Source organism: Chiloscyllium plagiosum, unplaced genomic scaffold, assembly GCF_037043375.1.
Source record: "Chiloscyllium plagiosum isolate Xiang-an unplaced genomic scaffold, Cpla_swu_hap1 HiC_scaffold_14, whole genome shotgun sequence".
Lineage (NCBI taxonomy): Eukaryota > Metazoa > Chordata > Chondrichthyes > Orectolobiformes > Hemiscylliidae > Chiloscyllium > Chiloscyllium plagiosum.
In genome coordinates, this window is record NW_028270152.1 from 105150996 (window position 1) to 105223084 (window position 72089).

At 44.6% G+C, this 72089-nt stretch overlaps 1 protein-coding gene across 1 annotated transcript; it reads left to right on the top strand.

Moving 5' to 3' along the window:
* The first annotated feature begins 6028 nt into the window (after positions 1–6028).
* Positions 6029–45090, top strand: LOC148148113 (uncharacterized). The gene is made up of 5 exons (XM_087993989.1): positions 6029–6088; positions 16642–16724; positions 30773–30910; positions 44003–44132; positions 44668–45090. The coding sequence occupies exons 1-5, from the start codon at positions 6059–6061 to the stop codon at positions 44677–44679; spliced, it is 393 nt and encodes a 130-aa protein (XP_087850115.1). The 5' UTR covers positions 6029–6058; the 3' UTR covers positions 44680–45090.
* The last annotated feature ends 26999 nt before the right edge of the window (positions 45091–72089 follow it).

Consider the following 72089-nt stretch of genomic DNA (forward strand, 5'->3'; position numbering starts at 1 on the left):
CCTTATTCTTGCCAATGAGAAGAGTTTCAAGTCTCTCAGCCTTTCCTCACAAGACCTTCTCTCCAGACCAGGCAACGTTCTGGTAAATCTTCTCTGCACCTTTTCCAATGTTTCCAGATCCTTCTGAAAATATGGGCACCAGAACTGAACACAATATTCCAAGTGTGGCTGCACCAGCGTTTTGTATAGTTGCAGTATGGTATTTCAACTTCAGAACTCAATCCCTCCACGAATGAAACCTAACACACCGTTTGCCTTCTTAACAGCGCTATCAACCTGGGTGGCAACTTTCAGGGATCTATGTCCATAGACTCAAAGATCCCTCTGCACACCACACTACCAAGAATTTTTCCATTGACCCAGTATTCAGCCTTGCTGTTATTCTTCTCAAAGTGCATCACCTCACATTTAGTTGCATTGAACTCTATTTGCCACATCTCAGCCCAATTCTGCAGTTTATCCAAGTCCCCTTGCAACCTGTAACATTCTTCTACACTGTCCACTACTACACTGACTTTAATGTCGTCTGCAAATTTCCTAATCCATTCACCATTTCCTGCAGTGGTCCCAAAACAGATCCTGGTGGCACGTGTCTCGTAACTGGACTCCAGGCTGAATATTTTCCATCAACCACCACTCGCTGCCTTCTTTCAGAAAGCAAGTTTCTAATCCAAATTGCTAAATCACCCTCAATTCTATGCCTCTGCATTTTCTCCAACAGCCTACCATGTGGAACCTTGTCAAAGGCTTTACTTTTGTCCATGTATACCACGTCAAATGCCCTACCCTCATTTACAAGCTTGGTGACCTTCTCAAAAACCTCAATGAGGTTTGTGAGACATGACCTGCCCTTGACAAAACCAAGTTGACTATCTGAAATCAAATTGATGTTTGCCAGATGATTATAAATCTTATCTCTTATAATCCTTTCCTAAACCATTCCTACAACAGAAGTAAGGCTCACTGGTCTATAATTACCTTGGTCATCTCTACACCCTTCTTGAACAAGGGCACAACATTTGCAATCTTCCAGTGCTCTGGTACCAAATATGCAGACAATGACAACTCAAATATCCAAGCCAAAGGCTATGCTACCTTCTCCCTAGCTTCCCAGAGAATCGTCGGTTAAATCCCATCCAGCCCAGGGCTCTTGTCTATTTTCACTCCTTCCAGCATTGATAACACCTGTTCGTAACTAACCTTGATAATCTCTAGTCTAATATTTCATACCTCATTCTCCTCCTCTACAATATTCTCCTTTTCCTGAGTGAAAACCGATGAGAAATGTTCATTTAGCATCTCTCCGATCTCCACAGGGTCAACACTTATCTTCCCATTCTGTCTGTGATTGGCCCTATTCCTACCCTAATCATCTTTTTTATTCCTCACATTCCTATAGAAAGCTTTCGGGTTCTCCTTTATTCTATTTGTTAAAGACTGCTCGTGTCCTCTCTTTGCTCTTCTTAACTCTCTCTTTAAATCCTTAGCTGATCTGTAATTCTCCATCGCCTCATCTGAACCATCTTACCTCATCAACACCTAAGCCTCCTTCTTCTTGGTAACAAGAGATGCAGTTTACGCAGTAAACCAAGGTTCCCTTACCTTATCACTTCCTCCAGCCTGACAGGGACATACCTATCAAGGACACGCAATATCTGTTCCTTAAACCAGCTCCACATTTCCATTGTCTGCAACCCCTGCATTTTGCTACCCCATTCTGTGCATCTAATTCTTGCCTAATAGCATTATAATTGCCCTTGCACCATCAATAACTCTTGACCTGTGGTATGTACTTATTCCTTTCCATCGCTAAACTAAACTTAACTGAATTATGGTCACTCTCTCCAAAGTGCTCACCTACAACTAAATCAAACACCTAGTCTGGTTCATTGCCAAGGACCAGATCCAATGTGGCCTCCCCTTTGTCTGCCCTTCAACATATTGTGTCAGGAAACCCTCCTGTACACATTGGATAAAAACCGATTCATCCAACGTATTAGAGTTATAGCATTCCAGTCAATTTTGGGGAAGTTAAAGCCCCCCATAATGACCACCCAGTTACTTTCACTCCTGTCCAGAATAATTTTGCTAATCCTCTCTTCCACCTCCCTGGAACTCTGCGGAGGCCGATTTTAAAAAAAACTCCAAGCAGTGTGACCTCTCCTCTTCTGTTTCTAACCTCAGCCCACGCTACCTCAGGAGACCAGTCCTCATCAAAAGTTCTCTCAGCCACCGTTATACTCTCCTCGACTAACATGACATGTGTGGACCCATTGCAGAGCTTCAAACTCCATGAGGCAGCCATACTCTCTGACAGACAGACTCAGTCTGGAACCTCCTCTGTCCTTAAGACCTTATGCTCCTCCATTTCCCCTTTGCACATTCCCTTTCCAACCCACCCCACCTGCATCACTCCATGAATGGTGCTGTCAAGGGCAGAAGTCTGTGGAACAGCCTCCCTAACCTTCTCTATCCTCCTTTAAGATGTATTTTAAAATCATTCTCTTTAATCAACGTTTTGATCATCCACGAAGCACCTTAGGAGATTTGCCATTGTGAAAGATTCCATACAATGCAAGTAGTTGTTGTTATTGCTGTACATTAGGAGAAACGGGAAAGATGCATTCAAAATTCTAACAAGAAAGTCACTGACAGGTGTAGTGTGCAGGCCACCAAATAATAACATCACATTGGGATGGGCAATAAACAAAGAAATAACTATTGCCTGTAAAAATGGTACGGCTATGGGTGATTTTAATCTACATGTAGATTGGTCGAACCAGCTCAGTCAGGGTAGTCTTGAGTTTATTCAGTGTATCCATGATAGTTTTTTTGACCAGGATGAAATGGAACTGACAAGGGAGCAATCGATCCAGCATCTGGCCTTGTGCAATAAGACAGGAATAATTAATGACCTCAGGGTTAGGGATCGTCTTGAAAGAAGTGATCACTGTATGGTTGAATTTAGAATACATATGGAGAGTGTAAAGATAAAATCTACTACCTGGGCCCTGTGCTTCAACACAGGGAACTACAATAGAATGAGGGAGAACCTGGATAAAGTAGACTGGAAACAAAGATTTTATGGTGGGACGGTTTATGAGCAGTGGAAGATTTTCAAAGGCACTTTACAAAGTGCTCAGCAATGATATATTTCAGTGAAAAGGAAGGACTGTAGGAAAAGGCATACTCTGCGATGGGTTTCTAAGGAAAGCGATCAAATTGAAAGAAAAGGCATACAAAGTGGCCAAAAACAGTCTGAAACTAGAACTGGGAAAACTTTAAAGGTCAACAGAAAGCCACAGAAGAGCTATAAAGAAACGTAAGATAGAACATGAGAAAAATAAACTAGCACAGACTATAAAGACAGATAGCAAAATTTTACATTGAATGAGAAAAGAATGGTTAAAGTAAATGTTGGTCCTTTGGAAAATGAGAAGGAGCATTTAATTATTGGATATCACAGTGGAGGACACTAATATCTTGTCAATAATTAGCAAAGAGACAAAGATAGGTGAGGATTTGGAAACTATCATTATTACGGAACAGCTAGTGTTGGACTGTTGGAGTTAATTGAGCTAATGACAGAAAAGTCTTCTGACCCTGATGGAATGCATCCCAGGGTACTAAAGAAGATGCCAGGAGAAATAGCAAATGCACTGGCAGTAATTTTCCAAAATTCACTGGACTCTGTGGCAGTCCCAGCAGATTGGAAAGCAGCAAAAGTGATGCCATGTTTTTAAAAAGGTGGACAAAAGGTGGGGAATTATACACCAGTTAGCGTATTCTCTGTAGTGGGAAAGATGCTTGGGTCTATTATCAAGGAAGAACTAGCAGGGAATCTAAATAGAAATTGTCCCATTGGACAGACAGAGCATGGGTTCATGTCGGGCATGTCATGCTTCACAAATCTTTTGGAATTCTATGAAGACAGTTTGAGCAAGGTGGACAACGGGGACCCAGTGGATGCGGTGTACCCGGATTTCCAAAAGGTCTTCAACAAGGTGCTGTGCAAGAGGCTGTTGCATAGTATAAAGGCACATGGCGTTAGGAGTAGAGTATTAGCATGGATAGAAGATTGGTTGACTAACAGGAGGCAAAGTATGGGGATAAATGAGTACTATTCTGGCTAATCAGTGACTAATAGTGTGCCTCAGGGATCAGTGTTGGGACTGCGATTATTTAGAATTGATACAGATGATTTGGAGTTGGCGACCACATATAGGGTGTCAAAGTTTGCATATGACACTAAGATGAGTAGCAGAACAAAGTGTGCGGAGGACTCTGAAACTTTGCAGAGGAACATAAATACATTGAGTGAGTGGGCAATGGTCTGGCATTTGGAATAGAATGTTCATAAATGTAAAGTCCGACTGTTTGGTTGAAGTAACATTAAAAAAGAGATTATTACTTGAATTTTAAAAAGTTGCATCATTTGCTATGCAGGGGCACCGGAGTAACCTTCTGCATGAAGGTTGGTCACCACGTACAACAATCAATTCAGAAAGCAAATGGAATTTTGGCCTTCATTGCTGAAGGGATTGTATTTAAAACCGGAGGTTATGTTCCAGCTGTATTGGGTGCTGGTGAGGTTACACCTGGAGTACTGCATGCAGTTTCTGTCTCCTTACTTGCTCAAGGATGTATCAGCTCTAGAGGGGGTGCAGAGGAGGTTAACTAGGTTGATTCCGCAGTTGACGGGGTTGGCTTAACAGAGACTGAGTAGATTGGGATTATATTCAGGATTTGTTTCTTCATCCATTTAAATGATTTGGATGTGAATAGAGGCGGTACAGTTAGTAAGTTTGCAGATGACACCAAAATTGTTGGTATTGTGGACAGTGATAAAGGTTGTCTCAGAATACAATGGGATATTGATCGATGGGCCAATGGGCTGCGGAGTGGCAGATAGGGTTTAATTTAGATAAATGTGAGGTGCTGCATTTTAGAAAGAAAAATCAGAGCAGCACTCACACTGAATTGTAAGGTCTTGGAGAGTCTTGCTGAACAAAGAGAGCTTGGAGTGCATGTTCATGGTTCCTTGAAAGGAGAGTCACAGGTAGATAGGATAGTGAAGAAATTGTTTGGGATTCTTACCTTCGTTGGTCAGAGCATTGAGTAAAGGAGCTGTACAGGACATTGGTTAGGCCACTTTTGGAGTATGGTGTGCAATTCTGGTCTCCCTCTTATCAGAAAGAGGCACTGAAACATGGAAGGTTTGAGAATTGGTTTTTTAAGGATGTTGCCAGGGTTGGAGGATTTGAGTTGCAGGGAGAGGCATAATAGGCTGGGGCCATTTTCCCTGGAGTGTCATAGGCTGATGTGTGATGTTGAAGAGGTTTATAAAATCGTGAGGGGCATGGATAGCGTAAATAGACAAGGTGTTTACCCTGGGGTGGTGGAGCCCAGAACTAGAGGATATAGGTTTAGGGTGAGAGGGGAAAATTCAAAAGGAGCCTAAAGGGCAACCAAAATTGTAACATTTAAAAGGCATTTCAATAGGAAGGGTTCAGAGGGATGTCAGTCAAGTGCTGGCAAATGGGAATAGTTTAGGTTAGAATATCTGGTTTGCATGGATGGGCTGGACTGAAGGTTGGACTGATTTTGTGATAGACATCTCTGACTGTGGGATCATAAAAGTGAACACGGCTCTGATTCACCTCTGGGCTCCTTGATGTCCACTTGTTCGTTATCGAGCTTCCTCAGTCTCACATGAGTGTATTTTTGCCATGTTTAGTATTTTACTACTACGTTCACAGAGCTTTTTGTAAATGGATTGTCCACTGCTGCCTGACTCCTGACCGTATGCTGCTCCATTATCAGGTTATTTTTTCCACAATATCTTTGACAGTCAAGAATTCTTTTTTCCAATAGTGAGTGGATTTTTCTTCCATTTCTGACAGTCAAATTCTGCACCATTTTCATTCCCTATAATTCATATTGCATTCCCTGAAACATCATGTGTATTTCTCCTTCCACAGATACCAGTGATCATTGCCAAAGCCCTGTTGCCTGTGGAGAGGGTGATGTTTGACTTCCTTGTACAGCTGCAGTTTGAATGGTGAAGGCGCTCCCACAACGTGGTTGGGTAAGAGACATTACAGATTATTCACTCAGCGATAGTGAAAAGTAGAAGATATCTGTACAAATCAACAAGGTTTTAATTTCACAAAAATATTGAGAACTTTTGACATAAGGCCACAGCTGGAGAATATTATGTCCAGTGACCAAAACCATTGCCAAATTAGCAATTTTTCAGGAATGCCTTAAAGGAAGAAAGCAGATCTTAGAGGGTGGGAATTCCAGACCATGTTGCCTTGGAATCTATAGACACAGTCACACAGCTGAACTCAAAAATAAACACATCATTGGGAATCTAAACTAAAATGAGTTATTGAGATATGAAAGGGTGTGTGGTGCAGGAAGATAGGAATGATTACAGCCAGGAATTAAGTCAAGGGTGTGAAAGTAAATTATTGTTGCTTATAAATGGGAGCCTTTTGATGGATCAGCAAGTTCTGGTACACGTGAGCACTTGGGTGGTAGAGTTTTCAATATTCTGGAGATTATAGGGAGGGTGATTGTGGGATGCCGGCCAGGAGTGGGTTTGGATAATGAAATCTAGAGTTAACAAAATGAATGAGAGTTTCAGTAAAAAAGCTGAGACTGTGGTGAGGTCAGGTGAGATCACTGAAGTCGAAATAATGGTCTTGGAGTGGGACTGGGTTATCACTCTCACCTCACCTCTGGAATTCAGCTGTTTGTCAGTTTGTGAATCAAGTCTGCAACAAGATCAGGAACTGAGTGGCCCTGGCAGAACCCAAACTGGGTGTCACAGAAGGTTATTGCTGAGCAGCTGCGTGACAGCACTGTTGATGACACCTTCCATCACTTCACTGCTGAGCGAGTGTCGATTGATGGAGGGAAATTGGCTGGGTTGGCTCTGTCCTGCGTTTTTGTGCTGGAACATCCCTGAGAAATGTTCCACAATGTCAGTAGGTGTAGGTGCTGGACTTGTCTTGGGCAGTAAGTTCTGGAGCACAGCCATCAGTATTATTGCCACAATGTTGGTAGGGCCGACAGCCTTTACACTACTTCTCCGTTTCTTGATCTGATTTGAAATAAGTTTTCAACCAAGTTGATTCACGTCTGTGATGTCAGGGACCAATGTAGAAGGCTCATCCACTTGGTACTGCTGGCTGAAGATTGCTGCAAATGCTGTTGTCTTGTCTGTTGCATGGATGTGTGAGACCCCTCCATCAGTAAGGGTGGGGATATCTGTGATGCTTCCTGCAGTGAGTGTTTAATTGTCCATCACCATTCCTGACTAGGTGTGGCAGAACTGCAGAGCTCAGATCTGATCCATTGGTTGTTGAATCATATAGTTCTATTTGGTGTTGCTTGCACTGTAGCTTCACCAGTTTGGCACCACATTTTTAGGTATGCCTGGTATTGCTCCTGACATGCCCAGCAGAACTCTCCATTGAACTAGGGTTTATCCCCAGGCTTGATGTTAATGGTTGAATGGGGGATATACCAGGCCATGAGATTTCAGATTGGGCTGGAGTACAGTTCTGCTACTGCTGTTGGCCCACAGTGAGACAGACGTTGCAGGGTCAAGAGGGCTGATTGTGTTGTTGTATTTTCCAGTGCATTGGTAGATGTAATGTGGTTCATCCAGTTTCATTCCTTTGTTGAGACTGTGCAGTGACTAATACAATGAGTGATTTGGTGGGCCACTGTCAGGAATGCAACTTTTAAAATAAGGCTTTGTGATTTACACATGAAAGAAGTGAAACTATAATGGTATTCGAGCAGATGAAAGACTCAACAGACAATCAAGGTATTTTTCAATGGATAATTTCAGTTACATCACACTATAAATATTTGCTATAAATTCTGTGCCTTAGAATTTTGCCCTCCACAAACACCTGATGAAGCAGCGTCGCTCCGATAGCTAGTGTGCTTCCAGTTAAACCTGATGGATTGTAACCTGGTGGTGTGTGATTCTTAACATAGAATATTACAGCACTATTAACAGGGCTGCAGGTAAACAGACTCAGTCCAGTTAATCAATAAATTCGGAAGGATTTCCTCCAGTTTGATGATGCAATATTCGTCAAAACCGTCAACTTCAACCTGCAATGTTGTTATTGACAAAACCTTCAGGCTGACACAAAGCTCCCCACCCCATTGCAATGTGGTCACCAGGCCCGGCCCAGGAACTGGAACTGAGACATTTGTGGACTGTGATCTCAAAGGAAGTGAGCAAACAGAATTCTGACAGATTAGTCCTCAAAGACGAGTAGCAAGTTTGAGACAAGGCAGGTGATATGCCTTCTTGCACTTCGCTTAATTTCATTTCTTATTTACAGTCGTGTTTTGCAAAGTATAAAGAACTGCGTGTTTTTTTTCCATGGTTGGGGAGTTTTATCCCAGTTGATCACAGTTGCTGCCTCTCGCTCCCCAAATCAAATCATAGGATCGATAACAAAACAATAAACTGCAGGTGCTGGAGATCTGAACCCCAGAAACAAAGTGCTGGAGAAACTCAGCAGTTCTGAGGGCATCGGTGAAGAGAAAAACATGTTACATTTCAAGTTTACTGACTCTTCGTCCGAACAGACAAAAGGTCATGAGACTTTGAACTTACAATGTTTTATTCCCCTCAGAGATGCTGCTGGACCTGCGGTTCTCCAGCACTGTGCTTTCTATAGTGAACTTTATTCACAAAACACATCGGAAAAATACTGATCTCCAAAAGTGAAAGGTTCAATGCAAACACGAGCATAGTTTCCACACTTGAGTTACACAAGCACGCCTCCGTTTAAAAACAAGATTTAACTCAAAGTAACATTCCATCTCAAAGTTAGCCAAGTTTCACCAGTAATAAAGCTCATCCACCCAATGAGGCACTTCAGCACAACATCCTGCAGTGTTGCACACAGCCACCATTACCAAAGAATGATCACATGTCACAAAATTGAAGGCCAAGAGCATGTCTCTTTAAAGGAGCTGAAGTCAAACTCTCAATTTTTGGAAGGATTTTTATTAAACCTGATTGAACTTTTAAACCTCAGAGCATAATCTTTGCTTTTTTAAACAACGTGTGTGGGAAACATCCCACATCTTGCTGAAGGTTCAATTCGGCCTGATACATAGAGCCAAAGGTCAAGCAAACATCACACTTTCCATTCACTTCTACAAATTGTTTGTAAAATCATGTCATGTTAAAGAACTGGACAATAAATGTCATTGTATGCAATAAGAGTGAAGCCTGTGGCAGCAGATTTAGCTTTGGAGGGCAGTGTACGTGCTTTCTAAATTCTGGGAGCACTTTGGGAGACTGCTCCCAGATGGTGATAGTGAGCATATCTGGAATGCACTGTTCAGATTTGGGAATCCTTGGGAGACAATCTGTGGTTTCAGTCGTACTTGGCTTGTGTTGGTGTACAGTAAGCAATTTAAAAAGTTACTTATGCATTGTTGGTGACTACCCGAATGGTATTTAAATCTGCCAGGTTGCCTTCAATAGTGTGAATGCATCTATTGTAAATATTTGGAATATTCCAGAACTGCCCAGTGCTTGGCAAATTCAGGGGGGACAAAAAAATCACATTTGAGTAATTTGAAATTAAGAATCCAAGAGGACTTAACCACTGAAGTATTCAATTCAAATAGTTAAATGGAGTGCTCACATTTAAAATACCTCTTATCCATAGGAATGGATGGACTGACAGAATTGGGACCAAATTCCTAGCTGGGGCATGTGAAATATGCTTTGATAAAGTCACCTGCATTTACCAACAATAATTTGGCAACCTCGGAAATTAAAAAAAACAATACTAGCTTCATTGCTGCTCCTGTCGGGTCCCAAGCTCTGTGAAAAAAAATAACAATGTTCAGGTTTATTGCATACACTCTGAAACACGTGTTTCTTCAATAGATCTTGCAAGTTTCCCCAATGAGCACAGTCCATCCAAATGATGTTGCTAACTTTGGCCAACTCATTTCTTTCTGAGCCTCTATAGCCTGAAGAGTGACCAGAAGCAATTAGTCCACATATGTGGGAACATGACGACGAGAATGTTTTCCTTCAGAATTGAGTTCCATATATTCAGTGTCCAGAACAGATAAAAAGCTTGTTACCTTTTATAGAGCAATGATTCAGTGGGAGTAAAACGCCAACATTTTCTTGCTTAACAATCAAGCTGCCTAAAGTTTAAACATGAACACTTCTTATATAGTTCACTATATCCTAACGAAATATTTTATGCGAAACAAATCACATGATACATAGTTATTCAGATAATAAAACAAGTTTGTTCATTGAAGAACCCAGAGGAAAAGGTCATGAAACAATGTGAGTTTGATAAACCTCAATCATCATTTCAAGTGCATTCTCTGCATAAATCCTCCTTTTCCTCCTCGAAGTATTCAACTTCTTGAATAATTGAGAGAATAAAATCACAGTTGTACAACACAAAATCAGACCCTTCAGTCCATGCTGACCAGATATCCAAAATCAATCTAGTCCCATTTGCCAGCATTTATTCCATATCCATCTTAAACCCTTTCTACTGATTATCAGTTTATTTTACTTTATCAGCACTTCAAATGCTGACATTTGTTTTCTCCCAACATTGGTTAAAAAAATCATAAGTTCATTCATCCAAGTTAATTTTGTAATCTTTCACAAAGCAACAAGTGAGAACAACATATAGCTGAGTGCAAAACAAAATACTACAGCTGCGCGATATCTGGGAACACTCTAAAGCTGAGGCACTGATACTGAACAAGTTTGTCAGCACGGTTTCAATTACTGACAATAATTTAGTAATGTCTTAGCCTTCACATAGTTAAGGTAAATGTAAGATATCTGAATTTCTTGAATTGGTTCCTATTGCACTTTCATCAACAAAAATTATTCTTGGTTTAATCTACGCAAAGGAGAAAGTGATGACCAAAGAAGCTGGACATCAGATCGAAAAGTGTCATGCTGGAAAAGCACAGCAAGTCAGGCAGCATCCGTGAAGCAGGAGAGTTGATGGTTCGGGCATAAGCCCTTCATCAAGACTCACAGGCTTCAGAAAAATAACTGGCATAGACTTATGCCAATACATATGTAGAAGGGTCAAAGCACGTTACTATCAGATTAGAGACTAATTTCAGATTTGGTACCATTCAATGTAACATTTCAGTATGATATTTACATATGTACCTAAAAGAGAAGTTGTTTATAATTACAAGCTCTAGAATGATTATAGAATTAAACCTGGAAATAAAGCTGGTGAACAAGAATGGCAAAGTGAAGTCCCATCAGTATCACCTTGGGCAGTGTCAAGTAAGAATTTGAGAGCAGAGTTGCCACTTTGGTGTAACCTGCAGTCTGGCCAAATTGCAGCAAACATCTGTTCAATTTTATCTGCAAACTATTGAATGCAAAATCCTCCTTGCACAATAATGAGGCAGCATTTTGGGATGTCATTTTTCAATTATATTATTTTCAAAGTTACTCACAATTAAGACTTGGTGCTGTCTGCATAACACAGTACGAAAAGGAATTAACAGAAAAAACATTATAACCCAAATTCAGAGTCACTAATTTATTGATATTGCATGGGTCCAGCATTGATAAGTAATCGATTTTTAAAAATAAATACAGATACATTTACTAACTACATTGGAGTACAATCAAGTTTCTTACTGAACAGTGACAGGATTGGGAAGAGTCCGCATGGATTTAAGAGACGGGAATCATACTTAGCAAATCTACTGAAAGAATCTACAGAGTCGAATATTAAAGTAAGAAAGTGCAGGACATTTAGAAAAGCTTATCATTAAACATGATAGACTGGGTTTTGTGAAAGAGAAACTATATTTGATAAATTTGCGATAGTCCATTGAGGAGATAACAAGCAGGGCTGATAAAGGGCAATCCAATGATGTTCTGTATTTGGATTTTAAAAATCCAAATGATAAGGTGCTACATAAAAGTTAATTGCACAATTTAGGAGCTCATGGTATCGGCGTGTTGTATTAGCATGGACTGAGGATTGGTTAACCACACTAGCTGTTGCTGAGTTCTCACTTGGAGTACTGTATACAATGTTAGCTCCCATATTTAATAAAGGATAAACCAACATCGGAGACCATTCAAAAAAGATTCACTTAGGTGCTTTGAGGACGAAAGGGTTGACCTATCAAGAATAGATAAGCAGGGGTGATCTTATGGAAACAAGATTCTGAGGAGCTTGATAGAGGAGATGTTGACTAGATCTTCTAGCACCAGAGAAGTCTCAAACCAGGGGACATTACATAAGGGAACATTCATTTTAGAAAAAGTAAAGAATTTTTTCTCTCAGTGAATGGCTCGAATTTTCTCACCCAAACAACTGAGAAAGTTAAATGTGGGAGGGGAATGGTTGGGTTCCTCTTTGGAGGGTTGTTCTGGCTTGTTGGGCTGAAGGGCCTGTTTGTTTCCACACAGTAGGGAATCTGTGATTCTATCTCAAATTATTTTAAAAGAGGGCAGATAGATTTTTGAAATATTGAGCAGTTGAGGGCTATGCAGATCAAGCATAAAAGAGGTGTTGAGGTCTGGGTTGGCCCAGCCATGATCTGATAGAATGGGGGAACAAGCTGAAGGTGATGAATGCCCTACTCCTGCTCCGATTCCTTGAGGCTCCATTTCATGCTTTTTTTGTTTCCAAAGAATACAATGTGCTAAAGATCTCAGATGTTGTGAAAAGGAGTGAAAATGCGGTGTTTATGTCCTGATTCAGGTAGCATTGATTCATCAATCATAGCTATTCAGTCATGACTAGGAAGGCAATTCCCTCCATGAATAAAGGAAATCTACTGCAGAGCTCATACAAAGGGAATTCTTATCCTCAGTAAACTCTCCCATCACATGACCCAACATATCAGCTAAAGCAGGACACACTGCGCATGCTCTAGCCAACGAAGGAACCTTGGGTGATTGATGTCAGCACCGGGCCAATGAAAGGACGGTGGGCGGAGCTGGAGGACCTAGCGGGCGGTTGGTCCTCCAATCAATCAAAGTGAATGTAGGGCGGAGCTAAACCAAACCATGTGATCACCCTCACGCGCGGCGCGGAGTTGCTGTAATGAATGCTCGGGAAGTTATGGAGAGAAAGGATATGGTAAGGAAAGAAATAAACAGGGAAACGGGAGAAAAACTGTGTTGCTATGAGCGGAGAGGTTTTACAAACAAATTGTGCGCGTCGGAAAACACAAATTTGAACGTCCCAGTCCCGTGTTTGCAGTAAATGGGGAATGGCCTCAGCGCGACTGCAGGTCTGAGTGAGCGCCGCCATCTTTATTCGGGACAATGATTCACTGGACACGTGCACCGCCGCCATCTTTGTAGGGGGCAAGGTGCAGCCAGGCGCATGTGCAGACTTTCTCTGGTATCGAGTCATTGGGATCATTGCAGTCAATACTGCTCTGATTCACCTCTGGGCTCCCTCATGGCCACTTTGTCAATATCTAGCTTCCTCAGTCTCGAACCATGGGTGTATTTTTGGTCTGTTTACGACTATTATTACTTTTATAGACCCTTTGTAAATTAGTTTTTCACTGCGGCCCAGCCCCTGACCATGTACTGCTCTGTTATCAGATTATTTTCTAGAATATTTTTGACAGTCAAGAATTCTTTTTTCCAACAAGCAAGTGTACTTTCCTTCCATTTCTGACTATCACATTCTGCCCCATTTTCATTCCCTGTAATGCATTTTGCATTCCCTGAAACATCAACTGTGTTTCTCCTTCCACAGACAGCAGTGATTAATGCCAAAGCCCTGTTGCTTGTGGAGAGGGTGATGTTTGACTTTCTTGTACAGCTGCAGTTTGTGTGGTGAAGGTGCTCTCACAGTGTGGTTGGGTATGTGGCATTATAGGTTATTTTCAGATCATCACTGTTGCTGAATGAATAATGTCCAAATCAACAACAGTTCGTATTTTTATTATCATGCTTATAATTTCACAAAAATACTATTGAGAATTTTAGACATAAGGCCAGAGATGGAGATATTAGGTCAGGTGACCAAAAGCATTGCCAAAAAGCAGGTTTTGAGGGATGTCTTAAAGGTGGAAAACAGACCTGTGAGGTTTTGGCTGCGAATTTCAGATCATGCTGCTTCAGCAACTGTAGAAATAGCCACACAGGTGAAGTAATGAGTTAACGATTGGTTGGGAGTCTCGAAGAAAATGGCTTGTCAAGGTCTCAAAGTGTGTGTGGTTCAGGGAGCTAGGGAATATCACAGCCAGGAATTAAATCAAGTGTGAGAATTTTAAATTGAGGGATATTGGCCAGCTGCTGGCAGGTGAGACTAGATTGGGTTGGGGAATCTGGTCGGCATGGACAGGTTGAACCGAAGGGTCTGTTTCCTTGCTGTACATTTCTATAGCTGCATGCTGTTGATTATAATTAGGAGTCTTTTGATGAATCAACAAGCAGGGATTAAGACTTTCTTGAGATTACAGGGAGGTTGAATGTGGGAAGCTGGCCCTGAGTGTGTTTGGAAAACGAAGTCTGGAGATAACACACGATGGATGAGAGTTTCAGTATATGAGCTGAGAGGAGGGTGGAATCAGCTAGAACTAGTGGTCTTGGAGTGGGACTGAGCTGTCACTCTCACCTCACCTCTGGGATTCAGCTGGTTGCCAGATTCTGAATCAGGGCGGAAACACAATCGGGAGCTGAGTGGCCCTGGTGGAGCCTAAAATGAGTGTCACTCAGCTGGCTGTTGCTGAGCAGCTGCTGCTTGGTAGCCCTGTTGATGACATCTTCCATCACTTTACAGCTGATCGAGTGTGGACTGATAGAGGGAAATTTGCTGGGTTGGATTTCCCAGTGTTTTTGTGTTGAACATCCCTGGGCAATGTTCCACATTGTAGGTAGATGCCAGTGCTGGAGCAGTATGTGGCTTGGTGGGTGGCAAGTCCTGGAGCACAAGCTATCAGTATTATTGCCAGAATGTTGGCAGGGCCCGTAGCCTTTGCACTACTTAACCATTTCTTGATGTTATTCAAACTGAATCGAACTGGCTTAAAACTCACATCTGTGATGTTAGAAACCATTGGAGAAGGCTGAGATGGATCATCCCACTTTTCACTTCTGGCTGAAGATTGCTGCAAATGCTATCTTCTTATCTGATGCATGAGTGTGTGAGACCCCTCCATCAGGAAAGGTGGGGATATCTGTGATGTTTCCTCCAGTGAGTTGTTTAATTGTCCATCACCGTTCACAACTGGGTGTGGCAGAACTGCAGAGTTCCGATCTGATCCATTGGATGTAGGATCACTTAGCTCTGTTGCTTGCTGCTGATGCTGTTTGATATGCAGATGGTCCTGTTTGGTAGCTTCACCAGGTTGGCACTTCATTTTTAAATCTGCCTGATGCTGCTCATGGCATGCCCTCCTTTCCTGTCCATTGTGATGAGTGAGAGCAGGATTTACAAACCCATGAGATTACAGATTGTGTTGGAGTACAGTTCTGCTGCTGTTGATGTCCCACAGTGCCTCAGAGATACCCAGTTTGAGATCCTACATCTCTTCCAAGTCTGTCCCGTTTAGAACGGTGATAGTGCCACTCAACACAATGGAGGTATTTCTCAACTTTAAGGCAAGACTTTGTCTCCAAAAGGAATGTGTGATGGTCACTGTTACCGATACTGTCATGGACAGATGTATCTGCAGCTGGTCAATTCATAACAATGAGATCAAGTATGTTTTACACTTGTTGGTTCCCTCACCACCCGCTGCAGACTCAGGTGAGCAGCTATATCCTTTAGGACCTGGCCAGCTCAGTCAGTAATTCTGTTGCAGAGCTAGTCTCGATTGTGGACATTGAAATCCTGTACCCAGAGTAAGTTTGACACCATTTTACTTCCTCGGTGCTTCCTCCAAATGTTGTTCAACATGAAGGAGAACTGATCCATCAGCTGTGGGAGCTCGGTACGTGGTAATCAGCAGGAGCCATGAGACTTCCTGGTCTCCGGAGCCAATGCTGTGTACTCCCAGGGCAAATCCTCCCTGTGTGTGCCACCACCTCTGCCTGGTCTGTCCTGCCGGTGGGACAGGACATATCCAGAGATTTCAGGAGAAAGTGAAGACTGCAGATGCTGGAGATCAGAGTCAAGAGTCTGGTGCTGGAAAACCACAGCAGGTCAGGCTGATGAAGGGCTTAGTCTCGAAACGTCGATTCTCCTGCTCCTCGGATGCTGCCGGACCTGTTGTGCTTTTCCAGCACCACACTCTCGATATCTCGAGATGGTGATAGTGGTGTCTGGTCATTGTCTGTAAGGGATGATTCCGTGAGTATGAATATGTCAGGTTGTTCCTTGACTAGTCTGTCAGACAGCTCTCCACATTTTGGCACCAAAAAACATATGTTAGTGAGGAGGACGTTGCACCATCTGTGGTTGTAATTTCTGGTGCTTTGTTAGGTGCCAACTGGTCCATCCAGTTTCATTCCTTTATTGAGACTTTGCAGTGATTAGTACACTGAGTTGCTGGCTGGGCCGCTGTCAGGTTGGCAGGAGTTTTTTCGCTACTGACAATGGTTTCATGGAGATCAGGAGATTCCTAATACTTTGTTATTTTTCTTGAATTCAGATTCCACCATCTGCCAAGATGGGATTCGAAACAGGACTTCAGTCGTTTGTTTTAATATTCTGGATAAAAGCTAAATACATCAGGTTTGTTCACTCATTTTAAATATCACTAACCATGGTTTTGTTTCTGTGTAAAACACTGTCCATCATCCTGTCTCCTCCATAGAACATAGAACAATACAGCACAGAACAGGCCCTTCGGCCCACGATGTTGTGCCAAACATTTGTCCCAGCTTAAGCACCCATCCATGTACCTATCCAATTGCCGCTTAAAGGTCACCAATGATTCGGACTCTACCACTCCCACAGGCAGCGCATTCCATGCCCCCACCATCCTCCCTTCCAACAACGAGTGAGGACCGCATGGAGTTTTTCTGTCACTAAGACCGAGATAATCCGATCTGCTGCTTCTCTCCCTTCCGTTAGCCCACTGAGCCAAACTGCCTCACGTGATGTTCCTGGTTTTTGTCCTAAACCTACAAATTTCTCCAATCTCTTGTCAAGCCTTATCAGAGCTCATCTTGATCCTTTACTCTAATCTCACTAAACTCACTTTCCAACTCTCCTCCGCTGCCGCCTCATCACCTCCCTCGCCAATTCATAGATATTGTTCCTTGTTCTGTCTGTTGGTCTTTTTTGGTTATGTCCTTCTCTCCCATTCTGTGAAAAACTAATATTTGACCTCACCGTTGTTGGAAAATCCTGCTCCATCTCCACTCTCCCTTTCCTTTCTGAATTCCTTGCATTTGGTGTCCCTTAACGATCTAGACTTGGTCTCTCCTCTATCTCACATACATAGTGCCAGGAGGTGATATCATCCAAAAACACTGTGTTAGGTTTGACATGTACACTGACGATACCCAGCTCTCCCTCCCCATCATCCCTCTCCATTACTCCACTGTTACTCAGTTATCAAACTGCTTACCACATTCCCACTACTCGATTAGCTGCAGTTTCCTCCAATGAAACATTGTCACGGTTAAACCCATTGACTTACCTTTACCTTTCTGCTGAGCCCCTCCCTCTCACTGGGAACTCTCTGAGACAGAACAACATTCTTCACAATATTGCTGTTATATTTGACCCCAAGGTGACCTTCTGATCAGACATCCACACAATCACAACAACAGGAATTCCAATCTCTTAAATGTTGCTTTTCTCCACCTCACTCCAGCTCCACTGCTACTGAAACCCTTTACCCGTGTCTGTGTCGCCTTAAACTTGAATCCAAAACAGAACCCTTGATTCCGTGACTCAGAATCTGATTTCAGGCTCCCCTCTCAGTAATGACCCTCAGACAAATCCTCTCAGTATTTATCCTGTTAAACCCCTTAAGAATCCCATCTGTCTCAATGAGATCACCTCTCTTTCTCCAAAAACCAGTGAGTGGAATCCCAACCTTTTCAGCCTTTATTTAAAAGATAATCCCTCCAAACCAGGGATCATCTCATTGAATCTTCCCTGAAATGTCTCCAATAAAGTGAAACATTTCCTTATCTAAAGGGACCAAAACTGCTCTCATTACTGCAGATATGGTGGTCTCACCAGCACTTCCACACGTTACTCTCAGGTATATACTCCAAACTCTAATACTAAAAGCCTTTGAAACAAAACATTCGATTCCCCTTCCTGATTCCCTGTTGTAACTGTGTGATAGCTTTCTGTGTTTCCTGAACAATTACCCCTGGTCCCTTTGTTGTGCAGCTTTCTACAGTTTCCACCATTTAAATAGTACTTTGTTCTTTTATTATCTCCTCCAAAATGAGCAACTTCCCATTTTCCCAAGTTACACCCCATCTGGCAACTTGTTGCCCTCTTCTCCTGTGCATCTCTCTCTTTTCATAATCCTCTTAGACCTTTACAGTTATGCCTTTTCTAGGAGATATCCACCCTTCCCATTCTTCCAAACATTTACTGGGAGCACTAAACAGTGGGAAGCAGACAGAGTTGCTATCTTTTTAGGGATACGCTTTGGAGTGATTGACAGGATCTTCCTACCCATTGGTCAGGATGGAGACAACTTGCCCATCGTTAGGCATTAGCCTTTCACACCCATGTCTTATTGATGAGGCAGAGCGGCAGCACGGAATGAAAGAAAAGAAAGTAATTCTTGTTCCCCATATCTCACTGACGCTTGGATTATTTTCTCCAATGTGTCAAAGAACTGCTGTGTTCAGTCACATGAGATCTCAAGGTGGAATCTCCGAGAAACCCACAGCTTTCCCTCTGAGTTGACTGCTGTTGTCCTCAAGGGTAAGATGTACAGTCATCCTGGGCCACGAGGAGGGGATGGTGTGAGTTTCTAACTTGAACTGAGAGTGACAGATTTTATAAACTTGTATTACAGGATATTACAGGTGGTCATTCAGATGGTAATCTCAGTAAATGTTCTGCCAAACTCTGATTGAATTACTCAGTATATATCAGGATCTGGATATTCGCATTGTGTGTGTGAGTATTGTGTTCCAGATCAATCCCATTTGCTGCTTAAAAATTCTCCTTTGAATCATCGCATTCTCTCAAAAGGTCTCCCCAAACCTTCAATGTGTCATGTAATCCTTTTATGATGACCTGATGAGTGTAAGGTTTATTATTCGAATGTGTAATTTTTGTATAAGAATGTCTCAGAGAGGGAGCAGGATATTCTTAAAGGGGAGAATAACCATTTTGAGGGGAGGCTGTTGTTTATTGGTATCAATGACATAGGAATAGAAGAGTTCACATTGTTGGATCATTCGAATCTCTTGTGGGGTAGAATTGACCTCCAACAGAAGGATGGATTGTCCCTGCACGGGAAAGGAAGAGTTGATAGTGCTATTCCGGAGGCATTAAACCAGTGAAGGAATGTGGGTAAACCGAAAGAGAAAGTGAGGAAAGAGCTAAGTCTGAGGCTGGTACAGTTCAGACGTCAAACAGTCAGGGCAGGCAAAGGCATGGCAGAGAATGAGGTAGAACTGAGCAGTTACACTGCATTTATTTCACCTGCCCGAGAGGTCAGGCAGATGAGCTCAGGACATAATTTTGAACATGGCACTGGGATATTATAGCAATTACAGAGGCAGAGACATAGAAAGGGCTGGGGAGGGAAATATATTCCTGGTAGTGAGGTCTGACTGTAGGTAGTGGAAATGGCAGAGGTTAATGCGCTGTATCTGGTGATAAGTGGGGTGGCAAGTGAGGACCGGTGGATTATATTCTTCTTGTGGTGGGAGGGGTGGTGTAAAGGCGAAGGTGCAGGAAGTGGAGGATATGCATTGAAGGGCATTGTTGATCACGTGGAAGGGAGATGTGGTCCTTGAAATAGAAAACCTTTCTGGGATGTCCTGGAATGGAATTGCTTCTCCTAGGAGCAGATATGGCAGAAGCAGAGGAATTGGGAGTACAGGATCATGTTTTTACAGGAATATACTCGAGGGTAATCAGGAGAGCAAAAAGGGGACATGACATATCTCTAGGAAATGTTTTAAGGAGAATCCAAAGAGATTCGACAAATACATCAAGGATAAAAGAATAACCAGGCAGAGAATATGACACCTTAAAGATCAACAAGGCCATCTATGTAACAACAGGAAGTGGGAGAGATACTATGATATTCTGTACTAGAGGGTTTGGAGAAATAATAGTGATAACTTGAAAAGTGTCCATATTACAGAGGAGGTGGTACTGGATGTCTCAAATCGTCGCAAGGTTTATCCGAGAAATTTGTGGAAAGCTAGGAAAGTGATAGCAGTGCCCTCCCACCCCCCCCCCCCCCCCGAGATATTTATATCATCGTTTTTGACAGGTGAGGTGCTGAAAGATGTGTGCCATTATTTTAAAAAGGCCAGGGAGCAAGAGGACAGTCACTCTGACGTCAGTGGCAGGCAAGTTGTTGGAAGGGATTCTGAGGGATAGGATTTACATGTATTTGGAAAGACAAGGAATGATTAGTGATAGTCAACGTGGCTTTGTGTGTGGGAAATTCTCTCTCTCTAACTTGATTAAGTTTTTTTTTAAGGCGGACGTGGACGTTGTCGATATGGACACTGAGCAGACTGGTTAGTAAGGTTAGATAACATTGAATGTTGGGAGAACCAGACATTTGGATACAAAACTGGCTTGAAGGTAGGAGGCAGAGGGTGGTGATGGAGGGTTGCTTTGTGGACTGGAGGCCTGTGAGCAGCAGTGTGCTGCAGGAATGGATATGGGGCCCTTAAATAAATGACTTGGATGTGAATATGAGGTATGGTCAGTAGGTTTACAGAAGACACCAAAATTGGAGGTGTAGTGGACAGTGAAGGTTAGTTCAGAATACAACAGGATCTTGATCGGATGGGCCAATGGAGCAAGGAATGGCAGATGGAGTTCAATTTAGATAAATGTGAGCTGTTGTATTTTGGAAAGGCAAGTCAGGGCAGGACGTATGCATTTAATGGTAAAATCCTGGGGAGTGTTGCTGAACAAAGAAACCATGGTGTGCAGTTTCATTGTTCCTTGAAAGTGGTGTTGCAGGTAGGAAGGCTAGTGAAGGTGGCGTTTGGTACACTTATATTTATTGGTCAATGCATTGAATACAGAAGCTGGGACGTCATATTGTGGCTGGACAGGACATTGATTAAGCCATTCAGGAATTCTGTTTTAAGTTCAAAATTCCCTGTTCTGGGAAGGATGTTGTGAATCTTGAAAGAGTTCAGACAAGATTTACAACGATTTTGCCAGGGTTGGAGGATTTGAGCTAAAGGGAGAGGCTAAATAGGCTGAGGTTAATTTCCCTGGAGAGTCAAAGACTGAGAGGTGATTTTACGGAGATTTATAAAATCACGACGGGCATGGATATGGTGAACAGCCGGAGTCTTTTCCCCCCAGGTTAGATGGGTCCAAAACAAGAGCACATGGGCTTAAGTTGAGAGGGCAAAAATTTAAAAGGGATCTAAGGGGCTACGTGTCAAGCTGAGCTGTGTGGAATGAGCTGCCAGATGAAGTAGTGGTGTCTGATAGAATTACAACATTCAAAAGGCATCTGATAGGGTACATGAATAGGAAGGGTTTCGAATGATATGGACCAACAGCTGGCAAACGGGACTCCATTAGTTTAGGATTCCTAGTTGGTATGGACCAATTGGACCAAAGGTCTGTTTCTGAGCTGTACCTCTCTGAAACTAATAAATGAAAATAACACGTCTTCCTCTTTTGTGGAGAGCTAGCAGAAGCACAGATAATTGTCCTTGGAGCTGAGAAGTTTAAGCAATGATTTCGACCAAGTGCAGATTTGTTTCCAAGGTATTTAATTTGCAGAGAGAGAGGAATTCTTAACAACGTCACAATTTTAGTAACTATTTTCAAGTAATTGGCAACTAATGCAGGGTAAATATGTGAACATTATTTTATTCAGTAAATTCTGAGCATCTGGAACAGTCTGAATGGCAGCTGGACACATATTCAGCGGTTATTCATAAACAGATTTGGAATTTTACTTTTTAAGCAAAGATTTGGGGGGCTATGGGCAAATGGGAGGGGAGTTGGGACAGATTTGCAGCATCTCCAGAGGGAGAGTGTATAGCCCCAATGGGCTGAATAGCCCCCAGCCCCATGCTCTGTGATACTGCCCCATTCACTGTGAATGATGAAGCTCATCCCAGGGCAGAGAGGGAGGATACCACGACTCACCTGGCACGGGATAGAGGGAAATTCGGCCAATTGGATAGAAAACTGGCTAACCGGTCGAAGTCAGAGAGTGGTGGTAGATGGTAAATATTCAGCCTTGAGCCCAGTTAAAAGTGAAGTTCCGCAGGGATCAGTTCTGGGTCCTCTTCTGTTTGTAATTTTTATTAATGACTTGGATGAGGGAGTCAAAGGGTGGGTCAGTAAATTTGCAGATGATACAAAGATTGGTGGAGTTGTGGATAGTGAGGAGGGCTGTTGTCGGCTGCAAAGGGACTTAGATATGATGCAGAGCTGGGCTGAGGAGTGGCAGATGGAGTTCAACCCTGCCAAGTGTGAGGTTGTCCATTTTGGAAAGACAAATAAGAATGCGGAATACAGGGTTAACGGTCGGGTTCTTAATGAGGTGGAGGAACAGAGGGATCTTGGGGTCTATGTTCATAGATCTTTGAAAGTTGCCACTCAGGTGGATAGTGCTTGGAAGAAGGCCTATGGTGTATTAGCGTTCATTAGCAGAGGGATTGAATTCAAGAGTCGTGAAGTGATGTTGCAATTGTACAGGACTTTGGTTAGGCCACATTTGGAGTACTGTGTGCAGTTCTGGTCCCCTCACTTTAGTAAAGATGTGGAATCTTTGGAGAGGGTGCAGAGAAGATTTACCAGGATGTTACCTGGAATGGAGAATAGGTCGTACGAGGATAGGTTGAGAGTGCTAGGCCTTTTCTCGTTGGAACGGCGAAGGATGAGGGGTGACTTGATAGAGGTTTATAAGATGATCAGAGGAATAGATAGAGTTGACAATCAGAAACTTTTCCCCGGGTACAACAGAGTGTTACAAGGAGACATAAATTTAAGGTGAAGGGTGGAAGGTATAGGGGAGATGTCAGTGGTGTGTTCTTTACCCAGAGAGTGGTGGGGGCATGGAATGTGCTGCCTGTGGGAGTGGTAGAGTCAGAATCTTTGGTGACCTTTAAGCGGCAATTGGATAGGTACATGGATGGGTGCTTGAGCTAGGACAAATGTTCGGCACAACATCGTGGGCCGAAGGGCCTGTTCTGTGCTGTAATGTTATATGTTCTATACCTCACAATGGGCCTCAGGTGATTGATGTCAGCGCAGGCCAATAGGAGGCAGAGGGTGGGACTGGAGGACCAGGCATACCAGTTTGTCTTCCAACCAATCGGAGTGAATGAGGGTATCCTTAAGACTGGAATTAAAGAAAGGCACATGTAGCAGAGATATGAGAAACTGGAGGTGGTTAGAGACAGGGAGCGTTCTGTGGCAGGAGAGGAATTGTATAAATAAGGAAGAGTTGTGAGGCTGGATGAGGTGACAGTGATCGGGAGAGTTGTGAGGATGGAGGAATTTGGAGATAGTGAGAATTAGAGTCCTAATGTTATACAGCAAGGAAACAGGCCCTGTGGTCCAACCAGTCCATGCCGACCATAATTCCAAACTGAACTAATTGTACTGCCTCCGCTTGTTCCACATCCATCCAAATGTTTCCTATTTACATAGTTATCTGAATGTATTTTAAATATTGTAATTGTATTCATAACTACCACTTCCTCTGGAAGTTCATCTCACATGTGTATTTTTTTTAAAATCCCCAATGTCTTTTCTCAAATCTTTCTCATCTCTTCTCAAAATGAATGCACCCGAATTTTGAATTCCCCTCTCCCGGCCATTCACCTTTATCTACACTCTTCATGATTTCATAAACCTTTTAATAAGGTCACCCCTCAACCTCTTAAACTCCAGTGAAAAAAGTCCCAGCCTCTCCTGATAACACAATCCCTCCATTCCCATTAACATTCCAGTAAATCTCTTCTGAACCTGCTCCGATTAAATGATATCCTTCCTATAACAGCACAACCAGAGCTGGGTTTAGAATTCCAGAAGAGGCCTCCCCAACATCCTGTACAACCTCAACATAACATCTCAATTCCTATACTCAAAGGTGTAAACAGTGAAGATAAGTGTGCTTGAACACTTTCTTAACTACCCTGTCTACATCTAACACAAACTTCAAAGACGTGAAGCCCTCTTTGTTCCATATCACTACTCAACGCCTTACTTTTAATGAGTGTAAGTTCTGCCTTTGTTTGTTTTATCAAAATGTAATATTTTGCATTTTTTCCAATCCAAAAATCCTCTGAGTATAAAGGCAGTAGGAGTATAATTAAGAGGGAAATCAGGAGGCAAAAAGGGGACGTGAGATAGCTTTTGAAAATAGGGTTAAGGATAATCCAAAGGGCTTTTGTAAATACATGAAGAACAAAAGGCTAACTAGGGGGAAAATAGAGACACTCAAAGCTCAGCAAGGCAGCCATTGTGTGGAGCTGCAGGTGATGGGCGAGATAGGAAACAAGTATTTTGCATCAGTGTTTACTGTGAAGAAGTACATGGGAGATATAGAATGTGGGGAAATAAATGGTGATATCTTGGAAAAAGTCCATATTACAGAGGAGGAGGAGGTGCTCAATGAGTGGCTAAGAAGCTGGTGCAGGGGAAAATGATTCACATTTTTGGATCATTGTGATCAACTCTGGAGTAGAGTTGACCTGCATAAGAAGGATGTATTAGGGTACCTGATTTGGAAGGTGTCTAATGTCGAGGCAGGGTGATTTGTTAATGCTACTCGGGAGGCAGTAAACCTGCGAGGAGTGGGTTCGATCGCAAATAGATAGTGAGAGCAGCGGCCGAGTGGGAGCAGCGGCCGAGTTGAGGTGAACCCGGGAGACTACAGCTAAGAGTTTTTTTCAAAATTACTTACCTGTAGCGGGCATCGGTGTTTTGTTTTCTCTCTCCTTCACAGAAAGAGCGGGAGCAGCAGAGGAAGTGACGGCAAGCAGAGGGGCAGCCGGGAAGGAGAACTGAGTATAAATACTCACTGTTTCACCACCAACGGTCATTTGAGTGGGAGCAGCGGCCGAGTTGAGGTGAACCCGGGAGACTACAGCTAAGAGTTTTTTTCAAAATTACTTACCTGTAGCGGGCATCGGTGTTTTGTTTTCTCTCTCCTTCACAGAAAGAGCGGGAGCAGCAGAGGAAGTGACGGCAAGCAGAGGGGCAGCCGGGAAGGAGAACTGAGTATAAATACTCACTGTTTCACCACCAACGGTCATTTGAGTGGGAGCAGCGGCCGAGTTGAGGTGAACCCGGGAGACTACAGCTAAGAGTTTTTTTCAAAATTACTTACCTGTAGCGGGCATCGGTGTTTTGTTTTCTCTCTCCTTCACAGAAAGAGCGGGAGCAGCAGAGGAAGTGACGGCAAGCAGAGGGGCAGCCGAGACCCGGAAGCAGTTAGTGTAAGCTTACCTGGGTTAGTTTTTTTCCCCCTTTAAAAGCGTGAAGGAGAGGAACCCGAGGCACTACACGGGTAGTGCCTCCCACCCGCCCTCCTCCTCTAACCTAATAATAACATCTGTTGTGGCAAGCAGGTAAGTGCTGAATTTTGCTTGTATTATTTAGACACAGTTTTTGTTTAAACAGTTAGCTTTAGAGGGATGGCAGTGAAGGCAGTGCAATGTTCCTCCTGCAACATGTATGAGGTGAGGGATGCCATCGACATCCCTGCCGATTACACTTGCAGGAAGTGCACCCATCTCCAGCTCCTCCAAGACCGTGTTAGGGAACTGGAGCTGGAGTTGGATGAACTTCGGATCATTCGGGAGGCAGAGGGGGTCATAGATCAGAGTTATAGGGAAGTAGTAACTCCAAAGATGGCAGATAGATGGGTTACAGTGAGGGGGACTGGGAGGAAGCAGCCAGTGCAGGGACCTCCTGCGGCCATTCCCCTCAAGAACAAGTATACCGTTTTGGATACTTGTGGGGGGGATGACTTACCAGGGGTAAGTAACGGGGCTCAGGTCTCTGGCACGGAGCCTGTCCCCGTTACTCAGAAGGGAAGGGTGAAGAGGAGCAGAGCAGTAGTAATTGGGGACTCGATAGTTCGTGGCACAGATAGGCGGTTTTGTGGGAACGAGAGAGACTCACGTTTGGTATGTTGCCTCCCAGGTGCAAGGGTACGTGATGTCTCTGATCGTGTTTTCCGGGTCCTGGAGGGGGAGGGGGAGCAACCCGAAGTCGTGGTCCACATTGGCACCAACGACATAGGTAGGAGGAGTGCTGAGGATGTTAGACAGGCTTTCAGGGAGCTAGGTTGGAAGCTTGGAGTTAGAACAAACAGAGTTGTTGTCTCTGGTTTGTTACCCGTGCCACGTGATAGAGATTCGAGGAATAGGGAGAGAGAACAATTAAATGCGTGGCTTCAGGGATGGTGCAGGAGGGAGGGGTTCCAGTTTTTGGATAACTGGGGTTCTTTCTGGGGACGGTGGGACCTCTATAAACAGGATGGTCTACACCTGAACCTGAGGGGAACCAGTATCCTTGGGGGGAGGTTTGCTAGTGCTCTTGGGGGGGGTTTAAACTAACTCGGCAGGGGCATGGGAACCCAGATTGTAGCTTCAGGGTGCAGGGCCTGGAGTGTAGGGAGGTGAGGAACATGGCATCAATTTCCAAGGAGGGTGCCTGTAAACAGGGAAGTTGTTTGAAGTGTGTATACTTCAATGCAAGAAGTATACGAAATAAGGTAGGTGAACTTGCAGCGTGGGTTGGTACCTGGGACTTCGATGTTGTGGCTATTACGGAGACATGGCTAGAACAGGGACAGGATTGGCTGTTGCAGGTTCCGGGATTTAAATGTTTTAGTAGGTTTAGAGGTGGGGGTAAAAGAGGGGGAGGTGTGGCATTGCTTGTCAAAGATAGTATTACAGCGGTGGAAAGGACGATGGATGAGGACTTGCCATCTGAGGTAGTTTGGGCTGAGGTTAGGAATAGGAAAGGTGAGGTCACCCTGTTAGGAGTCTTTTACAGGCCTCCTAATAGTCCTAGAATCATTGAAGAAAGGATTGGGAAGGTGATTCAGGAGATGAGTGACAGTAATAGGGTGGTTGTTATGGGGGACTTTAACTTTCCTGATATTGATTGGGAAAGCTATAGCTCAAGTTCGTTAGATGGGTCAGTGTTTGTTCAATGTGTGCAGGAGAGTTTCCTGACACAATATGTAGACAGGCCAACAAGAGGTGAGGCCATACTGGATTTGGTTCTGGGTAACGAACCAGGCCAGGTGTTAGAATTAGAGGTAGGTGAGCACTTTGGGGATAGTGACCATAATTCGGTGATTTTTACACTCGTGATGGAGAGGGATAAGTGTGTACTACAGGGCAAGAATTATAGCTGGGGTAAGGGAAATTATGATGCGGTGAGGCATGACTTAGGATGTGTGGCTTGGAAAAGTAGACTCCAAGGCAAGAGTGTAAATGATATGTGGAACTTGTTCAAGGGGCAACTATTGAGTGTCCTTGATAATTATGTACCTGTCAGGCAGGTAGGAAAGGGTCGTGCGAGGGAGCCGTGGTTTAATAAGGAATTGGAATCCCTTGTTAAATGGAAGAGGGCGGCCTATCTCAAGATGAGACGTGAAGGTTCAATTGGGGCGATTGAGAGTTATAGGGTAGCCAGGAAGGACCTGAAGAGAGAGCTAAAAGCAGCAAGGAGGGGACACGAAAGGTCCTTAGTAGATAGGATTAGGGAAAACCCTAAGGCTTTCTATAGGTATGTTAGGAATAAAAGAATGACTAGGGTAGGAATAGGTCCAGTCAAGGATAGTAGGGGGAAGTTGCGTGTGGAGGCGGAAGAGATTGGGGAGACACTGAATGAATACTTTTCTTCAGTATTCACTCAGGAACAGGGCATTGTTGTCGATGAGAATACTGAGGCACAAATAAGTAGAATGGATGGCTTTGAGGTATGTAGAGAAGAGGTGTTGGAAATCCTGGAAAAGGTGAAAATAGATAAGTCCCCTGGGCCTGATGGCATTTATCCTAGGATTCTCTGGGAAGCAAGGGAGGAGATTGCAGAGCCATTGGCCTTGATTTTTATGTCCTCTTTGTCTACAGGAGTAGTCCCAGAAGACTGGAGGATAGCAAATGTGGTTCCCTTGTTCAAAAAGGGGAGTAGGGATAGCCCTAGTAACTATAGGCCGGTGAGTCTCACTTCTGTTGTGGGCAAAGTCTTAGAGAGAATTGTAAGGGATAGGATTTATGCACATCTAGATAGGAATAATGTGATCAAGGATAGTCAGCATGGTTTTGTGAAGGGCAAGTCGTGCCTCACAAACCTTATTGAATTCTTTGAAAAGGTGACGAAGGAGGTTGATGAGGGGAAAGCGGTAGATGTGGTATATATGGATTTTAGTAAGGCGTTTGATAAGGTTCCCCATGGTAGGCTACTGCAGAAAATACGGAGATATGGCATTGAGGGTGAGTTGGAGGTTTGGATCAGGAATTGGCTGGATGGAAGAAGACAGAGGGTAGTAGTTGATGGCAAAGTTTCTTCATGGAGTGCCGTCACTAGCGGTGTTCCGCAAGGATCTGTTTTGGGACCATTGCTGTTTGTCATTTTTATAAATGACCTGGAAGAGGGGTTAGAAGGTTGGGTGAGCAAGTTTGCGGATGACACGAAAGTCGGAGGAGTTGTTGACAGTGAGGAAGCATGTGGCAGGTTACAGCAGGATATAGAGAAGCTGCAGAGCTGGGCAGAAAGGTGGCAGATGGAATTCAATGTAGCTAAGTGCGAGGTGATTCACTTTGGGAAGAATAACAAAAAGATGGGGTACTGGGCTAATGGTCGGATACTTGGTAGTGTGGATGAGCAGAGGGATCTTGGTGTCTATGTACACAGATCTCTGAAAGTTGCCACACAGGTAAATAGTGCGGTGAGGAAGGCATATGGCGTACTGGCTTTTATTGGTAGAGGAATTGAGTTCCGGAGTCCTGAGGTCATGATGCAGTTGTATAAGACTCTGGTACGGCCGCATCTGGAATATTGTGTGCAGTTTTGGTCGCCATACTATAGGAAGGATGTGGAGGCATTGGAACGGGTGCAGAGGAGGTTTACCAGGATGTTGCCTGGTATGAAAGGAAAATCGTATGAGGAAAGACTGAGGCACTTGGGGCTGTTTTCACTAGAGAAAAGAAGGTTTAGGGGTGACTTGATTGAGGTGTACAAGATGATTAGGGGGTTAGATAGGGTCGACAGTATGAACCTTTTCCCGCGTATTGAGTCGGGTATTACAAGGGGGCATAGCTTTAAATTAAGGGGGGGTAGATATAGGACTGATGTTAGGGGTAGGTTCTTCACTCAGCGAGTCGTTAGTTCATGGAATGCCCTGCCAGTAACAGTGGTGGACTCTCCCTCTTTATGGGCATTTAAGAGGGCATTGGATAGGCATATGGAGGATAGTGGGTTAGTGTAGTTTAGGTGGGCTTGGATCGGCGCAACATCGAGGGCCCAAGGGCCTGTACTGCGCTGTATTCTTCTATGTTCTATGTTCTATGTTCTAGAAAAGAGGTATCTCTGAGGCTGGTACAGTTCAGAAAGCAAATAGTCATTGCAGGCAAGGGCACGGCACAGAACAAGGTGGGATTTAGCAGTTACACTGCATTTATTTCAATGCAAGAGGCCTGACAGGGAAGGCAAATGAGCTCAGGGTATCATTTTGAACATGGCACTGGGATATCATGGGTATTATAGAAACGTGGCTCAGGGATGGAAAGGACTGGCAGCTTAATGTTTCTGGGTATAGATACTATAGGAAGAATAGAAAGGAGGACAAGAGGAGGGGGAGTGGAATTTTTGATTAGGGACAGCATGAGGGAGGACATTCCTGGGAGTACGTCCAGTGAAGTTATTTGGGTGGAACTGGGAATTAAGGAAGGGATGATCTCCTTATTGGGGTTGTCTGCGTGGGTTTCATCTGGGTCCTCTGGTTTCCTCCCACGGTGCAAAGATATGCTGGGTAGGTTCGATTATCCTGGCTGAATTGCCACAGTGTTCAGGGATGTGCAGGTTGGGTGGATTATCCGGGCTGAATTGCCCACAGAGTTCAGGGATGTGCAGGTTGGGTGGATTATCCAGGCTGAATTGCCCACAATGTTCAAGGATGTTCATGTTAGGTGGATTATGCAGGCTGAATTGCCCACAGTGTTCATGGATGTGTAGGTTGGGTGGCCCTGGGAAATGCAACGTTGCAGGGGAAGGTTAGGCGGCTCTGAGGGTCAGTGTCGATGTGATGAGATGAATGGTCTTATTCCACACTGTCGAGACTCTCTGATAATTCTGCTAGTTTTAAAATAGTTACAGAAAATAATAAACCAGATCTAAAAGTTAAGGTTCTAAATTAGACAAAGGCCAATTTTGACAGCACAAGGCAAGCACTTTCAAAATTTGTTTGCGGAAGGTTATTCCCAGGGAAAGAGACAGCTGGAAAGTGGGAACATAAGAACATAAGGAATAAGAGCAGGAGTAAGCCATCTGGCCCCTCAAGCCTGCTCTGCCATCCACAAGATCAGGGCTGATCTTTTCATGGCCTCAGCTCCACATTCCTGCTCTCTCACCATAGCCCTTTATTCCTTTCCTGCTCACAGATCTACATTTTGCCTTCAAGGCGTTCAAGTTGATAACGTCAAATGCTGCACTCGGCAGGGAATTCCACAGATTCGCAACGCTTTACCTGAAGAAGCTCCGCCTGAACTCAGCCCAAAATCTGCTTCTCTTATTTTGAGGTAATGCTCTAGTTTGACCCGCCCCCAGTGGATATAACCTCCCTGCTTCTGTCTTATCTACTTCCTTCAAAGTTTTATTTTTTCCTCTCCAACCTCCCATTCTTCTAAATTACAATGACTATAGATCCAGTTTTCTCAATCTCTCCATATACGCCAACCCACTCAACTCCCAACTCAAGCTAGTGAACCTCCTGTGCCAGTACATCCTTGCTAAGGTAAGGGGACCAAACCTGTACACAGTACTCCAGGTGTGGCCTCCCCAGCACACTGTATAGCTGCAGCATTACCATCCCTATAGCAATGAAGGACAATATTCCCTTCACTGCCTTAATTACCTGCTGCACCTGTAAACCAACTTCCTGTGATTCATGCACAAGGACACCCAGCTCCCTCTGTACAGCAGCAAGGTGCACATTTTCACCATTTCGTCATCAGTTTGCTGTTAGTCCAACTAAAATGGATAACCTCACATTTCCCAACATTGTCCTCCATCCACCAGATCCTTACCCACTCACTTAACCTATCTGTATCCCTGTGCAGACTGACAGTGGCCTCTGCAGACATTTCTCTCCCTTATCTTTGTATCAAATGTGAACTCTGACACCGTACACTTGGTCCTCAACTCCAAAATACTTGTGTAAATTATAAACCGTTGTAGTGCCAACACTAATCCAAACACCTGTTTATCCCCATTCTTTATTTTTTGTTGGTTAACCGATCCTGTATCAATGATAATTACCCATAATGCCATGCATCTTTACCTTATACAGCAGCCTTTTGTGTGGCAACTGATCGAATACCTTCTGGAAATCCAGAAACACCACATCCACCGAGTCCGCCTTGTCCAACGCACTCGTCGTATCTTCAAATAATTTCAGTAAATGCGTTATACATGACCTGCCTTTCATGAATCCATGCTGTGTCTGCTCAATGAGACAATTTCTACCCAGATATCTCACCACTACTTCCTTGAGAGATTCAAGCATTTTCTCCACTAAAGAAGTTATGCTAACTGGTCCTTTTTGAAAAATAGTGGCACCACATTGGCAGCTTCCAGTCTGTCAAAACCATCCCAGAATAGTGAATTATCACGAGTTGTATTAGCTATTCCCCCCCCCCCCCCCCACCCCCGCCATTTCTTTTTTCCCCTGGGCTGCATTCCATCTAGGCCAGGAGACCCATCTACCTTTAGGCTGTTATCTTTCCCAACAGAAACTCTTTACTGATTGCTTCTCTGTCCTCATCTGCCATTGCCGCCATAGGCCTGCGACGATGAGAGTACATTGACAGCATGTTCCTGTTTAAGCCAAGGCAAGTCGGTGTAGAGAATGCTGCCTGTCGAGAGACGTTGAAGGCCTGGTCAAGAAAATGAAGGAGGGATATGTCAGGTACAGACAGCTGGGTTTGTGTGACTCCCTAGAGGAGTGTAGGGGCAATTGGAGTATACTCGAGGTAAACCATGAGGGCAAAAATGGGACATGAGATAGCTGTAGGAAATAGGTTTAAGGAGAATCCAAAGTGATTGTACAAATACACTAAGGACAAACGAGTAACCAGGCAGAGAATAGGTACCCGCAAAAATCATCAAGGCTGTCTATGGAACCGCAGGAGGTGGGAAAGATTCTATATGAGATTCTTGATGATGTGGCAGCTAGAGTGTTTGGAGAAATAAATAGTGATAACGTGATAAGTGTCCATATTACAGAGGAGGGGGTACTGGATGTCTTAAACGGTAGCAAGGTGGAATAATCCCTGGGACCTGCTCAGGTGTAACACAGAACTTTGGGAATCTAGGGAAGTATTTGCTGGACCCCTCGCTGAAATATTTGTGTCATTGATCGTCACAGGTGAGTTGCTGGAAGCTGGGCGCAATTATTTGAGAAAGGTGGGAAGGAAAGGCCAGGGAACAATAGACCAGTGAGCCTGAAATCAGTGGCACAGATGTTGTTGGATGTGATTCTCAGGGACATGATTTACATGTAATTGGAAAGGCAAGAAGTGATGTGGGACAGGCAGCCTGGCTTTGTATATGGAAGTCACTAACTTGGACTCCAGGAAGATACAAGGTTCTACATAACAGGCCGGTTAGCAAGTTTGAGACAGTAGAATACAGGGAGGACTAGCTATTTAGATACAGAATTGTCTAGAAGGTCATGGAGATGTATAACATGGAAACAGAACCTTCAGTCCGTACCGTCCATACCAACAACTTACCCAACCCAACAACTGTGTGAGAAATATGCTGTCAGGATGGGTGCTGGGTCCACTGCTTTTTGTCATTTATATCAATGATTTCTATGTGAATGTATGAGGTATGGTTAGGATGTTTACACTAGACACCAAAATTGGAGGTGTAATTGACAGTGAAGAAGGTTACCTCAGTACAATGGGACTTCAATCAAATGGGCTAAGGAGGGGCAGATGGGTTTAATTTAGATAAATATGAGGTTCTGCATTTTGGAAAAGCAAATTAGACCAGGGCTTGTAACTTAATGAGGAGGTCCTGGGGAGTGTTGCTGAACAAAGAGACCTTGGAATGCAGGTTCACACTTCCTTGAAAGTGGAATCTTAGGTAGGCTAGTGAAGAACGTGTTGTGTATTGAGTATAGGAGTTGCGACATTATTTTGGAGCTGTACAGGGCATTGATTCAGCTACTTCTCGAATTTTGCTTTCAGTCCTGGTCCCCTCGCTATAGGAATGATGTTGTGAAACTTGAAAGGATTCAGAAAAGATGCACAAAGATGTTGCGAGCATTGAGAGTTTGAGATATCAGGAGAGGCTGAATTGGCTGGGGCTGTTTTCCCTGGGGCATGGGATGCTGAGAGGTGACCTCAGTGGTTGATACACCCGTGAGGGACATGGTTAGGGTGAACAGCCAGGGTCTTTTTCACAAGTTAGGTGGGTCCAAAACCAGAGAGCACAGGCTTAAGGTGTGAAGGAAAAGATTTAAAAGGGATGTGAGGGGCAATGTTTTCAAGCTGAACATGGTATGTGTATGGAATGAGCTGCCAGAGAAAGTGTGGAGGCTGGTACAATTGCAACATTTAAAAGGCATCTGATTGGATATGTGATCAGGTAAGTTTGAGAAGGATATGAGCCAAGTCCTGGCAAATGGGATGAGATTAATTTAGGATATCTGGTAGGCATGGACAAGTTGGATCAAGGGGTCTTTTTCTGTGCCGTACATTTCTATGACACTAAAAATTTAAAATTAAGATGAGTTTCTCTTTTATGGAGAGTTAGCAGAAGGTCAGAAAATTCTCCTTGGAGCTGAGAAGGTTAAGCAGTGATTTCAACGAGGAGCAGAATTGTTTCCAGGAAATTTAATTTACAGAGAGACAGCATAAGAAATTATTAACACTGTCACAATTTTTATGAACTACTTTCAGGTAACTGGCAAATAATGCAGAGTAAAAACGTGAAGATTATTTTACTCAGTACGTTCTGAGCATCTGGAACAGTTTGATCGACAGCTGGATGCAGATTCAGTGGTTATTGTCAAAACAAATTTGCAATTTTCCTTTTTAAAGGAAGGATTTGGAGGGCTATGTCCAAATGGAAGGTGAGTTGGGACTGACTGGCACCATCTCCAGAGGGAGAGTGTACAGCCCCATTGGGTTGAAAAGTCCCAAGGTTCTTCCTCCAGGCGTCGGGTGGCTCGGATTTGGGTGTGGCTGACACCCAGGAATTACATGTTCTTGGCAGCGTGGTGCCGGAGGGGGGTATCTGAAGTTGTTGGCCACAGGGCGGTGGGCTTGGTTGGTGCATGTTCCCTGAAATATTCCACAAGTTGGCATCCTGACTCCCCACTGTAGAGGAGACCACATCGAGTGCAAAGGACACAAAAGGTGAGGTGTTTGGATGTGCAGGAAAATCTCTGCTGGATATGAGAGGATCCTGTAGTGCCTTCGATGGAGGTGAGGGGTGAGGTGTGGGCACAGGTGGCAAGTGAAGGTGCTGGGAGTGGAGGATAGTTTGGTGGTGAGCATGGATTTAATGAGGAAGCCACAGAGGGAATGATCTCTGGAATGCTGAAAGGGGTGGGGAGGGAAATGTATCTCTGGTGGTGAGGTCTGATTGTAGTTGGTGGAAATGGCAGACGATGATGCATTGTATCTGGGTGGAAGGTGAGGATTAGGGGGATTCCATCCTTGTTGCAGTTGGAGATGTGGGTGCCAAGGGCAGTGGTGTGGGAAGTGGAGGAGATACACGGGAAGGGAAATTGCAGTCCTTGAAATCAGAGGCCATTTGGTATGTTCTGAAGTGTTCTGCCAGCTTGCATCAAGCTTCACTGGAACACCGCAGTAAGCATGAGACAGAGATGTTGACCTGGGAACAGCCTTCTGTGTTAAAGTGTTGGGGAACTGGATGCTCCGGGTCTTTTTTGCAACAGAACGGAGATCATCAGTCGCCATTTCCACCACCGCTACCGAGATGCTACCAGGTTCCTGTCTCCTCCATTAACAGCTTTCCGCCCTCCCAGCCGGATCGTTATCCACTCTTTTGTCTTTCCAAATGTTCCAATCTCTCTTTGGGCTCTGTCCCCACCTATTATTTACTCTTTAACCCCTATCTCCTGTATTCCAAAGATGTGCAGGTTAGGAGTATTGGCCCAGCTAAATTTCCCATAGTGTTCAGGGATATGCATTAGTCCGGGGAAATGGTGAGTAATAGAGTAGGGGAATGGGTCTGGGTGGGTGTGGAATTGTTGGGCCGAAGGGCCTGTTTCCTGTGGGGATTCTAATTTTCCCAGCTGCCATCGGTTCTGAGGAAGAGTCACTGGACTCGTGATGACCCTTGGTGTGTGCAGGAGGAGGAAACGGGAAAGGGGAGAGTGGCAGCAGAAACCGGATGAAATGTATCAGTGTAGACTGGGAGGGTTTAGTTACACTCTGTGCAGGTCGTTAGTCTGAATTAGAAACTCCTGGTCCCACGTTTGCAGCAAAGTGGAAGGTGGCTTGGTCCTCAGGCAGTGAGAGGTACTGGGTTATGGCTGCCATCTTTATCTGGGGCCAAGGTACAGCAAGGAGCATGCACGTGTCCTCTTCCTGGGTGGGGGCGGTGCGATTTGAAGAGGAGCATCCAACACATACCAAAAGAAGTGTTTGTCTTCACTATTCATCTTGCACTGACTATGAACTTTGTTTTGTTAATTCATTTTATAGGATTTTAATTGAGAATAATTGAGACTGGGATCTGAAAAGCAAGTTTCTACAGTCCACAGAGTCATCACGATCAGAATATCATTGGCATTTAACTGTGAAAGGAGAAAGGTTTGTCTGTTCTGTCTGTGGGAAAATAGTTTCTATATTTTTGTCAAGCAAAAAGCAGAACTATGTTCAGGTTCATGGTTGGATCACCCTCGGGGTATGTGTTTAATTCTTGGCCCTGCAGATGTGGAAGGAGGTATTGCCCTGAGTAGAGAGCACAGATTTATCCAAATTATACCTCGTCTCTTTGCAGGAACTGTCAGATTTAGTCCCTATCATCCGCTTTATGATGTTAACCTGTAAACTCCCTACTTCCAATTCCCTGCAAATTTCTCATTGAAATTCCTTGTGGACTCAAATTCTAGCACCATTTCCGGTGGAACGTTCCAGATTCTGACAACTGTCTGTTCAATCAGAAACTGCTGAAGTCCATTTTGACTCTGGGGTTAGAAAGGGCTGAATTGAAAGATGAGATGCTGTCCCTGAGCTCCCATTGAGATGCATTGGAACAGTACAGGAGGCTAAGGGCAGTGTAGGTGTGAGCAGACAATGAAAATGACAGGGCTGCACTGTGAGGGCTGCTTGGACCAATGAGTGTGTTTTGGAGTTGGATGTAAACAGAGTGAGGTGAGGCAGGGAGAAGGTGAAGCTGAAACTCCGTTTTACTTCAGGCTATTCAGAAATTCACAGTCCCAATGGGAATAGTCAATTTGTCAGTGATACCTGCGGAGTATTTAAGTTTTTAAAAGTACAACAGATCAGCTTAAGTAAAGATTTTTTTAGTATAATGGGTATGTTTGAAGTGAAGGCTGGTTGCTCACTCATTTAAATTCTCTTAATGGGAGTAACTAGATGAATGTAGTGAGATGTTGTTACAGGAGACCGCAGAACCGTGGGACAATGCACAATGTGGGACATAAGGGATGCTTCCATTGTCCGTGACGGCTATGTGTGCAGGCAGTGTGTCCATCTGCAGCTACTGAGAAACTGTTTTTCAGACCTGGAGCTGAGAGTGGACTCACTGTGGAGCAATACTGAGAATGTTATGGACAGCACGGTTAGTGAGTTAGTCACACTGCAGGGGAGAGTTGCACAGGCAGAAAGGGAATGGGTGACCATCAGATCAAGTAAAAGGCTCAGGAAGGGGGTGCAGGACTCGCCAGTGATCATTCCCCTTCTCAAACAGATATTGTGCACCGCTTGGGGATCTATAAGGTTGGGAACAGGTGGGGTGGTCTCTCAGGGGAAATCAGCAACAGCCAGGTTCATGACACCACAGATAGCTCTGCTGCACAGAACGGGAGGAGGGAGAATGTCAGAGCTATAGTGACAGGGGATCCACTAGTCAGGGTCAGAGACAGGCGCGTCTTTGGCCAAAGATATGAATCAAGGACAGTGGAATTGAACCCAGGTCCATTTATTGATAAATGCACAGACTAATAAAGGTCAGCGTCCCAAATGCAACCTTCAGCACTTGATCACCCTGAAGCTCTACTTTCCAGGGACTATGCACTGGTTCTGAACTCTTCAGACGGATTGAAGGGGACAGAGAGAAAACAGGAACAGGGTTGTGTTGCAGTTCTATAAAATAACTGTCTCCCTCGCCTGTCGCTTTCTCCCCCCGCCTCGGTCTCCCACACCCCATCGTGCCTCCAACCCCACCGCAGGGAAAACACCTTGTTTAATTACCCTATCATGCCCCTACTGATTTTATAAACCTCTATAAGGTCACACATCAGCATCTGACACTCCAGGGAAAACGGTGTATTCAGCCTCTCCCTGTAGCTCAAATCCTCCAACCCTGGCAACGTGCTTGTAATACTATTCTGGCCACTTTCAAGTTTCACAATATTGTTTTGATAGGAAGGAGACCAGAATTGCATACAATATTCCAAGATTGACCTAACCAATGTCCTGTAGAGCGGCAACATGACCTCCCAACTCCTGTACTCGGCACTCTGACCAATTAAGGAAAGCATACTAAACACCTTCTTCACTATCCTATCTACCTGCGATTGCTTTCAAGGAGCTGTGAACCTGCATTCCAAGGTCTCTTTGTTCAGGAACACTTCCGAGGACTATACCATTAAGTGTATACACCCTGCTAATATTTGCTTTTCCAAAATGAAGCACCTCACATTTATCTAAATTAAACTCTAACTGCCAGTCCTCAGCACATTCGACCCTCTGATCAAGATCCTGTTGTAATCTGAGGTAATCCTCTTCACTGTCCACTACACCTCCAATTTTGGTGTCATCTTACTAATGCTTCCTATATTCACATCCAAATCATTTATATAAATGATGAAAATTAGTGGATCCAGCACCAACACTTTGTGGCACTCCACTGGTCACAGGTCTCCAACCTGAAAAGCAACCTTCCACCACCACCCTCTGTCTTCTACCTTTGAGCCAGTTTTATATCCAAATGGCTAGTCCTCTCTGTCTTCTGTGAGATCTAACCTTGCTAACCAGTCTCCCATGGGGAATCTTGTTGAGCACCTTCCTGAAGTCCATGTAGATCGTTTCCACCGCTTTGCCCTCATCAATCCTCTTTATTACTTCTTCAAAAAAGTTGACTCATGTTCATGAGAGGTGATTTTTCACACACAAAGCCGTTATTAATACCCAGGACATTGGGGTCTGCGTCACCCAATTATAGGCGTTAATATTCTGGATAAAGTTCATGTACACCAGCTTTGTGATAGTGACTGTGTCTTGAATCTTGTTAATATCACCAATGCCAGTTAGTTCCTTTTGAAAGGCATTCCCTTCCGTCTGCTCTGTCTCCTCCATCCCCACCGTAGACAGTAAGTGGGAGGAGCTCATGGAGTTTCCATGTGAGTGAGACTGAGAAAATCTTCCCTTCATTCCACTAGCCCACCAGGAAACGGTAGTAGTGTCCTTACCTCTGAAACACGAGGTTTGGGTTCAAAGTTGAGTAACAGCATCTTTGAAGAGGCTGATTGGAAAACATGCCCAAGCTCCCAACTGTCCCTGCCTGAGCCTCCAAACAGAATCTTCCTGTAGTTTCTCTCCTGTCAGTTTCTCCCATTGCTCAGTTTGTCCAGGATCCCCTCCTGCTGCTGTACTGCTCCTGTCCCTCACTGAACTGTCCATCCCCAAGTGTCCTCCACATTCATTAATTGCTGACAATCCCATTGTCCCAGTCCTCCAGCCCCGCCCCATCCACCCTATTGGGCAGCGGATGCTGTCAATCACCCAGGCTCCTGTGTGGTCTGGAGCATGCTCTGTAGGAGTGCCTGGATTCTGGATTAGTGGTGCTGGAAGAGCACAGCAATTCAGGCAGCATCCGAGGACAGGCCTCGGATTTTGCCTGTCCTCGGATGCTGCCTGAATTGTTGTGCTCTTCCAGCACCACTCATTCAGAATCTGGTTTCCAGCATCTGCGGTCATTGTTTTTACCTCTGTAGGAGGGGCAACCAGTGCACGGGCGCAGTGCTGGCCAATTGTTGGCGTATGTGCAGTATGGGTCAGTGCCAGGGAGGGAGGCTGTGGATCTGTGGGATTAATCTGTCATTGGCTGCTCCCTCCCTTCTTCCCTCTGAGAACAGGACCCAGGGGAATGGTCCCAGCCCTGGTATCATGACAAGTGGTCGGCGTATCAGTGGGGGGAAGCATTTTGTAGAAAGTTATCAGAACTCGTGTGAAGATTCAGGAATATTATGGAAAGGAACAAGGATGTGCCAGCAATTAAAGTTCTAATGTGGTTCATTTTAGTTCAACCAGATATGATTTGGTCAGTGTGCGCAGTCTGGTTCTTATCAGAGGGTCCGTGTTGGGGGAAATAAATAAGAGATTCCAGATTGGGGAAAAAAAATCAGTTTGGGTCTGACCAGGAAGGAAACCCTGGGAAGTGGGAGGAGGACTCACCAACACCCAGGAGGCTCCGAGTCAGAGTCATAGACTTGATTAGATTAGATTTCCTACAGTGTGGAAACAGGCCCTTCGGCCCAACCAGTCCACACCGACCGTCGGAAGAGTAACCCACCCAGACCCATTTCCCATGGCCGATTCACCTGACCTGCGCATCTTTGGATTGTGGGAGGAAACCGGAGCACCCGGAGGAAATCGGCGCAGACACGGGGAGAATGTGCAAATTCCACACACACAGTCACCCAAGGCTGGAATCGAACCTGGGACCCTAGTGCTGTGGGCAGCAGTGCCATCGTGCCACCCCTTTTTTTTTGGTTCTTAGCCTGCAGGCAGGAGCTAGGAAGCTGAATTCAAGGAGAGGAGAGAGTGTGTGAGAACTGGGTGTGGAGGAAAGGAGTGAGGAGATTGGTTTGGTCTTCAGTTAACAAGAGAGAGAGGAATTGTGAGACTGAGATTTAAAGCTTTGGGGCAACAAGGAAACTACAATTTAATACTATCATTGTCTTATAAAGATCCACCCGGTATTAACGGTGGTATCTTGTTTTCTCTGTCCGGTACTAAAATGGCGGATTTCCGGATGTGAAATTCAAATTGAATTTCATGTTCAGTTTTGATTTTTTACTTGATCCGTGCCGATCTAAATATCATTGGCCTTTTCATGTGGAAGGAAAGGTGTGTATTCTGTCCATGGGCGAATATTTCAAATGTCAGTGTGTCTGGAAAAAAACACTGAGACACAGCCAAGTCCATGTTAGCGTGGTGACTGTGGAGAGAGATTTCATTTGTTTTTAAAAGTCTGAAAAATATGGCACATTTTCCAGGAACAATTAAGCTACAGATTTGTTTTGTATGAGGACAAGGTTTTAATTAACCATGCAACCAGAAAGAGACCAGGATAGCTGCACCATGGAACAAACGATGAAAACGGGATTGTTGTAAAGGAGTTAATTATCGATCATGGTTTGTAATCCATTGGCGTTGTCACATCGGTTCCAGCGCCGTGGGGAAATACTGGAAATGTGATGGATGTAATGTAGGTTTCAGTTATTAAACTGTAAAAAGTGCAGAAGAAATTTACAAGGATTTTTGCCCACGCTCAGGGGTCTGAGTTACAGGGAGAGGCTGGACAAGCGAGGATTTTTTTTGTTTGTTCAGAGCAGAGGAAACAGAAGGGGGGATCTTTTCTCGAAGTCTATATGACCATGAGAGGCATGGGTAAGGTGAATGCACTCAGTCTTTTGCCCAGTGAATCAAGGACTGGAGGGCATCAGTTTAAGGTTATAGGAGAAAGAATGAAAGGGAAGCTGAGGGGCAACTGTTTTACACAGAGGGTGGTATGTATGTGGACTGAGCTGCCAGTGGAAGTGGTTGTGGTGGGTACATTAACAAAATGAAAAAAAACATTTGGACAAACACATGGATAGGAAACGGTCAGAAGCATATTGGCCAAGTGCATGGAATTCGGGTTTGCGTAGATGGACATTTTGGCCGGAATGGGCCAGTTTGGGCCAAAGAGCCAGCCTCTGCTGTAGGATGCTCTGACTCCAAGTATATTGACTATTTCTCCTGCTATCTCTGGTAGCACCCTGTGATGTATTTCATCTGAGCAAGGAGACTTGTCTACCTTTCGCTCCATTAGCTTGCCCACTTCTAACGCTTTCGTGATGATGGTTGTTTCTTGCTCCTCACCTTCCTCAGTTTCCTTATCAATTACTGGCATGTTCTTCGTAATCTCCACTGTGAAGACTGACTGCTGTGTCCTCATATTCCTGAACCCTGCTGGGTAGGAATAACTAGGTACAGAACTCTGAGAGGCCTTCTTTGAGTCTTTATTGATGAAACATGGCAGTTACCTGGATAGTGTATATGTAGAAAACCTCCAGGCAGCATCAGGTAACTCCCCGCCTGACCGATGTGCCACTCCCATTCTTATACCTTTGTGGTTTGTGGTTTTGAATGGACGCTGTCTCTCAACATTATCTCCAAGGCAACGGCAGTTAAAAAGTCGAGTTCAGCTCAACAATTTGTGGTTAAATCACATACCTCTACCCCACACCCCTGTGGCTCAGTCAGGTATCTGACAGGCACTTCAGTTTCAGTGGGGCTGTCTGTCAGGATTCTGATGTGGAGGAGTCGGTGTTGGAGCGGGGTGGGTAAAGTTAAAAACCACACATCAGAGTTCTTCGCTTTGTGATTAATTATAGGATAGATATTCAAAACAGAGTATTCTGCACGGTGTGAATGTACTACACAGTCTAAAACCATAAATCACTGTTTCCCCTCAGTTTACATGATTTGGAAATGCCGGTGTTGGACTGGGGTGACCAAAATTTTAAAAATCACACAACGCCAGGTATTGTCCAACAGGTTTAATTGGAAGCACACTACATTTCGGAGTGTCGCTCCTTCATCATGATCCAATTAAACCTGTTGGACTATAACCTGTTGTTGTGTGATTTTTAACTCACCTCAGTTTAAAATTGCAAGTTCGTTATCTCCCGCATACTTCCTCACTATCTAAGTTTGGAACGCTAATCCACCTGACTATCCTGCTTTTTCCAAAAATCTCCTTTGGTGAAGGTGTTGAGTTTTGGATTCAGCTTTCCAGTTATTACCGTAAGAAGGAGAAGGTGAGGACTGCAGATGCTGGAGATCAGAGCTGAAAAATGTGTTGCTGGAAAAGCGCAACATCCAGGGAACAGGAGAATCGACGTTTCGGGCAGAAGCCCTTCTTCAGGCATGAGGAAAGTTTGTCCAGCAGGCTAAGATAAAAGGTAGGGAGGAGGGACTTGGGGGAGGGGCGTCGGAAATGTGATAGGTGGAAAGAGGTCAAGGTGAGGGTGATAGGTCAGACTGGGGTGGGGGCGGAGAGGTCAGGAAGAAGATTGCAGGTTAGGAAGGCGGTGCTGAATTCGATGGATTTGACTGAGACAAGGTGGGGGGAGGGGAAATGAGGAGAATGTGGCTGAAGAGCTTCTGTGCAGAGGAGATGACCTGGGTGATGCAGTGAGAGAGGGACTCACTGAAATCTTTGTAGAGGGAGGAAGAGAGCTTCTTCAAGGAAGGCATCCTTGTAAGAGGATTCGCAGTAGGTTGAAGTCTTTGAGGAGAAAGTGAGGACTGCAGATGCTGGAGGTCAGAGCTGCAAAATTGTTGCTGGAAATGCGCAGCAGGTCAGGCAGCATCCAGGGAACAGGAGAATCGACGTAAGAAGATAAGCCCTGGGCACAGGAGAGGCAATGCAGCCCTTCCAACCAGCTCCACCATTTAATATGGTGATTGAGCTCACCTCGGTCTCAGCTGGATTTTCCTGCCTGTTCTCTCTCACCCTTCATCTCATTGCAAATTCAACATCTGTATCTCTTCAGTAAATTTGCTTATTGTCCTGGCATCCACTGCATTTTGAATAGGGAGTTCCACAGATTCACAGCACATTGAGATAAGTACATTCTTCTTCATGAGAATAGAATAGAATCCCTACTGTGCAGAAACAGGGTATTCATTCATGGAGTCCACACCAACCCGATAATGAGCATCCCATTCAGACTCACCCATTCCCTGTATTTCCCATGGTTAATAGCTTAACCTGCACAGGCATGGACACTGTGGGAATTTAGCACAGCCAATCCACTTAACCTGCACATCTTTTGACTGAGAAATGAAACTGGAGCACCTAGAGGAAACTCGCACAGACACGGAGAGAACGTGTAAACTCCACACAGTTGCCTAAGGCTGGAATCAAATCCAGGTCCCTGACGCTGTGAGTCAGCAATGCTAACCATTGAGCCACCTCTGCTTAAATCATCTACTCCTATTAACCACCCCACGCCCCAGTTGTCTGAATCTATATTCCTTACATCAGAAAATCAGGTTGTGGAAGCAGATGTCTCAGTAAAACCCAGTGACAGTCCATATATTCTGTGTGTCTGAATGGGGATCCTACACACAACACCCTCCAGTCCACACTTTTCATTTTCTTTCCAGAGATATGACTCCAGTGGCTTCATGGGGACTACAACTCCCACAATCTCTGAAGCAGGGACCACACGTGTGTGGGGAAACCCGGCACTGTACATGTATAGAATGTGGGCGGGTTTTGGAGCATGTGCTTTGGGTAAGTATGCTTTGCGGAAAGTATTTCACACTGTGTGATTGGCTGGAGGAAGAATGCATCTGCTTATAGTATTGATCAGTTGGGGGTCAAAGTGTCACCACACCCATGGAGGACCATTCTCCATCCCCAATTCATTGTAATAGTGGGAATCAACTAATGGGAAACAAAGAAGGATCTGACCCATTCTCCCAGATTGAAGGTTCTTCTATCCAGGATCTGCCACCTCCCTGTCTGTTTCCTTTTGTTTCATTCTGCTGTTACATTATTGACTTGCAGCAACTGAAGGGAAAGGAAGTGAACCCAGAAAGGGTGCAGAGTCTAACCAGGGACGGGAAGTGGTGGCATAGATCTGTTTATCAGCAACTCCCGTGAGAATGGGGAGGGTGTGTATTAGGGGGTAGTAGAGTCAGAATGGTGGGAGAGAGTAATTGGGTTGGAGGGTTATAACTTTGGGGGAAGAAAGGGGAAAAGATATTCCAGAGAATTGAGAATTGTCTGCTCTGAATTTCTAATCTGTACATAATACTTTATATAGGGTGCTAGATAGTGAAGATTTGCAGACTGAAATATCAACATCATGTGCGGATCGTGATAACGTTAACCAGCATGTGAAGAACCAAAGATGGAGAATCACACGGCCAAAATCCTGCAACTCTCTCCCTCCCAGCATTAACGGTCTATCTGCGCCAAATGGACTGTGAATGGTACGAGACAGCAGCTCACTACCACCTTCTCAAGGGTAACGAGAGATGGGGAATAAATGCTGGCTGAGCCAGTGATGCCCATATCCTGGAAACGGTTTCTATCTCTAGTTGCTGAAACCCAATTGATGTTACTGCAGGAGGAAGAGGGAGGTTGAGTGCATCCTCCAGGAAGAGCACCATCACATTACTCCCGCCTACACCCACACAGTAACACAACAACGTCACTGGAACAAAAGGCAGTGAAGCCAAAGGAGGGCTTAGATATAAACCATCAAAGGAGATTGGAACACAGCAGGAACAGCAGACTGAGCTGGATGGTCAGCTGCTTCCCATTGAATGGTGGAGCAGGATCGAAAGGCCTCCTCCTGCTGCTATCTCCCAGGTATGTACATAACCATGGAGCCCAGTTAGGAAGAAGTAGGCAAGGCAGGGACTCTCCAGGCGATTGCACTTCCACATCACTTTTAAGTGCGGGATGGTTTGATGGATTTTATTTAACATTTAGGTCTTTCACACAAGGTTTGTGACTTTGTTTTGCTTTAAATGTAAACACTTATTCCACAATAAATAAATCTAAAAGAAAAGACACGGAATATCTAAAAATAAAAGTTTTAAAATTTCAAATGCTCTGTAGAACAAAATCGTGTCTACTCCCGTACACCATCACTACCCAGTTACTCACACTCCAGGGAAACATTCCCTCCCTTTCTGAACCTTTGGTTTGCTTTACATGCTTTTCAGTTCGCGTTCTTTGTCCTGTGAAGCATTCTTTTTTTCTTCTACACAGAAGTGTTATCACATACGGCGGAGCAACCTTCCCACCATCAACATCATCATTCCACCGTTTTGGCTTTTGTTAATATATAATCACCGGCAGTAAACCATTTGTAAACCAATTGAATATTTCCAAATAAAGCCCATTACGGGCCAAGCAAATAATTACAAGTGACAGAATGGGAATGGACTGTATCAAAGTAGAGTTCTGGGGATTGATCAACGGTGGAGATAAAGCACTGTATCCCCTGCGGTGCCCACCTCTATCTAAAGGCATCGAGAGCATTGATACACACCACATGCTCCTTCTCCAAGTAAAACTTGCCATGTAGCCTTTATCCTCAATCATAGAATAGAATCCCGACAGTGTGGAAGGAGAGCATTGGCCCGTCAAACCCCACCGACCATCTGCAGAGCATCATGCCCAGAGCCCTCCATCCCTGTAACACTGAATGTCCCATGGCTGATTCACCTTGTCTGCACATTCCTGGATCCTGTGGACAATTTAGCACAACTGATACACCTGAACTTCACATGTTTGGACTGTGGGAGGAAACCAGATCACCTGGAGGGGGCCCACACTATCATGGGGAGAATATGGGCACTCCATACATGCCGTTGACAAAAGCTGGACTCCACCCTTGTACCTGGTACTATGAAGCAGCTGTGCTACAGTCACAATTTAAATCAAAACAGATGATACCTGCTCATTGTCACATTACTGTTTGTGGAGACTTATGCCCAGAGAGACATCTCGAGGTTCAGAAAGGGGCAATATAAATTCAGTCAACTCCAGCCCAGTTAATGTTATTAACAGCCACACATCAATATTCCAAGTGTCATCATGTACAAGGTCCAGTCCTGACTCTCATAAACAGTAACATCAGAATCAGAGTCCTGCAGTGATGTGTGAACTCTACCCCACACGGAGCAGGTGGATGACCACTTCCCTGTGTGCACTTACTGGTCTCTTCATCCTGCTGAAGATGCAGCAAATCCCTTGTCACACAGAGAGGTAAATAGCTCCTACCTAGTATGGTCTCGCTGTGGTCTCAGAAGGCCAGGTGAATCACTGAATCCCTTCTCGCACATTGAACGTTTGAATGGCCTCTCCCCTGTGTGGGCTCACTGGGGGCTGGGCGGAGGGATGAATCACTCAATCCCTTCTAACACACTGAGCATCTGAATGGCCTCTCCCGCTGTGTGGGCTCACTGGGGTCTCAGCAGCTGCCGCATTTGAGTGTGTCTCATCCCACACTGGGAGCAAGTGAATGACCTTTTCCCCAGAGTGAGTTATCTGGTGTTTCAGCCGGTCAGAGCACTGAATAAACCCTTAGCCACACACTGAACAGGTGAATGGCCTATCCCCAGTGGGAATGCACTGATGTCTTTGCAGATGAGAGATTTGATTGAATCCTTTATCATCCATGGAGCAGGTGAAGGGTTTCAATCCTCTGTGCCCTCTCTGATGCCTCAGCAGATTGCAAGATCGAGTAAACCCTTTCCCATATGTGAGGCAGGTGAGCGGCCTCTCTGCAGTGTGACTGTGTTGGTGAGTGTCCCACTGGGAGGGGCAGGTGAATTCCTTCCCTCCTTCCCCACATTTACACAGCCTCACGATGGTCCTGTAATGATGGTGTCTTCCCAGATCACATGACCAGTTAAATCCTCAACCATGCGCACAACATGGGATTGGTTTCTCTGGGCTGTGAATGCTGCTTTCCATTCCATATTACCCATAATGATCAGGATCTGTGGAATTGGGTGGCTCTCATATCGCTTTCGTGTGAATTTCCCATCCGTGAATCCTTTGGCTGTAAAACAAGTTTATTTCTGTCCTTATTGAAATAATATTGCAAGAGAAATTAAGAACAATTCGTAATTTACTCTATTATTCGTTTCTGATCAGGATCTGATTTCTCTGCTCTCAAGGTTGACATCAGTCTGTCTCACACATTGTTTCTATCCCTTTAAATGAGAACAGCAGTGAAGGACAGTGTTCCTACAAACAGGCAGCCTCTGCACATGCTCCAATGGCTCAAATGAGCAACTTAAAGCTGTAGCTATGCTTTAGTGTCTCCTAGGGAATGGGAAGAAGCTGGAAAAGAGGCTGGATCACTGAGAGGAAGTGAATTTCCCAGGCTTTGGAGAAGCAAAGACAAAACTGCAGTACAGAGTCTGAGTGGGACTAAGTTTTTTTTATCAATCGCAACTTTTGTTTTATTTTGTCCCTTTGACTCCTAGCTCATCCCACAACGCCCAGCTCCACCTTTCCCTTTAGTTCTCTGAACGTGGAAAACTTGAACAATGCAATGATCTCAGTCATGTGTCCTACTGTCATCATGATGCTGAAAGTAAGTCAGCAACATTTTAAACAACTTTGTGCACTTAACCAGCAGAACTGACACCTCCTCCATTACTTACACTTCTTGACCCATGATACCAGCTTCTATGACAGTTATAATTCTTTGACCACTTGGTTAAAGCCAGGTAAGTTAGTTCCAACAACTATTAATAGATCGTACCAAAAGAGGGTGCCCCTCAACTAACATTCATTTCCCAAATGTTTTTTTTTTCTTTGAAAACACTTGACATGGCTGGTAACCTGACAATACAGCATAGAGTAAATTGACAGTCTCAGTAGCCACTTCCAATCCATGAAGCAGCCAGTGAATTGATTTCTAACAGCAGCATTGCCCTCTCAAGAGAGTTTGAGGAGAATGAAGCTGTCTTCTTGAGCGTATCTAAACATGAAACACTTGAAATGAATAACATTTTTAAAGAGCTCGGTAGGATCGATACATTAAGGATGTGCTCCCTGGCTTGTGTGTCTGGAATGAAATAAACACTAACTGTGGTATCTTTAACCAGCGTCCCCTTCAGCTGCATCAATGTTGTTTATTTCTCAGCTCATCCAGTTTCAATCTCTTGAGCATTCCCATTGTTAACTGCTGTAATGTTGGGGGCCGTGCAAATTCATGAGATTTGGAATTCTATTCCCAAACGTCAACCGTCTGTCATTTTTTTTTTAACTCACTGAGACACTACTTCAATTTGCCCTCTTTACCAAACTTTCCTTCACTTGCTCTGATTTTCCCCTTTTTGGCTCAGAATTAAGTGACCACAGAACTTTTATAGTCTAAAAGGAGGCGATTTGTCTCATCAGCTCCCCAAAGAATCCTCTTCCTTCATGCTTTTCTTCTATCTTTTCCCCATTCTTCCTCTTCCGATGTTGAAGAGAGGCAAGGTGGCGGAGTGGTTAGCACTGCTACCTCACAGCGGCTGCCACCCGGGTTCAATTCCCACCTTGAGCAACTGTCTGTGTGGAGTTTGCACATTCTCCCCATGTCTGCGTAGGTTTCCTCCCACTGTCCAAAAATGTGCAGGTTAGGTGAATTGGCCATGCTAAGTTACCCGTAGTGTTAGGTGTAGGGGAATGGGTCTGGGCAGGTTGCTCTTTGGAGGGTCGGTGTGGACTTGTTGGGCTGAAGGGCCTGTTTCCACTCTGTAGGGAATCTAATGTTCACTGCATTGTACCTGGCTCCATTAGCAGTGGTTTCCTAATCTCAACCTTTTGCAGAATGAAAATGGTTTGTCTAAATGTCGCATGTGCATCGTTGCCAATTATCTTGCATCGGTGCCTCACCATTCATGATTCCTTCACAAATTTGAACAGTTGGATTAGGATTCCTTTTTAGCAGCTTCCCTTCCATCCGGGCTGCAGGTTATGGTTGCAGTCAGAAGGAGTCCATGGACAGTGTACATATTCACTATGACAGGTTCTAGCCTCTGTGCAGTTCCCTGAATGGTCAGCTTCCCAACATTCAGTGACGTACCAGTTCCATGTTCCTGATCCTGAGCTGTGCACGGTGGAAGCCACAGGGATGTTGAAGGGTCTTCACTTGGTTCAAACTAATCTGTAGAACCAGAATGCACAGCGTGAGAGAGGCGGGTTACTGTCTGAACAATAGTTAGAGGAGACTATGAGATTCCACTTGGCCCATCAAGTCCACTCTGCCATTCATCAAAGTCATAGCTTACCCAATTGTGGCCTTTTCTTTATTTTCCTGGCAGGATTTGCTTATTCTCTGTCCAATTGTGTCTGGTTATCCAGCGAGATGAAGTGTGCAGGTACAAGCAGTGCACTTGATACCTGGTTATCCAGCGAGATGAAGTGTGTGGGGGCAAGCAGTGGACTTGATACCTGGTTATCCAGCGAGATGAAGTGTGCGGGGACAAGCAGTGGACTGGATACCTTCCAGACCTATTGGACCCTTAGGACACAGGGTGTCTAACAGACACGGAGAAACACATTCTGATTAAATTAGACAGCTTCCCATGTCCCATTCCGTTGTTTTGGACTTTGTTGCTGATTTTGGTTTATTTTAAATTTTGGTTTATTTTAAATTGATTGGATTAAAAATTAAGTGTAGAAAACAGCGAAGAAGAAGCCACTTCAGGTCGGTATGCAGAGGCTGTAAGCTCTCCCACTGACTGTATAAAAAGCCAATGGACTGTTCTCAGCCGCTGCCCAGTGCTCTCTCCTTTCACATTGGTGAGGGTGCTGTCTGGGTGACAGCTTCCCATCCCTGATGAACATGAGTGAATCCTTTGGTAATTAAACAACAACCTGATAGGTTTTATGGTCACTATTCCTTACTAACAAACCCCAAAATTACTATATTAATTCCCCCTGATTTCACAAGCTGCCTTTCAGTTTATTCTTTATCTCAAACATTGAAAAAAATTATGTCAATTCTAAATTGTTTTATAAAATGGGCACATGCAGTTAAGAGACAGATCAAACATCACCCCAAGATCAAAGAGAGATACTTCATTTAATATAAAATGAATAGTGCTAGCTTTTAGAACATTTAAAGTAAGGAGAAACTGTACTTATTCTGTGTGGTCTGGGCTTCACGTTAACATGTGCCTTTTTGAAACTAAACCAATGTCATATGGACATGAAACTGTGGATATGGCGGGGGGACTGTGGGAAGCCTTTCAATTACCCATCCAACCTGTAAACACATTGGTACAGTCAGATCAGGGAGAAACGTTCACCTGGTCGAAGTGAGGGAAAGCATTCATAAAGTCCACTCACCTCCTGGCTCAGCAGTGTCTTCACTCCGTTCTGCTGCTCTGTGTGTGACAAGGAATTCATTCAGACCTCCAACCTGCTGACACACCAGTGAGCCCACACTGGGGAGAGACTGTTCCCCTGCTCTGTGTGTGACAAGGAATTCATTCAGACATCCCACCTGCTGACACACAATGAGAGCACACTGAGGAGAGGCTGTTCCCCTGCTCTGAATGGGACGAGAAGTTCATTCCAAAACCCCACCTACTGACACACCAGTCAGTTAACACTGGGGAGAGACTGTTCCCCTGCTCTGTGTGTGACAAGGAATTCATTCAGAACTCCCACCTGCAGACACACTAGTAGGTCCACATTGGTGAGAGATTGTTCCCCTGCTCTGAATGTGGGAAGAAATGCACTGTCATTCAGGTGAATTAATTACCAGCGAGTTCCCACGGAATGACAATGATTGGATTTTTGATTTTGTTTGTTCACAGGATCATCGCATCCCTTTCTGGGGCAGCATTTACCAACCATTCAAACTATCCAAAGGATATTGAATAATCAACCACATTGTCACGTCTCAGTATTCACATGTCGGCCCGACCAGGTGAAGATGGCAGCTTCCCTTCATGAAAGGGTATGAGTGAACCAAATGGGAATTCAAACCAATTGACAGGATACCATGAGGCGAACCTTTTTTAAACTCCAGAATTATATTACATGCGAATTTCACTATTTGCAAACTACTGTCAGTTGGAGTTCCTTAACCACACAATTTTACCGGGACAGCAAAATTTTATTTCAGGCAAAGTTGCATTATTGTTTAAGCAACTTATACTGTTAATAAGGTATAACAGTATACCTGCTTCATTATGTTTAAATATTGTGTGTGTGTTTTTACACTGATTGCAGCACATGATTACCTGGAGCAGTTGATCAAATGGCACAGTCCTGGTCTCGATAGGTGCAGGGTAATAAAAGTTTTGTTGTTATGTATGGTGAGCATGCAGTTTTGTTGATCAGCTCTTACACCAGTAGTTAACTATCCAGATTCTACGTCACATAGCCATGAGACAAGAGGGTTCAAATAATTGATTGACACAGTAACAAACCGGCCTGAGAAGCAGAGTATTTCAGGGTTCAGTCCTGGATATGGTATATATATTTTAATAGCATATAGAAATAGATTGGAGAGCAGGAGGCTGACCTACAATCATAACAAGACTGCCCCATTATTCGCCAACAGCCAGTTTGTCTTCTGTATCAGTGAACCATTTCCAACTGTCACAATGGGATACTTTCTTCATATATCATTCATTTCTTAATTAGTTAAATAATTCATTCTTAAACTCGATAAATTCTTTGGAATTTGCGATAAATTGCCAACTGCATATCATCAGTAATTTTAATCATGAACTACCTAAAATCAACAAACTCTATATCCTGAAAAATAGTCTGATGTTGTGGATCAACCACACATTAGGAAGGATGGCAGGATATCAGAGAGGTCGCAGATCACACACACAATGGGAAGGATAGCAGGGTCCCTGAGAGGGGCAGATCACCCACACAATGGGAAGGATGGCAGGGCCCCTGAGAAGGGGACAGATCACCCACACATTGGGAAGGATGGCAGGGTCCCTGAGAGGGGCAGACAACACACACAATTGGAAGGATAGTAGGGACCCTGAGAGGGTGCAGTTTATCCACAGATTGGGAAGGATGGCAGGGTCCATGAGAGGGGGCAGATCACCCACACATTGGGAAGGATGGCAGAGTCCCTGAGAGACCACCCACACATTGGGATGGATTGCAAGGTTACTGAGAGGGGGCAGATCACCCATACATTGGAAAGGAGAGCAGGGTCCAACAGAGGGGGCAGATCACCCATACATTGAGAAGAATCGCAGGGTCTCTGAGAGGGGGCAGATTATCCACACATTGGGACGGATGGCAGGGTCCCTGAGAGGGGACAGACCACCCAAACATTGGGAAGGATAGCATGGTCCCTGAGAGGGGGCAGATCACCAACACAATGGGAAGGATGGCAGGGTCCCTGAGAGGGGGACAGATCACCCTGACATTGGGAAGGATGGCAGGGTCCCTGAAAGGGGGCAGATCACCCACACAATGGGAAGGATGGCAGGGTCACTGTGAGGGGGACAGATCACCTACACATTGGGAAGGATGGCAGGGTCTCTGAGAAGGGGCCAATCACCCACACAATGTGAAGGATGGTAGAGTCACTGAGGGGGCTGATTAACCATACATTGCAGAGGATGGCAGGGTCCATGAGAGGGGGCATATCACCCACACATTGGGGAGGAGAGCAGTGTCCATGAGAGGGGGCAGATCGCCCACATATTCGGAAGGATGGCGGTGTCCCTGAGAGAGGGCAGATCAGCCACACATTGGGAAGATTGGCAGGGTCACTGAGAGGGGGACGGATCACCCACATATTCGGAAGGAGGGCAGTATCCCTGAGAGAGGGCAGATCACCCACATATTGGGAAGGATGGCAGTATCCCTGAGAGAGGGCAGATCACCCCCGCATTGGGAAGGATGGCAGTATCCCTGAGAGAGGACAGATCACCCACACATTGGGATGGTCGGCAGGTTCCCTGAGAGGGTACAAATCACCCATGCATTATGAAGGATGGCAGGGTCACTGAGAGGGGGCAAATCACTCACACATTGTGAAGGATGGCAGTGTCCCTGAGAGGAGAAAGATCTCCCACACATTGGGAGGGATGGCAGGGACCTTGGAAGGGGTCCAATAACCCACACATTGGAAAGGATGGCAGTATCTCGGAGAGGGGCAGATCAGCCACACATTGGTAAGGTTGGCAGGTTCCCTGAGAGGGGGAAGATCACCCACATATTGAGAATGATGACAGTGCCCCTGAGCGGGAGAGACCACCCACACATTGGGAAAGATGGCAGTGTCCCTGAGAGGAGGCAATTCACTAATTCATAGGGAAGGATGGCAGGATCCCTGAGAGAGGGCAGATCACCCACACAAATAGAAGGATGCCTGTGTTCCTGAGAGGGGGCAGGTCACCCAAACATTTGGAAGGATGGCAGTTTACCTGAGAGGGGGAAGATCACCCACATAATGGGAAGGATGGCAGGGTCCCTGAGAAGGGGACAGATATCCAGATATTGGGAAGGATGGCAGTGTCCCTGAGAGGGGTCAGATCACCCACACATTGGGAAGAATGACAGGGTCCCTGAGATGTGGCAGATCACCCACACATTGGGAAGGATTGCAGGGTCTTTGAGAGGGGGACAGATCACCCACATATTGGGAAGGATGGCAGGGTCACTGAGAGAGGAACAGATCACCCATATATTGGGAAGGATGGCAGGGCGCCTGAGGTGGGCAGATCAACCACACATTGGGAAGTGTGGCAGGGCTCCTGTGAGGGACAGATCACCCACACATTTGGAAAGATGGCAGTGTCCCTGAGAGTGGGCAGATCACCCACACATTGAGAAGGATGGCAGGGCCCCTGAGAGCGACATATCACCCACACATTGAGAAGGATGGCAGGGTCCCTGAGAGGGGGCAGATCACCAACATATTGGGAATGCTGGCAGGGTCCCTGAGAGAGGGCAGATCATCCACACATTGGGAAGGACGGCAGGGTCACTGAGAGGGGAACAGATCACCCATACATTGGGAATGATAGCAGGGTCCCTGAGAGAGGGCAGATCACCCACACAGTGAGATGGATGGCAGTGTCCCTGAGAGGGGGCAGATCACCCACACATTGGGAAGGATGGCAGGGTCCTTGAAAGGCAGCAAATCAGCTACACATTGCGAAGAATGGCAGGTTCCCTGACAGGGGGCAGATCACCCACACTTTGGGAAGGATGGCCCTGTCTCTGAGAGGGGACAGATCACCCACACATTGGGAATGATGGCAGGCTCCATGAGAGGGGGACAGATCACCCACACATTGGGAAGAATGGCAGGGCCCCTGAGAGGGACCGATCACCCACACATTAGGAAGGATGGCAGGGCCCCTGAGAGGGACCGATCACGCACATTGGGAAGGTTGGCCGTGTCGCTGAGGGGGACCGATCACCCACACATTGGGAAGAATGGCAGGGCACCTGAGAGGGAGCAGATCCCTCGCAAATTGGGAAGGATGGCAGTGTCCCTGAGAGGAACAGATCAACCACATTGGCGAATTGGAGAGTTGAAGGGAGTTTTGACAGAGCTTATGGGCTTTTGATCGGTGTAGATAATGTAGATGAAAATGGATTATTCCTATCAACTGAAGGAAATGGACGATTAGATACAAACGTTAAGATTTTGGACTGATTGACAGGGTGGATTTGATGAAGTGGTTACGCGGAAGGGATTCTATACCCATTGTATCTTAATGATAGATAGTGGAGTTGAGCATCGTGAAGCGCTGTATTTAATCTCCAGTTTCCGTCAAACCATGGGTTTGAATTATCCCAGTACCAGAACTACAAGTGACGTACCTCACATAGTCACATCGATGGGCCTGGGTAATTTCCAGTTTGTGATTGTTCCTTTTCCTCTGTGTGTTTGCAGATCCCTCAAACTCTCTGACACTCTCGGTGATGAAAGCAGAAAATTGGTGACAGACTCTGAAGACAGTGAGAGCTCCAGCTGTTTACCGCCGTTCAGATCCCCGCTAACCTTCCTGCTTCAGAGAAATCGGCATGCCTGGTTGGTGGCAGGCTGTGTGGCTCAAATGGACAGCAGTGGGCTGCAAGATAAAGGTTGGTAGTTTGAGACCATCCAGGTATGGAGCTTGGGTTGTTCCAGATCAGACTATGGGAATACCACCCTACCTCCATTTAAACCAGAAAATCCATGGCAAGGCTGAATTGCAACCCAAACGATTGATGATTATGTGTTCCCTGACCCCACACGGAGTACGATAAGGACAAACACTGCTCTTTCCAGTCCCCCCGCTGTCAACAAAAGGTGGCCACTGCAGCTCTCTGCACAGCCCTGGGTCACAGCTTACAGAAACTCCCCCCTCATGAACGGCGCTTCCTGTGTGAAAATTTTACATTTAATACGGTTACGGCTGCAATCCAACCCCTGTCCCCAAGACAGCTTCGAAACTGTAGGATTTTGTGATGAGAACAGTGTGATGACGTTGAAGGTGTGCCCTCCACCTTTAAATGAGAGTGAATGCTGTTCAGAACTGACAGCTGACAAATACCTGTAATGACCAGCTAGCAGTCTCAGTGTGCACTAGAAAATTGGAAAGATGTAACATTTGGCTGTTAAACAAGTCTGAGTTGTTTTCTAATTAGGAAACAATTCCTATTTTACCAACCAGTTCAAATTATGTCTCAGAATACTAAAATCCAATCGCGCTTCAACTTAGTGTTTAGCAACACTGCAGAACCGAGGACTTCCAAAATGTTGCCTCCACTGACCATTCTCCATGAAACATGCCCAGGTCCTCAGCTGAGGAATTTTGCGGGGAACCTTACCTCCTTGGCTTTGAACCGGGCCGTCTGCCCAAGGAAAGTAAATGTGGTACTGCTTTTAGTGGAAGGATCAGAGCACGGGAACTCAACTCTGAAATAGAATGGTCATCAGTGTTGCACACATCTGTGCATATTCAGAACCAGGTTGGAGAAAACCGTAACAATGTTTCACCGAGTAATGAAACAGGATTGCATTATTTTTCACCACTCGAGCATGTATGAGGGAGAAAATTCAGTCACGTTTGCTGATATGAACAGGACCTCTGCTCATGTCAGTCTGAAAGGCTGCCATCGGGAATAAGGCTATTCGTGCCGGATTTTGACGCGGGGCGTTTATGTCTATGAGGTGACTTCAACACCCGCTACACGACAGAAAGCATCCCCGCAAGTAGCTGCTCTTCAGAGTCGTCCAGTGCTAAAATTAACAGCCGTTCAACGCTTCATCTTTATGTTTCCAGGAGCTGGTTGTTCCCGAGCGTAACTGGCATCATTGAAATATTAAGAAAATCACGTGAAATTGCTCACAAAGTATAATTGTCAGGGGCGCACAGTTTGGAATGTAGGGCGAGTCTGAAAATGGTGGGACAACTTTCCTTTCATCGTCAGGCATGACCTTAAGGAAGGTTTGTCAACGGAATACTTAAGTTTTTGCTTTCGGCAATGTACGGTGAGTTGAAAACTGGAGAGCATAGATTTAAGGTGAAATAGGTAAAATATAAAAAGGATTTGAGGCACCTTTCCCACACAGAAGGCTGTGCGTGGATGGAATCAGCTACCAGATGAAGTGGAGGAGGCTAGTACACTCAGAAGATTTCAAAGGCAATTGGGTGAATTTCTGGATAGGAAGGGTTTAGTGGGATAGGGGCTAAATGCTGAGAAATTGTTTAAAATGCACTTTCAGAGATTTAGAAGCATTAATGCTGTTCTGGGGCAGTCCGAGGGCAATCAGCCATAAACGACGCCCAGATCCTTCAGCAGAGCAATTCCATATGATGCACCCAACATATCTTGGAATCTTAGTGCACCGTCACCTCCCGACAAACTCCGAAATGAGGAAAAACAAAGAACCGAATATGAATGGGCCATGAAAAGTGAATATTCCCAAACACAGTCTCGTTTAGATTAGTTAGCCCATTCGATCAACAATGCGGCAGTGCCTGCTGCCCACGCCTCCAGGACAGAAGTGAAGGAAATGAGAGAAATGTAAGACCATATGACATCACAACTAACCGGAATTATTTTCCCATTCGCCAGAACACCAAATAACGAGAAGTAATGTCACTGCAGGATTTTGTTTTACACCAGCGATGAAATATCAATCTCCGTTCGGTTTCAGCAAAAACAGTGAACAACACAACTTGGCCGGAATATGAAGCAGTAGTGGAACCGCATGAGGCCTGGGATTTTCGTGTTGGAGGCGAATGTGATCACGACAGCGTGGACACTGGCAGGTTGGAGAGGGTGCACTCTCCCACATCAGAGATACATTTCCAATAAGCAAAGTAAGCTAGTCGTGTTGGAATTTAAACACTGAACATCAACACGCTGCAGTAAAACCAGCAACGCACACAAATGGTGGGATTCAAACATACGCCTCATTAGAGATTCGAGCCAAAATGCAGCGCCTTCGACCACTCGGCCACAAGACCAGCCGCCGCAGTCGTATATTTTCTTACACTTTCAATGATGCGCGTGCAAAACAACAGAAGCAAAGTCACAGGGAAAGAGGTCCCCCATCCCTGTCCTGCTCGCACTGCTGCTTGGACCTGCCAAGCTACAATATCCGTTTTGCAGTAGATAATGATAAACCTTCAATCCATACAAAAACCAATGACGAGCTGATCCTACCTTCTGAGGCTCGTTTGAGCCACAAATGTGATGTATGTATGAGAGAATGAATATTCGACTCTGATTCAACAAAGAAACCATGAGCTGCATGACATTACTGGAATTGCGATTCTTGCCTGGTAAATGATTTCGCCCATTGCTGCAGGATAAAGGTTGGTTTACACGGAACATGAAACATACCGGACAACAGGGAAAATGCACAAAGCTGAGCAGGCCGTGTTCCACAACATACCGTGCAGCATATTTACGGTTACGACGTCTGTTTTGCAGATTTAACGTCCCAAAGAATATTCTCGAGCTGAAAAGTGGAGGTAACATTACAATACGAGAAGGACAGATCACAGAAATGCAGTTTCTGTTCACTTCAATCTAAAAGCCAGTTTCTGAACATAGTCACAGAAGTCAAAAGGTAATTACCTCACCCCACCCCCTACTCCACAAGAATGTGCTAACTGCCCTTGAGTGCTTTTTGTTCTCGATGTGAAGAGCTCTCACGCCTGAGTCACCTTCACGTCTCTGGTTGCTGAGTGAATCACAAAGAAGGAATTTCACCAGAGCTGCAACTGCCTCACTTCCCCACTCGCCCTCCCCGTTTACATTTTCCTGCTCGTCAGTGATTTAAAGAAAACCAAATGGATGCGATGTCATTCTGTAGCCTCTCTGTCGATTCCTCCGTTTCAGTTACAACATGACTTAGATCTCGGGGTGGACCTTCATAATAGCGACGCTATGAATGTGCAAGTCGAAAGGTTCCTCTGAGAGTGCAATTTCTTTCATTGCTGTTGCTGATTGAATGAGCCACTAACGTGCGAATTGCTCCAAAACATGATTCAGGATATCTGGTGCCAATTCTCGCACGTTGAATAACGATTGACAGCTTCCAAATGAGGTCTTTCTGAGACGACCTTGGGGTACATTTGACAGACAGACAAGTTCAGGAATTCGTGGTGCGCTGTGACACCAGAGCATCTGCTTCTTTCCTGTCTTTGAACCGAGCCGCCTGCGCAAGGAAGGCAAATGCGGTACTGCTTTTCATGAAAGGATCAGAAGGTGGTAACTACACTCTCCAACAGAATGGCATATGATCAGAACCAGGTTGGAGAAAAACTTAACAACGCTTTGCACTGTAATTAAATTGAATTGCATTACATTTCACGACGAGAACAGATTTGTTGAAGCAAATTCGAAGGCAGGTTTGCAGATGGGAAAGATGCAAGAAAGCTCAGCTCTTGTCCATGTAAAAGGCTGCAGTTGAAGAACAAAGCAGTTTCTGCCCAGAGACTGGGACCTTTCGCGCGTCAGGCGAACGTGATGACCACTACACTACAGAAACAAGCCGCAGCCGTCCCTGCTGAGGCTCAGTGGCATCCAGCTCTAAAAGTTGAAGCCATTCTACCTTTCACCTTTCTGTATCCAATAGCTCATTGTTTATTGGGACTTGTTTAATTTAAGCTATGTGGTGAGCATGGACGAGATACACCCAAGTATCTGTTTCCACGCGGTGTACCCCAATAACGTTGTGTTGCTTACAACGGCTTTAAAGGATTACTTTTTAGCGGAGCTTGCCGTCGCAGTCTGTGGCACAATCATTTAGTCTGTTCGACTGCTCACGGGAAAGTTGGTATTGTGACACACTGCAGAAACGAACGACTTCCTTACTTTTGCCCCGACTGACCATTCTCCGTGAAATATTCCCAGGTCCTCAGTTGAGTATTTTTGCTGCTGGAAGTTACCTCAGAAACCCTGTTAACGTCATGTATTGAGCGAATCGCAAAACAGAAAGCATTTAACAAGGAACACAAAGAAAACTGGCATACCTAATGCATTTTCAGGTACAGCGAAGCATGAATGCTAAATGTGAACCAGTCCGGGGGATGAGCCATAAACTAATCTCACAATTTGGCAATCCCAAGCTACTAATTCAAACATTCTGGAGCCTTAATGCACCACCACTTCCCAGAACGTACTTAAAAAGCGAAAGAAAGAACATAATGTGAATGGGCCAAAAAAAAGTGAATTTCACCAATCACAGTCCCGATTAAATTTCCTTTCCTTTCCGATGTCTTCAGGACGGAAATGAATGAAATGGGAGAAATTTAAGAACATTTGACATCGAAATTAGTTTTAATTATGTTCGCATTCGCCAGAAAACCAAATAACGACGAGGTGTGTCACCGCAGGAATTTGTTTCACAACAGCGATGAAATAACATTTTCCATTCGGTTCCAGTAAAAACGTAACTTGCCTGGAACATAAAGCAGCAGTACAGCTGCTTGTGCTTTTCCGTGCGGGAGGCGAGCACTACCATGAGCGCACAGACACTTTGAGAAAATCTGCACTCTCCCACACCACAGTCAACTCTCCAGGAATCATAACCAATTTGTTAGAACCTCAACTTGCCTGGAACGTAAAGCAGCTTGAGCCTGCGATTTACCGTGTGGGAGGCGAACATGATCATGACAAGATGGACATTGGCGCCTGTCTCCACAAAGCAAACTCCCGGTTTTGCTCTTTATTTGAACACGCCACAGCCACAGAAATTGCAGTGGCGGGACTCGCGCCTTAGCTTCTTTAGTAATTGAGTTCTGAAGCAGGCGCCTCCTGCACCTTGGCTCCCCTTCATAGGGCTGATTCGGTTCGAATAGTGAAATTTGCTGTGTCTGATCCGCAAGACATCCTGCAGGATTTTCAGACAGCACCATCCTCCCTGTGTCATGTACGTGCTGGATAACATTCTGTTGTGTCATGTGTTTCAGCTTTGCCAATATCACCGTTCTTTAACTCCCTACATCCTGTTGGTCGAAATGTGATTCCAGTCAGAATCACAAACGTGTAACAAAACACCTTAGCTGTGCTGGCTCTCTACAGAGATAAATGTGCTTCTCTTTTCGTATCATTCTCTTGCCTTCTCCCTTTAACTCTGCACATTTTTACTTCCAACATGAACATTGAATGAGTTTTTCAACAACTCGATTAAAACTGCATCTTTGTCAATGTCAGACCCTAACCATTCCCTATGTGAAAACATTTCTCATCATGTACATTTTTCTTCTTTTACTAATCTCTTTAAAACTCTGTCGAATCGTTCTCGATCCTTTCAGGCGTAGGGAGCATTCTCCCTTCCTTATTTCATCTGTCTAACCCACTCATGTCTTGGAAAGGTTTAACAAGGCCAGCTGTTGGCCTTCTGCGCTCCAAGGAGATCTGTCCTAACTTTCCAAATGACCTTTATTGTTGATATTCCTCATATACCATCCATTCTCATCAACCTGTTCAGCGCTGTTTTCAATCATTTCACGTCCCCACTTCCTAAAGTTTCACACCCAGAACTGTGCGAATATCCAGATGGTGGATTTACTCAAAGTGGGATTGTGTGGGTGAACATTCTCTAACACTTGTTTCACTTTCACCACATGTGGTACTGTGCCATGCCCACTACAATGACACTTCTGACCCCAAAACTCAAAGGTATTTCAAAGGGTGCAACTTAATGATTTACATCTTTTTATCAAACAGTTGATAGGACGACCGAGCAAAAGTGAAACCAAACAACCAAGGCTCGATGGCGACTTGAAGTAAGACATTCTCCCACACCAATATAAACACAAGCTGCAAAGCGAAGATCGTGCCCTAGACACTCTTACATTGCCAAAACCAAACCAGCTGAGATTCGGTCAGGTCCAATTACATCCCAATTTGTTTTCAGATTTCTAAGCATCAAAGTGTTTTCAGAATATCGCCTTGTCATTTTGTCTCCTTGTTCACAGAACAGTACTGTTTATCCCGTCTGCTTGGACTAAGTTGTCTCCATCGGCAGAGTATTCAGCTATTTCCCTCCACCGGCAAGCAGTGTGAGGAGAGGCAAATGTGGTTTCACTCTAAAGCTCGCTCTCATTGGCATGGCCAGTTCCATCAAGTGCTGGGAATCAGCAAGTTTGATTGGGAGCTTCCTGCAAATATCATTTATCTGAGCCAATGATAAAGATGTTGAGCGGGTGGGTAAGACACAAATGTACTCCGGACTCTCTACCCTCAGGTAAAATCAGTGAGCGCATCTTTGTGCAGCCTGTTTGCTGTTCAAAATCCATCTTCACACAGCAATCCTGCAGAAAGGCTTTTGTAACACTAACATCGGCTTCTTTGCTGCAATCGGGCAGCAGTGAACATCTGATCCCCAACTTTCCAGATAAAGACAATCCGAGTGAAAGTCTCACTCACTCAGAGCCATCCCCACGTCCCTGAGCTGCGGTCCTGCAGACAGTTTAACGCAGAAGATAGGGTTAACAATGAGACTTTGTTTCGCCATCAACCACTCTGTCCCAGAGACAGGAAGAGGGACAGCATCAATGTGTGGCGTCACTCACGCGCTGACAGAAGCTGTTCAGCCCATCGAGTCCAAAGTGACTCTCTGACGCTTGTGTTTCCATGTGGTTATTCATAGTTGGTAATGTATGTCTTAATAATGTGGAGCTGTCCCTGTATCGCAATTCTGTCTCCAACAAATTGATCAAATTGTAATTCACAGCTTTTCAATTCACAGGGAATACACTGCTATGTGAAACGGCGTGGGGAATAACTGCAGGGCGTCATGCGCATACAGCACTCTACAACTTTCACCAGTTTATTCCCTGCTCTTGCAAGAGATTTTGCGAATCAGATCAGAGCACATCCATAGAGAACAGGAAAAGATCTTCCAGAACTACACAAGTGTGTTTCCTCGTTTGTGTAAATTTTCCGTGAGTATCAGTATGAAATGTTCATTTCAGATACATTGAATGAAAGGAAGCTGAAAGTGAAACAACACGCAATGCGTAGAATGGAGATCTATTATAGAGAAACACTGGAGGGGGCAGTACACACACTGAAACATGGAATTGTCAACGAGTAGAGGATGTTTTCAATCCATTAATTTCATGGTTATGAGTCCAATACGCTCCCGCTGGGCCGCTCTGTTAGCGCTGACCATAGCAGTTTCACACAGTCTTCAACTTTCGTCATGTACCTCAGAGGATGGTTTCAAAAGTTCTTCACTATTATTGTGTGACACACTGTGGCGCAGATGTATTTTGGTTGTGTCAATATAACCTGTGACTAACTTGCCACATTCTGTTGGTTTAACTGTGATTTCACTCAGAATCACAAAATATGTCACAGTTCAAAGTGAGGCCATGCAGCCCCCAAACAATAAGGAAATGTCTATGGCGGTCGATTGATTGACTTTATTTGATTGATTGATTGTCACATGAACCTCAGTACAGTGAAAACTTTTGTTTGCAATTGGTAAAGGAAGATCATACTAATCAAGGACATGTAGATCACAGCATAAGTAAAACAGAATTTTGGACAGATTAAGGCTTTCAGGCTACTCCGCACAAGACGTGCACTCGGCAAAATCCACATTAACAGAATCAGCATCATTTGAAGTTAGGGAATCCATTTCTCAGTCTTGTAACGACTTCCAAGAAGTTGTTGTTGTGTGTATTTAAGCTTCGAACCTTGTTCTGAACTCGATCTCATCAAAATCATACATTCTGAGTCAAAAATACAACCAAATGCAAAACTCCAGTGCTCAAGTGTGACTGCTCACACGTTCATCACCCACCCGAGGCGATATCACACCCAAGACCAACAGGCCAGAACCGCAACAGAAGCATGATCCATAAATCAGGTGAGTTTCCTTGTTTAAAAAATAGGGTTCGGAGGGAAGGCCGCACTGAGTTTTAATAACAGCTCCTTGCCCTTCTGACTTCCGGTTCCCCGGAGGCTGTGCGAGCCACTTCTTTTGCGAGCGGGCTCCCATCATTGGCAGCTGGACGAACTCAGCTTCAATTGGCAATTAGTGTTTTGGAAGAGAAACATGAACGCGCTTTTCAGCACACTATCAAACACGGGGTTGTGGAGCGCGGGAGGGGGTTAGAGGTAGTGGGACTTATGGAAATTCTGGAAAGCAGTACAAAAGAGAGATCACGCATGCACAGGACTTAATATTCTTTTTGGAACCTTGTGTAAATAATGCCATTTGAGACAGATAGAAGTGCGAAGAACTGCAGGGAAAGAGAGAATCTCTCCCTGTCATCTGTGTCTGTGTCCTTCTCGAAGTCACAGTCAGGGCTATGCTGTCTGAATCAGCATGGGATGTTTCTGCAGCGAGTCCTGTCGCTCAGGCACGTTTCACCTGACGTGTATAAGCTTTATCAGCTCAGAGAACAGATTTCACAGCTCACATCATCCCAGAGTGACAGGGAACGAAGAAAGCGATTCAGACCAACATCTGAATACGTCCTGGGGAGAAAACGGATGTAGGAGAGCAAACAGTCTCGACCAGTGCATGTTCCCAGCATTTACAATCTTGGTCTGTGGGACAACAAAAGCAGGAACCAGGAACTGTTTATCTTACTTCCTAAAACAGGCGTGAAAATTTGAAGAGCATAAATACGTCAACCTGCTGTTTGTGAAATGATGAACAGCAGAGTACAGTGCACAGAGTATGGTCAGCCCTCTGGGTTATGGGCTCAGCACGCTCCAACTGTGACCCCCTGCTCACAGGATTTGAACACAAACAAAGAAATGACTCAGTGACAAAATCTGTTGAAACAGATTCTGTGAGGAATTGAAAGCGATGGAATGAAAAGCCCCATGAGAGCGGAATGTAACATTAACTGTGTTGGGATCGTTTTCCAGACTCGAGGAGAGTGCGCAGTGCTGTTTCCATGGGTCAATATCAGGATAGATAGATTGAATCAGCGTCGAATGTTATTCCCTGTCGCTTAGACACACTGCACCTTTTGTACAATGGTGCAAAAGCACGGATGTTTTGTGTAGGGACAATTTCAAAATCGTTACTGAGGCAAAATGCACAAATGAGCAAAACAACAAAGCAACCACAGAATCTGGTGTTACGTGAGGGGGTAAACCCCCTCTGCTAATGTAAACCAGCAAAACAGAAAGGATTCACCCCGTGTTGTATTCTGTTAAAATTCCAGAGGCAAAGAACCAACCCAAAACTCACTACTTAAAGTTAAAAATAACAACTTTATTGCTTTTTATTGACAAAGAATAATCAACCTACAACTCCTTTCTCTAAACCTTCTGCTCTACAATACCTTCCCTCACTCTGGTCCCAATAACTTTTACAAAAAATTTCAAATTTAAAAACCAGATCGTTGTCGAATGTTCTCTTTGTATCTTCCTCTGGAGATGTTTTCTCCAGGTCGGTGTTGATGCTTTTTTACTGTGCAATCTTTTTCTCCAGATAGGCACCTCTTAGAGATTTTACTGGTATCCTACATCTGTTGGTCTTTTAACTGCCCTCTTTGCTGTTCTTTGTCGCTCTGGGTAACTGTTCCAAATGTCCGATATTTGTCCCACAAAACGTCGGACCGTTTCATTCGTTTTAACATTGTAAAAATACACAATTCAAACTTGATTGGGACATAATTTAAACAGATTGGCCGAAGTCAAATTTGATTTTTGTAGTCATGTAACACAGTTCTTAGTTGTTTTCATCAAATGTGATGTTGTTGCCTTGTTCTGGACTCCTTGTGCTAGCCAGACATTTCAGCACCATTAAAAGTACGTTACACCCACAACTTCATAACACCGGCATTTGCCAAGACAGTTTATTTCTCTCAGCATCGCTCTCTATCAATCTCATGTGCCTGAGATTTGAACAATCGCTGGTCAATGTTGATCAAAACTGCCCTATTCTCATAGCCTCAGATTTAACATGCCCCTTACTTATGTCTAACAATATTAATTTATTTCGCACTGTGTTAGTTCAGCACACGTTGAGAGGAAATAAAAATGAGAACAACAGTCACCTATGTGACTGCGATTTGACCCAATGTTGCTGCAGCCAACAGATTCTGCTTTAATTGAAATAGCCTTCATCTTTCCTGTACCAGTAATGAGATTGCATAGCATTGTGGTAAGTTTTCATGAGTTGAATTAGACCCAGCATTATTTCTCGGGGCGAAATGTACTGATGAAATACACGGGCGTTGGGGGGTTCAATTTGGTTAGGAAGGATATGGTCAGAGTTCCCTTGATACAAAATCGTTAGAGACGATGGAAATGAGATTTACTGGGAGGTATAGCCACGAGAAAAGAAAAGAAGGGATTTAATGGGATGGTGGAATAGATGAAAATTCACGCAACATAAATCAGGAAAGACTGAGTTGTGTCCTAATGCAGGTTTTCCAGCGGATGTGAGGTTGGTAAGGGTAAATAAGAGGGAGATTACCTCGTTCAGGTGAGTGTATAACTAGAGGTTAGTGCTTTAAAACCAGCGAGGAACGACAACGATGTTTGCAGCAGGTACTTTTTTTCTGAGTTTTTGATATTGGAGATTACTTTTCAGACAGAGAAAAAAATTAGAAGATGATTCCAGCATATTTCAAAGGCCAATTGCAGACACACAAGGAGCGAATTTAACAGGGGCAGGGATTCTGGGCTGCCTGGATGGGGAGACAAAAGTGACACGCTCACAAATTATTTAGCGTTCATCTGAAAGAAATTGGATAATATCTGCAACTGAACCTGTTAAGTGTAAGAAGAGCTGGTGGTGTTGAAAGGTGTAGCAGCTGATTCGACGTAAACTACTACAAATTGTTAATGTACTGAGCTGTTCGTTTTAGCTTTGCATTAAATGGAAGCGGGTTAGCTCAGTCCGCTGGCTAACTGGTTTATGGTATAGAGTGAGACTAACAACGTGGGATTAATTGCCACACTCTCTCAGGTTGCCATAAGGATCATCATCTCCACCGATCATGCGATCTGTAATGCGATTGTGACTCTAGTGAGTAGGAATGGACCTGTCAATGTCAAGCACAATTATCTTTGCCATCTGTTGCCTTGAACATTTGGTCACAATGATCAGGAACGGGACTGAGTCAATTTAATACTCACTGATCTCCTCCCGAAAAATCCAGGGACAAGATTCGTCCTTATTCCTGTTGGAACTCTCTGTTCTGCACAGAGCAAAACTATTTGTCATGACTTTACCAGATTCACTGACAACATTCAATCTACCGGAAGAGATAAATCTAATTCATTTCGAACGGTTTAATGAGCTGTGTGAGTTAGCAGCAAACCAGGATTATCTGAAACGAGTTTGACAGCCTTTCCAAGAATGTAATCCAGTGCAGTGTCAGAGATTTAAAAAAGGTCATCAAGCTAAAATATCACCTCTGTTTCTCGATCCACAGATGGATAATTACCTGGGGAATATGTGCAGTTTTACGGTTAATAATTACTACCTTTTCCAAAGACAGAGCAATTCCACAAGTCATAAACTGGAGTTTTAGAATAGATGCTACTTTATTCGACATTATTCTTCAACTACGCCTTAATCTGGTGCTCCAATTATTCCTGATCAACTTCAGTAAAACCAGCTTTTGATAAGGATTGAAATTACAACCGCGGCATTTTAACACACTGTTCAGTGCCAAGCGCTGATCGGTTGCTCCACTGGAGCCGCCGGCAGCAAGCCGACAAACTGCCCTACTCGTGCCTCTGGGACCTTCGACCCGCCTGTTCTACTTTTGCTGTGGTTTTGAAATTAAAGCTAAGGCAGAGGAGAAGGAACTCATTTGGACCTGTGACTATTCGAGCATCAGGTTCAGGAAATGGGACATAGAAAACTGATGTACAAAGTAGACTTGATTGAAAACTGTTTTTCTGTGGGTCGCTGCGTTGTTTACAGGAAATGTTATATTTTCGCTGTCACAGGGCTTCTCGTTCGGTCTGCATCAATTTGGCACAGAATTCGATTCAACGACACTTCACTAACCTCCTTCCGCAAGTTCTTACAGACAACATGAAACATACTGCACTCATCATCAATCTTCACCACGGCTACATCCAAGGACATGTTGCACAGTTTTCAGGAATATTGAAGATATAAGAATATCATGCAAGAGTAAATTGATTTTCAGTTTAAATTGTAAAGTGATAAGAATCCACAGTGAGATAGATAATGCCCGAAATTCATGTTTATTCCCGTGGCCAGAAATCTAGCCAGGAAAAGGGAAAATCTGTCGCTGAATCCCCAATATCCACACGCCTGCTTGCTCCATGTGTCCAGTGGGAAGCCTGTGTGAAGGAGCATGTAGTCTGACAGAGCGCCTGGAAGAATCCTCCACTGTCTGATCTAAAGCTGCAACAGGAGCTGCGTATTCCAGCTGTGAGAGCAGTGGGATAAAGGGGAGGTCCTTGGTTTTCCGTGGTGTAGGTTCACAGTGTCCTCATCATGTTATTGTTTAAAACCCTCTGTCAGAAACAGCACAGACAGGGAGGAATAGGAGGGGGCCATTTCCCCCACCAGCACTACCCCGCCATTTGATATAATTATGGCTGACCGAACAAGTCAAAGTCTTTTCCCAGCCCATCCACATCAACCTATCGCCCAAAGGGAAAAAGACACTGAATAAACCGAAAAATTCTGTGCAACTGTGGCAGCAAAATGTGTTTAGAGACAGTGAGCTTATGCAATGGGATTCTTGGCTGATCATGTTTTAAATGATACAGTTCCATCAAAACTCACCACCAAGAAGGTGAGGAGTCCTCTCTGGTCAGTAGCAGGGACGAGAACTCCAGACGATGGGAACTGATGATGAGTCAGCAGAACAATCATTGATTCAGCTGAAATCTGAACTACACTCCGATTCTGGTGGGACTCAAACCCACAAACTTTGAATCGCAATCTTAACAATGCAGTAGAGGTCCAACACGTCTCTCAATGGGCTGCAGAGCTGCGCTAACCTCCATTTTACTGCACCCAAAGCTACGGTGTTCGAGTCTTTCATCTAACTTCGGTTTATCCTCGCCCTACTTTCCAGTACCCGGGCCTTATCCGTGCATGCTCTAGCTCCTCAAATGTTCAGCTAAATACTCCTGAAGTGTTTTGATGACTCTAAGCTTTACCACACGTTCAAACAGTGAGTTCGAAACAAACAACACTCTCAGGATGTAAACATTCTTCCTAAATCTTCTCTGAACATTCTCTCTCGAGCTTTTCATCGATATCCCTGGTTATTAACCCTTTCCATAAGAAGTTTATTACTGTCACACATACCTAATCCCTTTCTGTGCACATTAATCAATTTCTCTCTCAGCTTTCTCCGCTCTCAGATAAAGAGGCCAAGACGAGCTCATCCATCTTTGCAGTGGCGTGAGTGTAGTGCTTTAAAAGCACAGCCGGTCAGGCAGCCTCCGAAGAGCAGGAGAATCGATGCTTCGGTCATAAGCCATTCATCAGGAATGAGGATTTTGAGTCGGGGTTGAGGGAGAGGAATGGGGTTCGTGGTCAGGTGATGGGAAAGTGGATGAAGGTGAGGGAGAATGTGATAGTTCAGAAGGAGGATTGATGGACGGGCCCGGAGAGCAGAGCCTAATTGGAAGTGGGATAATGTGGGGGGAGGCGAAATGAGGAAGCTGTTGAAATACACATTTATCCCGAGTGTTTTCAGGGTCCAAAGTTGGAATATGAGACGTTCTTCCTCCAGGCATCGGCTGGTAATGGAATGGCGGTGACTTGTGCCCGAAACATCGATTCTCTTCTCCTCAGATGCTGTCTGACGTGCTATGCTTTTGCAGCACTACACTCTCGACTCTGAGCTCCAGCACCTGCAGCCCTCACTTTCGCTGATCTTCGCAGAGGGAATGGCCTAGCTCAGGCACCACCTTGGTAAATCTACTCTGACCACGCTCCCGTGTAAACACACGTTTCCTTAAGGCTGGCAATCAGAACAGAACAAAATTATCCGAAGAAAAGCAGAAATACCTGAACAAAATCAGCAGGTTTATTGCAACTAGGAGAGATTTTCGAGCCAAACGATCCGCCTTTGGAACGAATGGTGTGTGCAGGTGGGGTAGGAACGTGAAAGATGGTGGACAGGGTCTAAAATGATGGAACTCGATGTTGGGTATTGAAAATTGTACGGTCTGTCAGCAGGAAATGACGTGCCGCTCTTCCAACTCGCGCTGTGCTATGCGGGAGATCTGCAGCAGACCAAACTGAAATGGAGGCATGGGAACACAGTGGGCTGTTGCAGTGACAGGAACCTGGAAGCTCAGGGTCTTTGCTTGCAGACAGAACGTAGGTGTACACACGTTTGTCACCCACCCTGTTTTTCTCTCCCCAATCCGGACGAGAACACATTGTGAGCAGAAAATGCAGTTTGCTAAATTGAGTGATGGGCAGATAAATCACTGGAACCTTACAATGAGGAGGGACATCATAACCGTGCAGCATTACACCTTCTGAGATTTCGTGGAATGGTGCCATATGGGAAAGTGTTGGAGGTCAAGGAGAATTGGACGAGGATGTACAGAGAGAAATTGTCCTGCATTGTGCCAGTATTCAGTTGTATGGGCTAGTAGGGAAAGGGCAGTAGAATGCATATCTTCCTGAGCCTCCTGCTATAAGCAAATACCTAATTACGGAGCAAAATTACTTAATGATTTTCATGCCAACACCGACACGAGATACAGCTGACAGAAGTCACGTGCTTACACTGTCACTGTCAGTCTGTCTCCCCGGGAGCAGGAGTACTCCCCCACGCTGATTCAGACAGCACAGTTCTTCCTGTGACATATCTCTTCGAGAATGGAAGGACAGCTATTCATAACCTGTACTTAGCACGGAGTATCTGTATTGCTCAATAAGAATCGCGCAACTATCCTAACTCCTTTTTAATGTCACTTGACCCATAGCCTTGTATGTCTTGGCATCACAAATTCACATCTGAATACTTTGGAAAGTTATGTGGATTTTTGCCTCTTCGAGTCTTGCATACACTGTGTTCCAGATTTCAACCACCCACTGTTTGAAAACGTTTTTCCACGCATTCACTATAATCTTTCCGCCTCTGACCTTAAATCGGTGCCCCCCCGCCCCCCCCCGTGATCGAAAGCTCCATCAAAGTAAACATTTATTTCAATCTATGCTATTCATATCTCTCAGTGCTTTGTACATCTTAATCATACCGCCCCCCAATCTCCTCTGCTCTAAGAAAAACAACTCCAGCTTGTCCAATCTCTCTTCTTCAGCTCAGACAATATCCTGGCGAATCTCCCCTGCATCGTTTCCAGCGCTGTCACATCTCTGCTATAATGTGAATTGCATAACTACACACAACAGTCTCGCTAGAGCTGAATGAACAAGTAAAACAAATGATGCGAAAATCCAAAGAAACTGATGTTTTTGTGAATAAAGTTTCTTTTCCTCAATGCTGTCCTGTGCCCTTTTCCTGAGCCTGATGTTTCAATAATCGCTGATCCATGTCAGTAAAAGCTGCGACATGAGGATTGATCTCACAACCGCGGTATCAAAATGGATCAATTGGTTTGAAGGTCCCGATGGTGAAACTTGGGCATGGTCACACAGCAACAGTGAGCGCAGCAGCACAGACTGAAGGAGGTGAATGTGAAAGTGATTGTACGGGAAATGGGAGGGGGAACTTAAAGGAGTTAAGTGAGTGCGGGAGGGAGGGAATTCTCCGAGAATGGGTGAGTCTCAATCCTGATATATGACTCGCAGAGATGTGAGAGAGAGAGGGGTTTGATGGGAAAAATCATAATCCCTGAGAATGCTTTCATGTATAATCAACTAATTCCTTTCTGTGTTTATTCAGCATGAGTCACAAGGAGTAAAATGCAGTGGCTCGGATTCGAACGAGCTTCCTGCGGCCACAATGCAGAATATTTTAACATTCAAACCATCACTGAGTCATGCAGAGACACGCGTTTAAAAACAGCAATAACTAGAGTGACAGAGGAGATGTTAGGAAGAGTAGCAGATGCACAACAGGAATATTAGGTGCGCAATAGCAGATATGTGGGAATTCAGAATTAGCTGAATCTTTAAATTCGATATCACCAGACGCTGTGGTGGTTCCATCGAGGACTGCATGTTGAAGACTGAGTTTGACAGATTTCTAGAAAACAAAAGGTTCAGGGGATAGGGCGGGATATTGGTGTAATTTATGTTTCAATAACAATGTGTTATTAACATTGTGTTAATAACAGTTTCTTCACCAACTTCCCCACACAAGGAAGCAC

What these genes read in the sequence shown, in the direction of transcription:
- LOC148148113 (XM_087993989.1), top strand. Translation starts at nt 6,059, where the DNA reads ATGGTGAAGGCGCTCCCACAACGTGGTTGG. An exon ending in ATAAAAGCTAAATACATCAG is followed by an intron (nt 16,725 to 30,772) that starts GTTTGTTCACTC and finishes TCCTGCTCACAG; the next exon opens with ATCTACATTTTGCCTTCAAG. An exon ending in TCTGCTTCTCTTATTTTGAG is followed by an intron (nt 30,911 to 44,002) that starts GTAATGCTCTAG and finishes TTTTCTTTCCAG; the next exon opens with AGATATGACTCCAGTGGCTT.